Source organism: Olea europaea, chromosome 3, assembly GCF_002742605.1.
Source record: "Olea europaea var. sylvestris chromosome 3, O_europaea_v1, whole genome shotgun sequence".
NCBI lineage: Eukaryota > Viridiplantae > Streptophyta > Magnoliopsida > Lamiales > Oleaceae > Olea > Olea europaea.
In genome coordinates this window covers 20809082-20879816 of record NC_036239.1, presented here as the reverse complement: position 1 = coordinate 20879816, position 70735 = coordinate 20809082, and the positions used below count along the sequence as shown (strand labels likewise).

At 37.3% G+C, this 70735-nt stretch overlaps 7 protein-coding genes across 9 annotated transcripts; 3 read left to right on the top strand and 4 right to left on the bottom strand.

Moving 5' to 3' along the window:
* The first annotated feature begins 839 nt into the window (after positions 1 to 839).
* Positions 840 to 2270, top strand: LOC111379777. Its single transcript, XM_023003220.1, has 3 exons — positions 840 to 959; positions 1716 to 1893; positions 2050 to 2270. Exons 1-3 carry the CDS (start codon positions 840 to 842, stop codon positions 2268 to 2270), a joined length of 519 nt encoding a protein of 172 aa, XP_022858988.1.
* An 18810-nt stretch (positions 2271 to 21080) lies between these two features.
* On the bottom strand, positions 21081 to 22516 carry LOC111379770 (heavy metal-associated isoprenylated plant protein 35-like). The gene is made up of 3 exons (XM_023003212.1): positions 22322 to 22516; positions 22159 to 22234; positions 21081 to 22075 (listed from the first exon to the last, which is right to left on the bottom strand). Exons 1-3 carry the CDS (start codon positions 22514 to 22516, stop codon positions 21081 to 21083), a joined length of 1266 nt encoding a protein of 421 aa, XP_022858980.1.
* Positions 22517 to 22520: 4 nt separating this feature from the next.
* On the bottom strand, positions 22521 to 27536 carry LOC111389538 (pentatricopeptide repeat-containing protein At5g14770, mitochondrial). Of its 3 annotated transcripts, XM_023014481.1 has the most exons (4): positions 24016 to 27536; positions 23295 to 23567; positions 22948 to 23170; positions 22521 to 22795 (listed from the first exon to the last, which is right to left on the bottom strand). In XM_023014481.1, exon 1 carries the CDS (start codon positions 27247 to 27249, stop codon positions 24154 to 24156), a length of 3096 nt encoding a protein of 1031 aa, XP_022870249.1. In that variant the 5' UTR covers positions 27250 to 27536; the 3' UTR covers positions 22521 to 22795; positions 22948 to 23170; positions 23295 to 23567; positions 24016 to 24153. The 3 variants fall into 3 exon arrangements, with proteins under 3 accessions (XP_022870249.1, XP_022870244.1, XP_022870238.1); XM_023014476.1 differs by lacking the exon at positions 22521 to 22795 and having other exon boundaries at positions 22947 to 23170; positions 23295 to 23906; XM_023014470.1 differs by lacking the exon at positions 22521 to 22795 and having other exon boundaries at positions 22947 to 23170.
* A 9973-nt stretch (positions 27537 to 37509) lies between these two features.
* On the top strand, positions 37510 to 40875 carry LOC111389531 (formin-like protein 11). The gene is made up of 4 exons (XM_023014465.1): positions 37510 to 39373; positions 39454 to 39644; positions 39743 to 39978; positions 40057 to 40875. Exons 1-4 carry the CDS (start codon positions 37857 to 37859, stop codon positions 40783 to 40785), a joined length of 2673 nt encoding a protein of 890 aa, XP_022870233.1. The 5' UTR covers positions 37510 to 37856; the 3' UTR covers positions 40786 to 40875.
* Positions 40876 to 43227: 2352 nt separating this feature from the next.
* On the bottom strand, positions 43228 to 44674 carry LOC111379763 (late embryogenesis abundant protein 47-like). The gene is made up of 3 exons (XM_023003205.1): positions 44426 to 44674; positions 44015 to 44299; positions 43228 to 43637 (listed from the first exon to the last, which is right to left on the bottom strand). The coding sequence occupies exons 1-3, from the start codon at positions 44672 to 44674 to the stop codon at positions 43452 to 43454; spliced, it is 720 nt and encodes a 239-aa protein (XP_022858973.1). The 3' UTR covers positions 43228 to 43451.
* Positions 44675 to 57863: 13189 nt separating this feature from the next.
* Positions 57864 to 61344, top strand: LOC111389528 (pentatricopeptide repeat-containing protein At1g73710). The gene has a single exon (XM_023014461.1). It carries the CDS (start codon positions 57896 to 57898, stop codon positions 60929 to 60931), a length of 3036 nt encoding a protein of 1011 aa, XP_022870229.1. The 5' UTR covers positions 57864 to 57895; the 3' UTR covers positions 60932 to 61344.
* A 2826-nt stretch (positions 61345 to 64170) lies between these two features.
* LOC111389525 (probable serine/threonine-protein kinase PBL7) lies at positions 64171 to 67572 on the bottom strand. The gene is made up of 6 exons (XM_023014459.1): positions 67204 to 67572; positions 66875 to 67125; positions 65991 to 66382; positions 64932 to 65064; positions 64688 to 64777; positions 64171 to 64596 (listed from the first exon to the last, which is right to left on the bottom strand). The coding sequence occupies exons 1-6, from the start codon at positions 67565 to 67567 to the stop codon at positions 64456 to 64458; spliced, it is 1371 nt and encodes a 456-aa protein (XP_022870227.1). The 5' UTR covers positions 67568 to 67572; the 3' UTR covers positions 64171 to 64455.
* Positions 67573 to 70735: the final 3163 nt, after the last annotated feature.

Sequence of the window (70735 nt, the reverse complement as noted above, 5' to 3'; positions counted from 1 at the left end):
TTTATTTGTGTTTTAGTTATTTAAATTGTTTGAATCTCAGTGCTCGTATTGGTTTTAATTCTCAGATTTGCATGTCACGATTACCTGGAGGAGAATTGATTTCAGCTGATCCTGAAATTGAGTGCACCTTTCATCGACGACAAAGAGATCACCGCGAAGCATAAGTACAAATGGCCAACGAATTAAACAATCCTATTATTCAAGCTAACGAATGAGAGGCAGTGGATGAAGGAAATGAAATTCTGGGGGACTTCTTGACTCCTCAAGTGATTCAAAGCCAATCCAGCATTGTATATCCACCGTTTGGACAGCCAAACTTTCAATTGAAGACCAATGTAATACAGCGGTTTCAAAATGGACACCAATTCTATGGCAAAGCCGAGGAGAATCCACACACACACGTATCTCGATTTCTAGATATGTGTCAATATTTCAGATACCAAGGGATTTCGGATGACGCTATCAGGTTAAGGTTTTTCCCACATACGTTACGAGACAGAGCACTTGAATGGTTGGATTCACTCCTGGTTGCAAGTATCACTACATGGAATGAGCTGGCACACAAATTCTGCACAAAGTTCTTCTCCCCAACCAAGATAGCAAAGCTGAGGCATAATAAATCAGTATTCAATCAAGGAGAGAATGAATCATTTGATGAAGCCTGGAACAGATTTAAAAACATTCTCCGAAAATGCCCTCAGCATGGGTTCAATAAAAAGACCCAGATTCGATTCTTCTACACAGGATTACTTCCATACCATAAGAGCATGGTGGATTCAGCATCAGATGGCTCAATATCCACACGAACAGTTGATGGGGCATTGGAATTATTTGAGCGAATGGCTACCACATCAGCCATGGGGTCTTCTGAGAGGGCTATCCCAAAGAAAACTCCAGGAGTCTATGAGGTGGACGTTTATTCAGCAATATCTGCAAAAGTTGACTCTCCGTATCACAAGGTGGAAAGCATATCACAAGCATCACAAGCTAAGAGGAGCAATTGTGAGGAATGTGGAGCCGAGCACAAAACATCAGATTGTCCAATACTCATGCAAGGAATTGAGCAAGCAGATTACGCACAGTGGGGACAACACTAGCAACACAATAAATATGGATAGACTTTCAATCCCAGCTGGAAGAAGCATCCCAACTTCTCTTGGAGCAACCAGAATCAGAATAAGCCACAGGGGCAATTTCAACAACAAGAGAAGAGACCTCAATTGGAAGATATGATAGGAAAATTCATGGAGAAGGCTGAAGCTACACTTCAAAATCAAAATGCAGCCATAAAAAATTTAGAAACTCGGATGGGGTAGCTAGCCATCACATTGACTGGCAAAACGCCAGGTAACTTACCAAGTAATACAGAAATCAATCCTAAAGAGCAAGCCAAGGCCATTACAACTCGAAATAGAGTGTAATTTCCTGAAATCCATGTCAAGAGACCGGGTGTGATTGGAGAAACATCTTCCCCCACTGAAGAAGAGACTGTTGTAAAGGAATCAAGTTCAAAGGAAAATTCAGAAGACTCACAGGATAAGGCCAAAGTCACAGTCAACCCCTACGAGCCTCCGATTCCCTTCCTACAGCGTTTGAAGAAGCAAAAAGTGGAGCAACAATACAAAAAATTTCTAGAAGTCTTCAAAAAGCTCCATATCAACATCCCACTAGCTGATGTACTGTTCCAGATGCCTAGCTACGTGAAATTTCTGAAGGATATCATATCAAATAAATACAAGCTGGAAGACCATGAGACAGTTATGCTTACGGAGGAATGTAGTGCCAGAATCCAGAATAAGCTTCCACCAAAACTAAAAGATCCATGGAGTTTTACCGTTCCTTGCGAAATCGGTGAATTATATTTCGATAAAGCATTATATGACCTCGGTGCAAGTATTAATTTAATGCCTTTGTCTGTTTTCAGGAAACTCGGTTTGGGAGAAGCTAAAGCATCCACTGTGACACTTCAGCTGGCTGACAGGTCATTGACACATCCCAGAGGAATAATTGAAGATGTGCTTATCAAGGTTGAGAAGTTCATATTTCCAGCGGATTTTCTTATCCTGGACATGGAAGAGGACAAAGATGTCCCATTGATACTTGGCAGACCATTTCTGGCAACAGGGAGAGCGTTAATTGATGTTCAAAGGGGTCAGTTGATTTTAAAATTGGAAGAGGAGCATATATCATTCAATGTATCCAAGGCAATGAAACTACCAGCAGAATTTGACAGCTATTATCAAGTTGACATTATTTCTGACAGCTGTTAGCAAGTTGACATTATTGACAAGCAGTACAAGAACATTCTTACTACACGTTCCATCTGATACCTATGAGGCATGTATTGCACAATCCCAATCAGTCCAGTCAGAGTCTCTTGAAGTTGAAACATGTGCAAGATTTTTGGAGACCAACCCGCCATACACCCGAAGAGGCACTTCGAAGAACTGAGGACGGGAAATACAAAGCCATTACCTTCCATTCAGCAGCCACCAGTTTTGGAACTCAAGCAACTACCGCCACATCTCAGATATGCATATTTGGGGGAGTCAGATACACTTTCAGAAATCATTTCGAATACAGTCAGTGAGGTGGAGGAAGAAAAATTGCTCAGGGTACTCAGAGAGAACAAGACGGCGATTGGGTGGACAATAGCTGACATTAAAGGAATCAGCCCTTCTCTATGCATGCATAAGATTCTAATGGAGGAAAATTGCAAGCCAAGTATATAGGGTCAGAGAAGATTAAATCCGAACATGAAGGAAGTGGTCAGAGCAGAGATATTGAAATTATTGGATGCAGGAATTATTTACCCAATTTCAGATAGTGCATGGATTACCCTAGTTCAAGTGGTACCGAAAAAAGGGGGAATCACAGTGGTGAAAAATGAGAAGAATGAATTAATTCCCACCAGAACAGTTACGGGATGGAGAGTTTGCATCAACTATCACAAACTCAATGCAGCCACGCGAAAGGATCATTTTCCCCTCCCATTCATCGATCAGATGTTAGAAAGATTGGCTGGACATTCACATTACTGTTTCCTAGATGGATACTCGAGCTATAATCAGATACCTGTCGCACCAGAAGATCAGGAGAAGACCACTTTCACCTGTCCCTATGGTACTTTTGCCTATCGTAGGATGCCTTTTGGTCTTTGCAACGCTCCAGCCACATTTCAGAGATGTATGATGGCAATATTCTCCTATATGATTGAAAGGTTTATTGAAGTTTTCATGGACGACTTTTCAGTGTTTGGATCTTCATTCGATGAATGTTTAGAGCAACTGAATTTGGTCTTACAGAGATGGAAGGAGACTAATCTGGTTTTAAATTGGGAGAAATGTCACTTTATGGTGCAAGAAGGCATTGTACTCGGGCATCGAACCTCAACAAAAGGAATTGTGGTGGACAAGGCAAAAATTCAAGTTATTGAGAAGTTACCACCACCTATATCAATTAAAGGAGTTCGTAGTTTCTTGGGGCATGCGGTGTTCTATAGGAGATTTATAAAAGATTTCTCGAAGGTCAATAAACCGTTATGCAATCTTCTAATGAAAGACATAACCTTTGAGTTTAATGAAGAATGCCTCACAGCATTCAACACCTTAAAGGAGAAGCTTACGACAGCACCAGTAATTGTGGCACCAGACTGGGAACTCCCTTTTGAATTGATGTGTGATGCAAGTGATCACGCCGTGGGTGCAGTATTAGGACAACGGAGAAACAAAATCTTTCACGTAATTTACTATTCAAGTAGGACTCTTAATGAAGTGCAAATCAACTATGCCACCACTGAAAAGGAGCTATTGGCTGTAGTATATGCATTCGACAAATTCAGGTCATATCTTGTCGAGTCTAAAGTTATAGTCTACACAGATCATGCTGCATTGAAGTATCTACTCACAAAGAAGGATGCAAAGCCGAGGTTGATTCGTTGGGTGCTATTGCTGTAAGAATTCGATATCGAAATACGAGACAAGAAGGACAGTGAGAATGTAGTAGCGGATCACCTATCCCGATTAGAGCCTGGGGGACAGATGAATTAGTGGACATTAATGAGATCTTTCCAGATGAGCAGATGTTGAGAGTAGATGAAGCACCTTAGTATGCAGATATCGTCAATTACTTGGCCAGTTCCATCCCACCACTGGACTACTCGAGTTACCAAAGGAAAAAGTTTTTCGCCGAATTGAAGTATTATTTTTGGAAAGACCCAATTCTCTATAGGCGAGGGGCTAATCAGATAGTAAGAAGACGCATACCTGAGGAAGAAATACATGAAATTCTCGAGCAATACCATTCATCTGCATACGCAGGGCACTTGGGGCTTCAAAAACAGCTGCAAAGATTCTACAATCAGGGTTCTACTAGCCTACACTGTTTAGAGACACATTTGAGTTTGTTAAGAGATGTGACCGATGTCAACGCACTGGGAATATCTCGAGGAGGAATGAAATATCACTGAATAACATTTTGGAAGTGGAGATATTTGATGTTTGGGGAATTGACTTCATGGGACCTTTCCCCCCTTCGTTCTCAAATTAGTATATCTTGGTAGTAGTGGATTACGTATCAAAATGGGTGGAAGCAGTTGCATTGCCAACAAATGACTCAAAGACAGTAATTGGGTTCTTGAAGAAATATATTTTCACCCGATATGGTACACCGCGGGCTATAATCAGCGACGAGGGCAAGCATTTCTGTAATCGCCAGTTTGAGCAGTTGTTGAATAAATATAGCGTTAAACACCGCGTTGCTACTCCATATCATCCACAAACCAGCGGGCAAGTTGAGGTATCTAATCGGCAACTGAAGAGAATACTAAAAGTCACTGTCAATTCATCTAGAAATGATTGGTCTAAAAAGCTGGACGATGCATTATGAGCTTACAGAACAACATTCAAGACCCCGATCGGCATGTCTCCATACCGCCTAGTCTTTGGGAAAGCGTGCCATCTGCCACTAAAAATGGAGCACCGGGCATACTGGGCTATGAAACAGTTGAATATGGACTTGAGCACCGCCGGTGAAAAGTATCTACTGCAACTTAATGAGTTAGATGAGTTTAGAATGGAAGCTTACGAAAATTCAAAACTTTACAAGGAATGAGCGAAGAAGTGGCACGACATGCATATTCAAAGGCGAGAGTTTGAAGTGGGGCAGAAAGTGCTATTGTATAACTCGAGACTCAAGCTTTTCCTAGGAAAACTAAGATCAAGGTGGTCGGGTCCTTATACTGTCACAAAGGTTCTACCGTATGGAGCTATACAAGTGAGCCACGAGACTAAGGGTACCTTCACTGTTAATGGGCAAAGACTGAAACACTACTGGGGCGGCTACTTCTCCAACCAAAAGTCCACCGTTCAACTCGAGATGCTAGAATGAAGCATTTGCAGAAAAGTCGAGCTATCGACTATAACATAGCACTGGGTGGGAAGCAACCCACTGTATCCTTTTTATTTAATTTATTATGCTCTCTGCATTAGATTAGAAATTATCTTTTTGTTCAATTTCAATTTTTGCATTTTTTTTATGTGGTCATTGATCATCCATACATGTTAAAAGAGTCCAAACACTGTTCATAGGAGTCCTTCAGCATCACACACGAGTCGGGTTGATTGGAGTAGTTTGGGTGATTGGGTGTGAAATTCATGCTTTTCGAGGTAAATTTTATTTTCTAAATTTCACATATCAATGTGTGACTTAAAAAAAAATTTGGAGACGTTGAGAGCCGGGTCAATTCTTCAAGTGAAAACCACAATTTTAGTCAAAAGTCGGATTTTCGGGGGTATCATTTTATTTTATTCTTACTATTAATTCTTTCCTATGCAAAAAAAAAAATTAATAAAAAAATAAAAAAATAAAATAAAATTCACCCATGCGGTCGCACAGTGCGACCGCATATATAGGACCCGAGAATTAAGTGGCCAAAGTCACTTGAACCATGCGACCGCAGAGGCTAAAGCCATGCGGCCGCATGGCAATAATAAGGCGTGGGTTTTTAACCCATGACCGGTTCCTTCCTTTAACTTCCATATTTTTTTCCCCAAACTCTCTCCCGACCGCACTCTCCTAGGGCACGATTTTGAGCTAGCATCACATATTCTACACACAAATCTCATCATTGCATTGTAATAGCATCGAAAGGAACTCAAGTTTTGAACTCAATTCAACCCTACAAATACAAGGTACGTATTCTTACATCCCTCTCAATTCCGTTTTCGGGTTTTTCATGATTGAAATTTCAATTTTGACGATTTGAGGGAGATTAGGCTTGTTCATGTGTGTTTGGATTTGATGTGACTGTGTTGTGGAAACTTTGGAATGATTCTTACATTCAATTCATTACATTGGTAGCATCTTCACATAATGCACACCAAGTGTTTGCTTAAATAACACAATACCCTTGTGTGTACAATTAGGTGCCTTTTGCATATACGCTGTTTCACCAACATGGCATACGATATATTTCAACGGATTCCCAATTAATTTGAACTAGACAACACCCACTTTCACATTGCACCACATAGGCACATGACTAGGTCACCGCACATCACGGCAACCTCCATCCCCTATTTTGCATCTTCATTTGACACACCAAACAACCTCCAATTGATTTGAAATTCGAGTATGTGCTACACTTCAATGAATACTTTGATATGTCCGGAGATTGTCCGGACAATTTTAATAATTCTCAATGATATCAAGGGCCGAAAGTTTGCACTTGGTCATGGTTCCAAATTCTGAAATGTTGTTTAGTTACACCGAGTTTTTCCCCATTTTTCTTATAGGCAAAATACATGAATTCAATTAAACATCATAGCCTGACTAGTGTACACCATATCACTACACATGCATCTAGGAAAGTTCAGGGAATTTGTGCAATGCATGTTTTATTTTTTTCTCATTTCCCGCCTATGCTTTTCACATAGAATTAATGAGTATAATCTTACCAATTTTGCAGAATGCCTCCTAAAAGAACAGTGCGCGGGAAGGAAAAGGCAAGCTCCTCCACCGGAACAGCCCGCACTCGAGAGCTCGGGGCGAAGTTCAGCGAATCTTAACTGCAACTACTGCGGCACGATACGAAAACATCGTACGCCATTGGACTTTACATGCTGAAAGACCAGTTAAGCTTGATGACTTCCCGGGTTTTGAGTTGGTCAATTTAATTCAGCTCCGTGGATGGCAAAAGTTAGTGGAGAGACTGCATCCACTCTATGAGACTTTATGCCGAGAGTTCTTCGCTAACTTCAACAATGACATTGACACGCCAGGCTCCGAGCATTTCCATCAGACTTGGGTGCGGGGAAAATGGATTATGTTCTCTCCAGAGGTCATTCATGATTACTACTAGCTTACAATGGAGAATGTGGTCCGTCTCCCAATTGACTTTCACTGGAATGAGGTGGCTGAGGTTTTAATGGGGCGAGAGAATGCATGGCCCCTCGACACTACCGAGTGGCATCAAATTGAGCTTACTCCTTCCATGGCCATTCTATGGCTCTTTATGTGCCACAATGTTGACCCGATATCACACAGGACTACATTCCCAGATCAAACAGCCGGTTTCATTTACCACTTGGCTAGAGGTAACAAAATTGACCTCACTACTCATATATACAAGCAACTACACTCATTGGGGACTTGGAGGGATCGACGCACCACTTTGATATTCCCGAGCCTCATTAGTGGCATATGTCGGGCTGCGGGTGTTGCCCTCTTACCTGAGGAGTTACCTGAAAAATCCAGCCCAATGATCAAAAGAACTACATTTGATGCTCAGACAAGGGCTCGGGTTAAGCACAAGGAAGAGCAGGAAAATAAGCGACGTAGGCAGCAGGTAGAATAAGGTCAAATCCCTGAAGATCAGGACCACCCATGGGCTCCAGTACCACAAGCTGAAATGGATAATCAGTTGCTGAGACAGATTTTCTCCACCACCACGGGCATTAGCTGGGACCTTCACAGTTTCTTTCAAAATTTTGGCAACATGAGGACTGAATTAGGAAGCTTACAAAGAGACAATCACCTTGCGTTGAACTACATCAGAGATGCTAGGGATCATGCTACAGTCATGCGACGGGAAGTTGATATCATGAATGGACGGTTGAACATGTATGTTGGTCGGGTGGACGGTATCCAGATGAGGGTCAATGAAACTTGGGAGACCATGAGAGCTATCCAGGCCGAGCAGATACAGCAGTCTACCTTGATGCTGGAAATGAATGAGATGATGCGGCAGCTCCTTGGACGACACCCTCCTCTGCCGGATGATGGTACAGCAGGATTCAGTTTTCCACCACCTCATCCATTTTGATTCAAGTGAAGTACTATTTACCACATTTTGGATTTTCATTTTTATGTTGTCCGTAAAATTCTGTTTTTAATCTTTTATTAATTTTACATTAAGGACAATGTAGTAACAAAGTTTGGGGAGGTGACATAATTTTAACTAAGTATCTGTATTATCTGCGTTCATCAGTATGTGTGCATGAAAAAAAAATTTGCATTTTATTCATTTTTGCTTTAATTCTTTTTATGCATGCTTGTGTGGGCTTGATAACCTTACTAGCTATGATATTATAATTGGATTAGATTAAACTGCAAAACCTTTGGATCTAATGCAACTAGGTTAGCTGACACTTGTTGATGCAAAACTTGACATTATTTGTGCACACTATTCATGCTTGACATATTAGATAAATGACTGGATTTTGAGCATAAAATAGGAAAAGAATGATAACCCTCTATTGAATTAAACCGTAAACTGCCTTAAAATAGTTTGGTGACGGTTGAGCTATTGTAAGGGAGCATTGAGATGAGTGGAGGCTCTGTGCATGAATTCTATTGTGCGGATTGCCTAGATCAGCGAGGTGAAGATTAGGTGAAAATCTTAAATTAGGGGTTAGTTTTGGAAACTAAATGTTTAGAACAATGAGGGCATAAAATAAATTTGTGAAAATAAGACACTTCTTTTCATGCCTTTATGACACGAGCAAATAAGCCTGTAAGGATATTTCAAAATCTGGTGCCCTAAAGTCAACTGGCTTGGAAGTCACCGGCCTAAAGCTCGCTAAAAGGGTCATATAGAAAGCAAGAGGAAAAGAGGTTAATTGAAAGTCATCTGATTGAGCCTTTATAACTCGAGTGAATAAGCCTGCAAGGGTTTAAAACCTGGTGCCCTAAAGCCAACTAGTTTGGGAGTCACAGGCCTAAAGCTCGTTACATGGGTTATATAGAAAGCAAATGAGAAGATGATAATAAAAAAAATCAGAAAAATTAGAGAAAAGTGAGAAAAACAAAAGAAAAACAATAACATGAAGAAAAGCCCTTGGACATTTGGTTGAAGAAACTATACCTTTGAGGCGAGACAAGTAACTTAGTTTAATCTTGAGTGTCGAAACAATCAAACTTGGGAGAGCCTTCACTTGTTGAAATATAAACTTGTGATAGTGAGATTAATCCAAATTACGAGAGGGTGAGGACTACAGCTATGTAAACTCCTAATTTTAAAACACAACTCCGGGATAATTGAGTGAAAAGAATAAGTTTGGGGGGTTGTGTATCTCTCGAGCGAGTAAGGATACATTTGACCACTTGGGGTCGGAACTCAAACCCATCATGAATCTAATATGTTGGCAAGAACTCACACACACACATCAAGTACGCATTTAACAGGCGAAGGTTGATGTCTTTTTTTTTTTTTGCACTGATATATCTTCATCAAATCAAACACTTAGTCCAATCCTAAACTGTAGCAGGGTATTAAGCCATGTCTGTTCAAAATTTAGTCACTATCTTGTTTGAGGACAAACAATAGTTCAAATTTGGGAAGTTTGATAAATATGTTTTGGCACACTTATTTAGGTCACAAACATGACTTAATTACGAATAAAATGATTGAATTGTGACTTAATTTCATTACATTTGTGAATTGTAGGTAACACCGATGAACATGGTGAAATACATGAGAAAAGACGCGAAAAAGGACTAAAATGACACAAAGTGAAAATTCAAGGACCAAGCTGCAATTACCCAAAAGTTGACCCGATGAACAAATCAAGAAATTGAGTTTTCCAAATACAAATTGATGACATTTTGGGATGATGGAATGTGAAGAATGAAGAAAAGATGCAAAGAAGTGGAAGATTAAAGTAAAATGACCAAATTGTAAGAAATGAAAGAGTAATTCTACCATACGGTCGCATGGTAGAAACGTCGTGCGGCCGCACGAAGTGATGCAGGGAATTCAACTGGAAAAAGAGAATAATCATGCGGCCGCACGGATTAAAATCATACAGTCGCATGGTACAATTTCAGCGCAAATTTTTTCTTTCCTTATACGATAGAAATACCTATGGTAACCTAATTTTCCATGGGATATAAATATCAAAAACATTTCAGAGATGCCCAGAACGTAATTGGAGGTCGAAAAACAACTCTTTGAGAGGATTTGAGCGCAAGAACAAAGATTGGCACAAAGAACTTCAAGATTTATTCAAGTTTTATAACCCGATGATGTCTTATATACAAACTTTGATGTATTTTGTTATTTTAAGTATGCTAGGCTAGATTTTTATTATGCTAGGAGATCGATGAACCATGTGATTTGAATTTTAATATTCTAGTTTTGCAATTTGATGTTAAGACACAATTTTTATTATGTTGAATGATTTATATGCAATTAATGTTTCCGCAATTAAGGGCTCGTAATTGTGTGAATTTAAGTGATTTATTCTTGCATTCGAGAGAATTGGAATAGATTTGACATAATATAAATCATCATAAGGTCCGATAGTGGATAGAAATATACCGCTATGCTCTACGTGAATCTTTAAATGTTCATAAAATCGCATGCATTTTTACATATGCTCTTATCATAGAAATATAGACCGTTGGTATGTAGAGATATGTTTGATACATCTCGAGAGAGAGTATTTGATAGACTTAGGAATATTGATTCGTCAAAATTGAAATGTGTTGTCATATTGTGAAACTAGGGTTTAAAGTGATAATTGCATGGGAATTCGTGATCCTGGCGTATTTCATTCCTAATAATTATAACAAGTGCGTTCTCAACTTTTAAATTTCATTCTTGAGTTTAATTTATTGTTTTGCATATTAATTTCAATTTAATCATTAAAAAAAATTACATAATTGAGGTTCAATTAGGTCTACATTCACTTTGATAATTTAGTTTCGGTTAAGGCTAAGGTAGATAAAATTTGAACTAATCAATCTCTGTAGGACGATATTCAGACTCATTGAATCCACTTTATTACTTGTTAACGAACCGTACACTTGCGATTGTTTAAAATCGAAAGAAATAATTTCGCGAATAGAATGTGTGGTTGAAAAATCATTAGAAGTTGTGGATCCCATGAAATATGTAATTGAAAATAAGTTTTAGAAAATGACGGCCAAACAAGGGCATGTCCTGCCAAAGTCAACGTTTTTGTAACGCCCCTTTTTGCTTCCAAAGACGGAAGAGATTAGACTAGATGAACGATAGTAATTATTAGGTTTAAAAACCTAATATGTCCTAACTTTTCTTAGGATTAAGTGCCTCGAGCCAATAATTGAATCAATAATCTACTCGATATAATCCACAAAGAATTTTCAAATCAATAAAGAATAAACAAACAAACTAACTCTAAAATGAATCTTGTCTATAAAGGAAACACGCACTGCAAATGCGCATTAAGCAAGGATTCAAAACATGTACATGGGCGATCGCACCTATCCACCCCAAACACACATAAACACTGAAGACAAGTACCAATTTTGAACAGCACCGGAGAAGTGAAAAGGTAATAATCAACAAGATATAAAAGCCAAATCTAGGGCCCGTTTGGTAGGGATTTTGAGAATTGATTTTTTGACCGTTAGAAGAAAAGCGGGGTCCACATGTGAGAGAAGAAGTCAAAAATTACGGTTTGAATAGTAAAATAACGGTCAAAAAATCAATTTTTTGGGGCAAAAAATCCCTACCAAACGGGCCCCTAATCGAAGTCTTAAAGGGTAAAATCCCATATTGGCTAAATATGAAAATTACAGCCAACATCAAGGGTTTGGGTTATTCATGCTGACTAAGTTGACCTTTTAAGATGAAATCTTAATCTTAGCTTACCTGATCTTCTGAAAATTTTGCCCAAAACCGTGTGTAGGCTCTCTCGCGAGGATCTTTCGGCATAATCGGGTTCTGTATCCATGTCTCATCAATATACTAAAGAATGACAAGGGAATCAGGTATGGCTTTTTCACCATGAATGAACACTGGAATCATCTTGTAAACTGGATTACTCTCTAAGAGCAATGAGCTCTTCTTAAATATATCTTCTTTTATGAATTCAAACTCAATACCTTTCAGTTTCAATGCCCCAAATAATTCTCCATTCAAATGGGCTTACTCCGGAGCCAAGAATCTTCACTTCTTCCCTGTTCATGATTTCAAATTGTGCTAAAAAGGTAAAAGCAGTCAATGAATGATTCAGTGGTTTTCTTGAACATTTATCTAGCAGCATTTATGCAAGTAGGTTGTGTGCACAATTTAATATGAATTTCAGACGCTCAATTTTTAACTTTTATGGTGGAAGGATCTTCAGGGCCATTATTAGAACCTGTTCTCTCTCTCTTATTATACAAGTAAACAAACAAAAAGTGGATCGTTGGTTGTAATAATAATAATAATAATATGTTTTGACTTGGAACTATGCATGTAAGTAAAGAGTAATAAGTAAAAAGTAAATGTTGGGAAAAATGGATTGAGTGGCTAATTTTGGCACAAAATTTGAGTGAGACTCGGTTGTTTATTTTGGAAGTTCAAGATTGATTTGTATTCTTCTTCGTGAGATCATTGAAATCATGTATTTACTTGCCAAAAATGATGTTCGGGTGAATGAGAAATTGGAGCTTAAATTGTGCCAATTAGAAAGGAGTATATATTGTTGGAGGGAAACCATTTAAAATTGTTCTACGTAGGAAAATTATGAAAACAAATACCACCTTAAATAGGATTGCACTTTGAAATGGTGTGATCATATGTAGTATAGATGCTCTCTTTACATGAGCGCACACGGGGCAAATTGAACTAAAATAAGCTTCGGATGTGGAAATTGGTCCTTAGAAGGGTCTATGTTTTGCTAATTTTTTTCTCCAACTGATCGTTTGAATTTCGAAACTGCCAAAACTCCAATATTTATTACCATTATATACGAGTTAATGATATTCATGGTGTTGAGCCCATATAAGCAACCCAATTTCTAACAATTCTACACAAGAAGAAAAATAAGAAAAAAACTATACAGCATACAGTTTTTGCACATATTTATAAAACACAGTCTCTACATATTTTGGTCTGCATTCTACATAGTCACACAATCGATGATATTGTTTAAACACAAATTCAGTTCCACAGACTGGTATTTGAGGTGCTCAAATCCTACTGTTAATCTGTTATATCCTATCAGACAGACGTCCAATTTAATTATCAAGCGCCTACAGTGAGGGGGCGAATTTATTTTAAGGAAACTGTGTTCAAACAGGCCTCGATTAAAATATTTCTCGTTTTTGGCTAATTAGTTTATTTTTTCTATTTTATTAAAAACTAATCTTCTTTATTCGGCCAACTAGATTAATTTGTTCAGATTAATTGCAATTTAATCTACTATATTTTGGATAGTATTCAAGTTCAATGTATATACAATATATGCAAAATCGGTATATACAAATACTGTAAGCTGTTGCATACACAGTAAACTGTTGCAAATACGGCAAGTTGTTGTAAATACGGTAAGCTGCAAATACGGTAAGTTGTATATATGGTATGCGTAAATAATGTATATTGCATATATGATATGCATAAATCTATGATCTAAATTGTATATACGGTACGTATTAATCTGGTATTCATTCCTGACCATTTAATCCAACAATAAATATATATCATTATTACTGATGAGTTTGTTTCACTCATGAATTTTGCACAATTTTAGCTTAATTAATTGCTAGATCTTGTGAGTATAGAACGTTTTTTATGTGTTTGTTAGTGTTGTTTTGAAAATTAGGAAAGGCGATGCAAAAAGAGGTACTAAAGCGGATGAAGAGGCCAAAAATAAGGAAATTTGGGCAGAATGACAGCGTTTAGGCGCTGCATTCGTAGCGCCGAAACTAAAAAAAAATGAAATTTGAACCTGAGAGGCAGCGCCTACGCGCTGAAGACGTAGCGCTTAGGCGCTGTGATTAAATCGACGCAATGCCTAGGCGCTAGTTTGTAGCGTTTAGGTGTTGCGTATAAGTCGTCTAGGGTGCATTTTTTTGGATCGTTTTAAAATCCATAAAAACTCTACTTCTACACAAAATGGAGGGGGCACCTATAAATACATTTTCTCTCATACTTTTGAGAGATTTTTCACACATTGGAAGCAAGACAACAAAAATGGAGATTCAAAAGAGAAATTCAAGAAGAATAACACCAAGCAATTGAAGATTTGAAGCATTCATTGGAAGGGGAAAGAGATCTTGGCACAAGAATTCTACTTTTTTTCTACATTTTTATTACAAATCCGGTGATGTATTCTAAGACAATTGATTGTTTTTCTTCTTGCATTATGAATAGTTAAATTTATTGTTAGGGCGAATAATGTAACCAATTGAGATCATTTACATTCTCTTATTAAAGTTGTTAGTTTTTAATTTTTTTCATGTGTTGATTTTGCTATGAGTGGAATGCATGAAATTATCTAATCAATAATTTGATGATTTTTGTGAATTCTTTACAAATATAAATATGAGTTTAGGATTTAGACTATGTAGTAAAATTCTGTACATTGGTATAATGAGTAGAAATACCTATACCATTTATTGCGGTTATAATTGAATTTCTAGGATAAAGAACTCGTTTAACTAAATTGAATTTGTATAGAGATACGTAATTTAATTAGTTGAATAAGTTTAATGAGAACTTGAGAGAGGTAAATTGAATACAATAGGAGAATTCGACCGAACACTACATTAGAATTGAGTTTTAATTTGAGATATAAAGATGATAAATAGGTGAAGTTATTCTGCCCTAACATCCATTCATTATTTGATTTTTTAACCAATCGTGTGAGCATTCATTTATTTTCTAGATTTTAGACAAAAACTCAAATCATACAACTTTTAATTTATTACCATCAAATAGTAGTTAAATAAAAAAATTGAATTAAGTACTAGAAAATAGTTATTGTGGGATCGGCAATTCGAACTCTTAGGTCCACTATTACTTGTTACGGTTTATACACTTGCGAAACCAAATTTTACAACTATACTTGTCGGCCATCTTGATTGTAAGAGTAACCTCTTCTTAGCTATTCATTCATAAGTTCAGTTTGCTCGATATGATTCGTGTCATTTTATTTTTTGTGAGCTCATGCATTATCGACCTTTGGTTGAGTGGGGACTACAAGTTGCACGGGCTAATTAGGTCTTGATTTCTTATTCAAGTGGATCGAGTCTCCTCAATGTTTGGCTTTTGCAACTTGAAATTGGTATGTCTTATAGTACCATATCGACAACTAGACCAGCTTAGATATAATGCCGATGTGTAAAAAATTCGGTGTTAAACAATATAAATTACTACATTCTAAGATGCACCATATCAACATCTTATAATTTCCAATAAGAATATGTTTTAAATAGTGGCTGATAATGCATCTACAAATGATTACGTATTCAAACAATTTAAATTTAAATTTACTGATTATTCCTTTTAGTATAGTGTAGTAGTTTTTTACTTGCAAGGTGGGGCACGTAAACTTGTTCCATTAACTCGAAAAATTCAAGATTACATTTGAATGACAACCCGTATGAGATTTTAAGATTGAATTTAATTATAAATTGAAAATTATATCATCAAGATTTCTATCTTCAAGATGTACAAATATTTCCCATGCTAAGGCTTATTTATTGGGCAAGAAATTTTATGATACTTCTATAAGATCGATGAACAAGTTTGTTGTGTACATTCGGCATTTCGTGTTTTATCGTATAGCCTTCACATGAAGATCAACATTTCAAGCTCGGCCTTTTATGGTACGATATAAATGGTAAATTATATCATCGAGACTTCTATATTCAATATGTACAAATATTTCCCACGCTAAGGCTTATTTATTGGGCAAGAAATTTTATGATACTTTTATAAGATCGACGAACAAGTTTGTTATGTATATTTGGCATTTGGTGTTTTATTGTATAGCCTTCACATGAAGATCAACATTTCAAGCTCGACCTATTTATGGCACGACATGAAACTTGTAACCGAAGTCAGACATACAAAAGGCCCAACTAGGACGTATCCAATAAGTTTGAGATATGGGCCACTTTTTGGGGGAGAATTGATTCAAATGGTTAACCTTCAAATCTTGACACAAACATCTTCAACCTCTTATTTAATGAGCGGATTTGGTCCTTTCCACTAAAATGGTTAAACTTTCAATAAAAAGACTAAAGTATCATTATATTTTAGTTAAATAAATAAGTCATATGTGAAGAATAAAAATTAAAAAGTACGGAAAAAAAATTGAAAAGAAAAAGCTACTCATCCTACCAACCAATCTCTCATAGGAACATTTCCAATGTAAATGTAGATTACTTTAAAAATTATGCCATATAAGTAAATAGAATGTATATTTAAGATATTAAAAAAAAAAAAAAACCTTTAATGTAAGCTAATAGGGACCCTGTCAAAATGATTTAATTGTTACAAAACTGATCGAAAAATTTTATTTACTACTTCAACCCACCCCTAAAAGTGTATGGTTAACCCAACTTATCAAAACTTTAGCCCTCCCTAAAATCTAATCTTAGATCTTCGATGCTTGTAACTTGGGTGGTTACTATGGTTGACTCAGAAGGGCATGAGCTTGAGCACTTTTTTTGCTTTGTTCGAGCTTTTGTACACTAGAAATCTTGGTCGATTCAATTAGTTATGCGTTCACATAATTTTCTGATTTTGTTATAATTTTTTTAAATTTTGTTTATTTTGACTTGATTTTCGGTGGATCTAGTCATGGCGGATACACATCGCCTTCAATAACTTGAATGAACTCTCTGTGTTTGCTTTGGAACCCTATAGAAGAGATAACAATGCCCAAAAAATAAGCAAATTAAGGTTCGATCTTTAAAAAAATTGTAATCTAATTTTGACATCACAATGAAAAATATCTGATTTCATCACTGAATCTAGTATGCCACATCGTAGCATGGCAAAGATTTGGCACCAACAATCGTTATCATTATAAAAGGGGAATGGCAACAAGGTAGTCGTGAGGAAGATGATAAGAAACTTTCCACAAGATATCGAGCGATTTGGAGTTCTTTTCAAGTGCACAACGATTTTTTTTTTTTTTTTTATATTTAACTTTAGAATATTATGACGGCATTTTCCCATTGGTCTAGAATCTGGGATATAACCAACTTTAAACATGATGACAACTAGCAAAAATAATTTTAGGCTTAATGAAGAAGATTGAATGGATCTGATTCTTAAAGAAGAAGATTAGGAATTTCATCAATCACTTGTTTACAAAAGACGTGTACAAAATTTTAGAGTTCTATGACTTAAAATCTTACTATAATTATAAACAATCTCGATTGTGTTTAGGTTTTTGAATATGAAGTTTCTAGATAGTATTGGGACCAGCAATTATAAAAAGATGAATGGAGTGGAAGATGATTTTCCATAACTGAAGGACCATTTGATTGTAATGATTTTAACAAGATAATCTTAAGTAAACAAATTTAAAATATAAAGTTCACATTTTAAAGCTAACATTTTTTAATCTAACAAGCTAATCTTAAATAACAATTTAATTAAATAATGATCACATTTTGAGCTAACATTATATTTTAATGAACCCACTTAGAAGTGGAGTTGTTATTCAAAGAAATAAAGAAAATATCTTAAGGAGGCAAGACCTAATCTATTACGGGCATCAAGTTGAACATCGATTACCAATAAAACCAAATAAATTTTCCTTGGGTCGATGTCTAAATAATTAAAGTAGATTCACTCTAAATTCGTTAACTAGGGGTGGACAAAAATGAATAAACCATATCAAAACCAAACCAAATGGAGCTGTTGAGTTCTACAAAAAAAATTAATGGTTCTAGCTCTGGTTCGATTTTAGTTTTCGAACCAAGAACCAAACTCAATTTTTAAATTGAAAATTAGGACAAAATGCCATGCTACCCTCGATTTCTTATTGTGGAGACTAAAGATCCTAATTCATTTTGGAGACTCGGGCCCTAATTCATTTATCATTTTCTCTCCTTTTCAATTTATACACCGACTCTCACATGAATACTAATAGATATTGCCTGCCGTCTACCATCACGCTTAGCCACTACTATCCATGAATTTCTGAAATTGAAGCATCAACTTTGCTTCTTCTTCTTTAAATGCTCTCTCTCTCTCTCTCTCTCTCTCTCTCTCTCGTTTCCTCGATCAATAATGCAAATGGAACCAAACCAAATTAGAGCCAAATGGTTCGATTTCATATCTTAAAAAAAAACCATTTGGTTCCATTATTGAAAAAAGCATTGGTTCATGGTTCAATTCAACTCGATTCTCTTGGAACTAGAATCAAATGGAATGATGTCTACTCTTTTCGTTGGCCATAGACACCCAAAACCTAAAACCTGCTAAAAATAATGGAGGATAAGTAATAAATCTCCTCATATGCACGAGTATGGTTATACAAAAATTCTCTGTCGAAATTTTTTTAAAAAAAAAAGGTGAAGTATAACTTATTTCGACAATAAAGTTTAAATTATTTTAAATAAGTAACTTATTTCCTTTAAACATTGACCAATAAAATAAATTACTTATATCTTATAGACTCCGAACATGTTCAAAAAATAATTTGAATGTTTATAAACACAAGCCAAACATCGATATATGTGCAATGTTTTACAAGCTTAGCCAAAATTTTCACTCTTTTCAAGATGATGAAACCCTAATTATTATGATTCAAGTATATTCTTGACTTGAGAGAAAAGAGAAATTTTAATCACATGTTTAAAGTTTATTGCAGCTCTAAAGTTCTGAGGAAAGGGCAAAAGAAAAAGAAAAAGAGTGAAAAATTCAAGCCAGAAAAAAAAAAATGAAACAATGCAGATAGTTTCAAGAATAAAAGTAAACAGCTAAAAATAATTTATTTATACATTGACCTTTTTTGACAAATTTATTATATAATTCTGTGACACATAGTGCAAACAAAAATATAGCGGTCATATTTTTCATTTTTGTGGCTAAAGAATAGAAAACAAACGGGGTATAAGTAAAACATGTAATTGGACACAAATAATTAATTTGTTTCAAATAGAGAAAATTTGCAGCTAACATCCTTCCTCGATGTTTGGTATGACCGTGCCCCAGCCCCGGCTTTCGAATTTTTCTTAAGCATAGTTATCAGTGATCCGTCAATACGGTGCTTTGATCGGATTAGATCTGATAACTATATATAGTAAATTAATTAATTAATATATAAAAAGTAAACTTCTATCTAAACTGTCACTCAACTTTGCCCTCAAATTAAAATTAAAATTAAAAATTTCAATACTTACTAGTGTTTTAACCCAACAAGAAGCTAGGAAAACACAAGAAAACCTTAAAAAACAATGCTTTTTCAAAAGAGACATCAAATACTTTGCCTTATTTCACAATCAAACTTTTACTTTACACATCAGAAAGAATGTTTATAAAGGATTCATTTCTTGTGCCACCAAAGCCACTAAAATTTTCAATTCTCCCAAAAAAAAAAAATCATTTAAATATTATTATATAAGGTTTTGTTTGGGAATTTAAAATTGAATTATTTACTTAACTTTTTTATTCTATCTAGAATGATTAAAAACATTGAACCAAATGAGTAATGGCTTTGCCTTTTACATCGCCAACATTCAATTGTATATACAATTTCAAAATTTTAAATGTTTAGTTATTTACAATCATAAAAGATATTCTAGGTTTGGATAGAAATAAAATCCTCGAAAAATCAGGAGTAGAGCATAAAATTTGTTTTCCTTCAATAGAGGACACCCACAACCTTGACATGGGTACCAATATGTGAAGAATGGCGAAGGATCGAAGCACGAAAAGTACCAATTAACTTTTTTTTACTGATTGTGTTTTTGCCACAATTTAACATTATACTAGAGATATAGATCAATTTGTTTAGAATGTTAAGGGATAAAATCCCACATCCAATAAAGATAAAAATATAGACCAATTTATAAAGGGTTTGGACCACTCCTATTGACAAAGTTGACATTTTAAGATGAAATCCCAAATCTTAACATAGTATCAGAGTCTATTAAGTTTCAACGAGCAATTCGATCGGCTTAAAACTCAAAAATGAGTATATGAATTTCAAAATTGGTCTGCTCAAATAAGCCATCATCTTGTGATTCCACATCCAGTAAAGATGAAAATATAGACCAATTTATAAAGGATTTGAAGCACTCCTCTTAACAAGATTGACCTTTTAAAATGAAACCACAAATCTTAACATGGTATCAAAGCACATTAAGTTCCAACGAGCAATTCGATCAGATTAAGACTTAATAAATGAGCATAACGAATTTCAAGATTGGTTTACTCAAACGAGTCACCATCTTGCAGGACATGTTAAGGGATACAATCCCACACCGAATAAAGATGAAAACATAGACCAATTTATAAAGATTTGTGTTACTCTTCTTAATAAAATTGACATTTTAAAATGAAATATCAAAATTTAACATAGAATTATATCATAGTTTAACGTTATCCACACCGAATATAGATCAAACTGTCTCAAGACATACATTCATCAAGATTTTAACTTTAATACAAGGCATTTTTATAATTTACCAAAACACTACATAGATACCAAAAACTACTTGCAACATGTGGACAAGAGACACTAACCCCCGCTAGAAAGGAAGAAGGAGAAAAAAACTACTCATATTACAAAAGTTTTTTCTCATACAAGTTAGACGAGCCAAGTATACCCTCCATTTTGTGCACTAATGGTGCCAAAGGTCAATTACATGATAAAGCAACCATTCGGATTTTCGTCGCTAAACATTTCAAATGAATCCAACGGTTGTTGTGGGTACGAATCGGAATTGGAGGGTGGCGGTGGCTCGATCTCTTGCCCCGGATACGAATAGGCATATGAACGTGGTGGTGGGGCTGCGTAATACGACGCCGTATAGCTACTAGCAGGATACGCCGTATTGTAGCTCATGGCGTACACGGGTGGGGGACCGTAGGGATGGATGGTGTGTGGGTAGTCATGATAATCATGCTGCCGTGGAGGAATATGATTAGCTGGAACGGAGATTGGAGGTGGGCCTGCATCATGATGCTTCTCTGATCCTGTGCATGCTGGTGTAGCAACACTTGATTTCGCGCACTCATTATTATCCCCATTTTGCCCTTGCCTTTTCTTCTTTTTACCAGTTGTGCAACTCACACCTCCGCCAACACTGCCGTCGTTACTTTTCACAGAAGATACGCCACTTTTACTTTCACTATCCTCTTTCTCCTCCGCCGGAAACAGTGGTTCACCGGCTGAGCTACTCTCTGGCTTCTTCTCCTCTGATTTTAACTTGGCCACTTGATCGCTGCCGCTAGTTTTTACAGGACCTTTAACTTTAGCTGAACCACCGGCATCACGTTTTTCATTACTTTTCACTTCACCACCGTCGACTTCGGCTACGCCACCACTTTTAGCTGCATAACTACTCGTTGAAGCACCTCCATTGCTTATTTTAGCAGGATTTTGAACCACTTGGACGTTCACTGCTGGCTTCTGCTCCTTTTTAGCACCATTTTCCTCGATTTTTGGTTCATTGCTAATCTGTTTCTCTTTGTTTCTTCCTTGCCCTGAATTTTTCTTTTTCTTCTCAGTTTTTTCAAGCCATAATTCTGCGTTCTTACCAGACTTTTTCAGTTTCTTGATCAAAGAATCTCCCTCTACGTGGCCAGTTACCATTACCTTTTGTTGCTTTATATCAACTTCTACATTTTCAACACCTACACAAGTTAAACAGTGTTAAAGACGATATGGTTAACAATCAGAATCGAGAGGAAAAATGATGGAACTGTTAGAAAATTACCTTGAACTTGACTGAGGATTTTCTTTACTTTTCTTTTGCAGCCTTCACAGTGAATAGAAGTTATGAGGATCCAAGTCTGTAACCCAGAGGTATATTAGAATCAAAATGAAGCTAGAGGCAGCAGTAAAAAGGGATTATAGTTCATTGAGTGAAGGAATTTTACCTTGTTTTGGATGTCTCGGAGAGGATTTTCTGCTGCTGCTTGTGTAGCCATTAGGAAGAGGATGAAGAGAGAGAGAGAGAGAGAGACGAGAAGGTAAAAGCAGAAAAAGAGGGGGACAGCGAGGCTTTTAAGAAGAGAATAGAAAACTTGGCCTTTGGGTTTTGTGCTAATGGAGTTGAGGGATTCAAGGTGCATTTATGTCCCAACATTTATTTTTGTCCACACCCTTCTACTTCCCTACTGAAAGTTTTTGTCCAAAATTATTGACCTTCATTCTCAAAAAGCTCAGTAACATTAATACTAACAGTGAGTCAAATTTCATCACATACAAGGTGCGCGGCGGATGTCTTCTCACTCAATAGACGAGATAGAGGTCAATAACCCCTCACTCAGGCATGGGTGGATTTTACATAGAAAAATGAGAGCTGCTACATTTTGCAGGACTTATACAGACGAACTATTGTCAATTTTTCCCTGGCAGTAGGTGAAAAAACGTAAAGAAAAATTGCCAATCAGGTCACAACACCTATATACTGCCTGGCAAAAAATCCCCAGTACAAGGGAAATAACTGCAAAAAAAATATCATGAGGTGACTAACTTACAATACATCAAATTAGCATCTTACTCATCTTGCAGGAAGGCTTTGAGAAATCTCTTGTAATTGGCCAAGAAACCACCAACGTTGAGTTTAGAGTTGGTATTTTGGATGCCCTGAACTGGATGCAATCAGAAATTATTTTCCACAATCCCTTGGTATTCTCACACCCACTACACTTGCATAATTAGGAGGTTGTCCTCAAGCTTTGACATTAAATGCATAAATTTCCCCAGCAATTAAATCAGACTAGCTGTGTATAAGAAAAGAAAAGACAATTTTTTAGCAATTACGCTACTTAACGAAACAACAAAGTTAACAGGGACAATTTATGAAATAAATTCAGATAAGGAGGTAGAACGAGTGCCCACTCCTACCAATATGCAGCCAAAGGTCCACGAATTCTGACTCCAGAGACATGCCAAAGATTCAGCGACCTTTTTTACAGGTTTATGCCTCTAGGCAGTGTAATTTGGGCTAAGGATTGTGCAATCCATACATGAATTTTTGAAGGATTATTTGAGCTTTTGAACTCAAACTTCTCTACAGTTGCTGGAAGCCCATAACAGAAAGTTTAATCTCATGCAAAAAAACTCCAGCGGCGTCAGCCATGCAGTCAAGTGACCCCTCAGGCAATGTCCACCCAATATCTACGTTTGAAATTTCAGATGATACATGAAATCAGGGAAAAGTTACAAGATCAATCAACAAAAATATCAAATTAAAGTCTAAAATATTTGACAACAGTGGTCCTATATTTGTAAGGAAAAATTCTATGGAGAACAGGAAAGTCAAGTTGAGACTTCATCATCCTGCAATAGCATTTTCACAAATGAGATAAAGAGGGCAAATATCAGGTCAGTATTTTCAGGTTCTCGTAACAAAGATGTTATAGCCTACTCATGCAAAGCAGAAAAAGAATTGTTTTACATATATTCCACGTCTTAAGATATTGATTTTCCAATTAAAATATTAAACCACCGTTCAGCCTGACAGAAGAAAAAGGAAAAGAAAAAAAAAAAAAAAACTATATTAACAAACCTGTAGCCTGTAGGTAATAACACATGCAAAAACACAAAATTCAGCATGATGACTTACCTTCATGCAAGAAAAATTTGCCTTTCTCAAAGCTCGAATTGTCTGCACCATGGAATCTGGTATCTTTTCTCCAAAAGCTTTTCGGTTTTCCCTCATTTTGCTGGTTTCCCTTCCCTGGAAATTACCTATCCTTAGCTGTTAACTTTTCTTTCGTTTGTATAGTTTCTCTAACATCCTTTGAGCATCAACCTCTTTTCCTGGTTTTGCAAGGACTGAACTGAGACTATAAATAGTAGTTTCACTTGGAGTAAAGCCTTTATCGCTCATCTCTTTAAACAACCTTCTTGCCTCTGCTTGGTATGAATTTTTCACTGACTTTTGAACCTTTACTTGATTTGATACTTTGCACCATCCACTAATAAGTATGTCATAGGTTGAGGAATTAGGGATCGCCCCTCTAACTTCCATCTCATTCATCAGCTCCTTAGCTTGGATCATTTTCCCCACTTTCGCAAAATCTCTGATAAGTAAGTTATAAGTGCTAGTTCGAGGAACAAAACCCTTGGTTATCATTTCACAATACAATCTTATAGATTCCTTCTTGTTTCCAATCTTCCCATGGCCAGAAACTAGGATGTCATATGTTGTAGGATTGGGGACGAAGCCCTTTGCTTTCATTTCATCAAGGAATTCATTTGCCTCGTGCATCAACCCAGCTGATGCAAGTCCCCCTAGAAGTGTATTATATGTTGTAATATCTGGAGAAACTTCTTTAAGCATCATCTCAGAATACATCCCAAAAGCGTTCTTTAGATGAAAGCTTCTGCAATATCCACGTATAAGAGCATTGTAAGTGATAGTGTCAGCTTGAAAGCCTCCTCCTACCATTTCTTCTAATACTGACATTGCTTTTGCAGTCATCCCTAGTCTGCACAAGATACTGATGAGAGTGTTGTAAGTTGTCTGATTGAGATTAAGACCCATCCTTACCAACCGCTCATGCATCGCCAGGATTGTGTTGGCCTTTTTACTCTCCGATGCAGAGCTAAGTAGGAGTTTGTGAGTGATTGAGGTAGGACAAAGACCCACACGAGACATCTCATTCAACAAATCCATAGCTTTATCTACTTCACCTGACTTACAAAGCCCTCCCACCATGAGATTAGAAGTAATTGAATTAGGCATTAATCCATGAATTTTCATCTCATCAAGGAGCTGAAATGCATTTTCCAATTTTCCATCTCTACAATATGCTTTAATCATGGTATTAAATGTAGCAAGATCTGGAGCTAAACCAAATCTTTGCATTCCAATATAAACAGATTGCAATTCATAATGACCAAGCCCAAGCAATCCATTAAGCAAAACATTGTATGCAATAACATCAAACCCTAAATTTTTCTCTGTGATCTCCTGGGCCCATTCAAGAGCTGATGAGTCTTTTCCTGCTTTGAACAGTCCATCCATCAGGGTCGTGTAATTGACACGGTCAATTAACAGTCCCCTTGACATAGAATCTCTAAACAATGCCTCAGCTTTATCCATACTTCCCTCCCTTTTCAAATCGTTCACGAAAGCATCCAATATAAAGTTGTTCTCCTCCACCCCTCTGAGTTTCATGTCCTCATAGAGATCTTGAGCAATTTCCTGTTTACCAGCTTTTAAACAGCCATCTATAAGGGCACTATAGGTAAAAACGTTAGGCAAGACATTTTGGGAAACCATGTTCCTCATGGTATTAACAGCTGCATCAAGCATTCCACTTTTCATGTAGCCGTCAATTAGAGAGGAATAAGTAATGACATTTGGAAGAACATTTCTCAGCTCCATTTGCTGCAGAACAATCTCAGCACCCTTCATGTCACCTATTTTACAATGCCCATCAACCAAAGCAGAATAAGTTATGCGACTTGGAACTAAATTAGTCTCCAAAAGAATCCTATACATATCTTTAGCATCATCTGCCCTTCCAACCTTAAAGAGACCATCAATCAAAGTGGTAAAGACCACCAAATCAAAGGACATTCCACGAACCACCATGTGAGTCAACAGGCTAAATGCAGCCATTATGTTCCCATTTTTAAAAAGATAATCAATGAAGACAGTGTAGGTAACGTGATTTGGATCCACACCCAGCTCTAACATCCGCCAGAAAAGTGATCTAGCTTCAGCAAACTTCCCATACTTACATAGAACATTTATAATAGAACTAAATGTAACTACATCGGCATCTATCCTGTTCCTATTCATTTCATCAAATGTACCCAAAGCTTCCTCGATTCTATGTTGCTTACAATACCCACTAATTAAATTAGTGTACGTAATATGGTTTGCTGTCAAACCTGATCCCACAACCACTCTGTTTTCTTTTTCCTCATCATCACTTGTGGAAACGTTGTGCTCCAAGAGCTCATCCATTAGTCTCTTGGCACTCTCAAAATCCCCCATTTCACAGAACCCGTCAATCAAAGTATTATATGTAACAATATCAGGCAATACACCAGCTACTGTCATACACTTCACCAACTCAAGACCACCACTAACCTCACCAGCCTCACAATACCCATGTATCAAAGTATTAAAACCCACAACATCTATAGAGATTTTATTATCAACATCTATGTGATCATTAAACATTTCCATCACATATCTAGCATTTTCCAGCATACCTTTTTCACAATATCCCTTCATCAGTATATTACAAGTAAAATTATCAATATTCACCCCACTCTTGACCATCTGAGAGACAACCCCAAGTCCCGTTTCAACAAACCCGTGTTTACAAAAACCCCATATCACAGTATTATAAGTGACCCCATCACTCTCAAATCTAAAATGTGCATTATTTCTCAATAATTCAAGTGCCCTTTCAATATTTCCTACTTTACACATAGAGTGAACTACTATATTCTTGGTGGCCACATTGGGGCTCACACCACAAGAGATCATTTCTTGGTAAATGAACATTACCTGTTGAACCAATCCAGAGCTGTTGAAGTGGTGCAAGAGGCGGTTCCACGAGGGAAGTTCCGGTATAAAATTGTAATCTCGCATGGCGGAGAAAGCTGAGATGGCTCTGGAAAGTTGGTCACATCGGAGGAAGAGATGGATAAGAGTGCAGAACAATGAAGGGTAGAATTGATTTGGGTTTCTGATTGTTGTTTTGACACGTTCCGGCGATAATGGTGTGGATGAAGAATAGCACAGTTTTGGGTTGCAAGAAGAGAGTAAAAAGAAGAACTTACTTCTGGTGACAAGATGTTTGATGAAATGCCGCTGTTGTTTTATGATCATGTCGAAGAAGGAATGAACATATTTTGCTGATTGGGATTCTATTAAGATTTCTTTATGGTCCTTTTCAAGAACTGAGAATTCGATAGCAAATGCTGATTTGGGCTACTTTTCTTTTGGTTTGACTTGCTGCTTGAATTTCTGCTGCGCCTTTTTCCAGTTGAAGAATCGCAACTGGAGGGAAGAGGAGCCGCGAACGTGGAAGTTGGGCGCGTTTGGTGCAATGGAAAAGAGAGGTGGAAAATAAGGGTTAATTTCATTTTTGGTCACTGAACTTTAATTTATTGTAATTAAATTATCTAAATTTTATTTGCTTGCGATATTGGTTACTCCATTTGTCCCGTTAGTAAAATTGGTCAAGGTTTAGTGTATATACACTTGATTTCTTTTCTTTTGTGTGAGTGATTTGAGGATTTATTTTAATAAAGAAAAAAAATTGTATACTGAAAAGATAAAAAAAGAGAAAAGATCAAGGTCCAAAAGGTAGAACCAGGGTAAAATTGGGATCGAACTAGTGATTTTTAAAAAAATAAAAATAAAAAGATTTAAAAAAATTACATTTACATAGGTTAAACAAGCTAAATTGGGAATAGATCAAATCGGGATTGAATTAGTGATTTTTAATAAATTAAAAAATTATATATGTAAAAAAAATTAAAAAATTTACATCTTCATAGGTTGGATCGACTAAATCGGGGAATGGATCATGGATTTTCAAAAAATCGATTGATTTAAAGAATTTTAGGGTGGGTTTTTAATTAGAGGTTTTATATGCCTAACCAGGCCGATTTTGGTCCCAAGTCCTGGTTGAATTGATTGAATTGGTCCGATTTTTAAAACATTGGTTTTCATAGCCCTTAATTTGTTGTCATCATTTTTTTTTTTAAATATTTGTTCGTGTGTTTTATTCATCTATGAACAAAAATATATAGACAAGTAAAGAGAATCTTCACATTTCTCAACAAGTGGTATTAAGACGTCGTGTTGTTTGAAGCAATGGGCAAAGGAAAAAAAAATATATGACAAGTGTGATTATGACATGGAGAAATTTGTTTGGAGAATCAGTTTTGGCTTATGATATGTACAAGTCAAGACGCCTTGATTTGAGCTAAACTGGACAAGGTATCAAAAGAAAACCAACCCTTAATTCTGATAGGATTGCCTAAAATTATGTATCGGTAACGATTAGAAGATTTTGGAACATTTGTTGCAATGAAGTTTTGCAAAAAAATTGAACACATATATTGGACAAGATCTTTTAAATTAGTTGTAATCGAAGGAACTCCTTCATTCTTTGTGAATGGAGCAAGTACGAATATCTCATATCATTTGATGGATCATGAAATAAATGTTATTGGAGTCGAAGTTAATTATTAATATAAAAAGTGTCAAGATTGATTTGTCTCTTCAATCTTCCTATGAATCAAACCAAATTTGATGTATGAAGAAGACAGCGAATTTTGTATGAGTAAACTAATTTCGGAAGAAAGAACGATAGGTAAAAATAATATTTAATTCGAAAACTTGGTCCTTGTTGATGAAAAGTGGAAGAAGAATTATTACATGAAAAAAAAAGGTTATTTGTTGGCACTGTGGACGACATGATCACTTGAGGAAAAATTGTCCAAAATGTGGAGCTGAACCGACTAATTGCTCGAAGTCGAACAAATTATTTATTCTTTTTGTTGATCTCAGAAAATTAACAAATTAGTTTACCCATTGTTATATTTTCATTTTTCTTAATTCACCAAAAAATGAGCACTTTCAGAATTTGCACAAGGCAATCAAAATTTCTAACAAACCTCTGTTGTCCTATTTTCAATCCTGCCAAAAATAAAAAAAAAAAAAAAAAAAAACCTAAGGAGATAATTATATTCAAAAATATATTTTAGTATTTGTATTCATAAGCATCAATATAATATTTTTGCTTATTCAAATGCTAATTTTAAAATAAAAGCTTACAAAATACTTGAGCAATTTGTCAATCCCAAAATCTGAATCGATGATGTGACCAACAGATCCCAACTCCTCTCACATTCACATAATTTCTTTCTGCACTTGGACAAACCATTAGAGCATGTGACCATCTTCGATGGTAGAGGAGGTTGTTGTGAGCATTCCAACAGTCAATTCAATCTATGCACAAATGAATATTTGGGTGGTAAACGAACTAAAAATGTGCCAATAAGTAAAAGGAGTCAGAGTCGAGAGTCTAGAGGATAATATGAGAGCAAAGTTGTAGCTAAATGTATAAAGTTGCATTACCTTCAAACAACACTAAGTGTGAGATATTATAATTGAAGAGGTGTGATACTGATTGTTGAACGAAAAGATGCGTAGCCTCATTCTGATGGTTGAGGCATCCTTTCATAGATATCAATTTGTTTATCATAGGATGTGCGGCATTTGATGTTTATTACCATTACCCACCCTAGAGCCTAGATCTGATATGTAAGTAGTAGACTCAAAAAAGTTAACTTGGTAGAGTGATTACTGTAGAAACGTCACATCCGTGGATGGATTTAGGGGTGGGCTTTAGCCCACTATTGCCCTTTTCTTGGGAAAATTACGCAAAAACCTACATTTTAAGTATACATTTCACTTATGAAATCTTAAACTTTTCTTTTCACAAATCAAGGATTAATTATTTAATTAAAATTTATTAAACCCACATCTCACCACTTCTCTCTCCTTATCACAAAAATCACATCTCACCATTTCTCCCTCCATCACAGAAATAACCTCAAAAATACCTGGCTCCGACAACAAAAACGAGAGAAAAATTTACTCCGACGGCCGCGTTTGGAAGGAAAAAAATATACTCCAACGGTCGATCTGCTTTGGGGGTAAAATCTTGGGGGGTGTGGTGGTGGTGGTACCGATGGTGATGTCGGTTGTAGTGATGTTGGTGGTGTCTAACGGAAGGGTTTGGAGGCGATGGAAGACCAAGAGAAAGGTTTGGAGGAGGGAACTGGAAGAGCCACCAGCAGCAGCCCGTCTCCACCACCAACAGCAAAGTTATTATTATTAATTATAGGGATTATTTATAAGTTAGTTTTTATCAAATGAAAAAAATTTGTAGAATATTTCATTCTAGCAAAACGTTAACGAAGCTCATCGGCCAATGAGCGAGGTTTAAGGTCGACGATCAATGTATGGCAATAGGATCCTCATTTACATATTGTTCGATCATGTTGACCAAAAAGGGATAAATATATTTTGGGCACTCCAAATTTATGGTATGTTTAACTTTATTAATCAAGTTAGCATTTTCTGATAAATTTTATTAGTAGTTTATGTTAAATCTATTGGAAATTGGAATAAGACCAATTTTCAATTTATTCTGATATATAATCACATAAATGAAACTTTTCTGAATTTACGCCACAGAAAAATTAAATTACTAATTTGTGTATGGATGAGTGAACCATGGAGGAGGAGGTCATAGATGCCTGGCCACCGTTTACTTTGTCAAGAAATGCAAAATGGTGGTGAAGAGATGGCTGAGTGGACTAGAGCGTCCTACAGCACGTCCTTGTACAATGCTCAAGGCTCTCGGCTGAGTAGCAGGAGCAACTTTTAATTTATTATGAGCCCAAACGATGGATTCAATAAGTTCTTGTTTGTCGTGCGTATTCTGTTTCATGCACTAGTCTATCTCTTTTTATGTATATAATTGTCTTTTCAAAAATTCATACCAATTGATCGAATCATTCAACTTTTGATGACTCGTTCCTTTTTCAATCTCATTACTTTAGTTATTTTACTTTAAAGGAAGGCCGAGCCTCCTTCGTTTTTATTTTCTATTTAAATTGGATAAATATCCAGACTTTCTATTATTATATATATATAGAAAGGATCCTTTTCCTGACATAGTTGGAATAGTGATTGGATGTGCGAAGTCTGTCCGTATTAATTGTGATTGATTGTGACTAAGTCTATCTTTATTATGATTATTCGTGACTAGATCTGTCTTACTTGTGACTGACCAAATTAACAGTGGCCTGATTACATACATTCGAATTAGACTGAACTGGTCACAGACAGTCACTTTGAAGACAAACTGGTGTGGAATGACAATTTTTTTCATCCCATTATTCTCTTATCCTAAAAAAGGAAAGAAAGAAAATGAACGAGAGCTACTTTAACATCAACCAATTCTATTTATAATTCCAATTTTGTGACCTAAAATGTGTGATTTGTAATTAAATTTGTAATTGTGACCTATAATTTGTGTCTTCGGGATTGATAAATAAATTCTGATCAATTATTTAATTATTTGTGATCAAGTTTGTGTTAACTGTAATCTATTGTGACCAGGTCTGTTTTTACTGTGACTGTACGTGATCAAGTTTGTATTGACAATGACGTGTAATGAGACATATTTTAAAAATGATTGTTTGTGACAAACCTGATTACATAAAGTTTGTGACCATTTATATGTTGATTGTGACCTTGTGTGACAAAAGTCTGCGTTATCTTGGATTGACTGTGACCAATAATTTGTTGAATGTGACATGTTATTTGATTATGACCTGTTATCACAATTATTATCAAAAAATTTATTTGACCAGAAACTAATCTAAATTAAAGACTTAGGTTACAATCAATCGTGATAATATTTTATGGGTGAATTCATGAAATTGTGGCTAAATGAATTCGATTATTGAAATTTTGAGATTTGGATTCATCAATTGTGGGAAAATACAGGTGAAGCTGATGAAGGTAAGAGAATAGTTGAAAAGATAATTGATTAAAAATGTATGTTTATTTTAAAGATTCTCTAACGAATAAATTTAAATTTTCTCCCAAAATTCTCCCCTTTGCCCTCTCTCTAGAGTTTCCTCTTTCTCTGTTCTCCAGATTTTTTAACGATTATAAATTTTAATTTTTTACCCAGAACTCTCTCTCTCTCTCTCTTCCCCCTGCTTATGGCTTTACTCGTCTCTCTTCTCTGTAGGTTTGTACGCCATCGTGAAGGATTTCATTTTGAATCCATGGAGACGACGCTTTTTATGGAGGTTTAGAGGTAATTGTGAAGTTTGTTAGATGGAATCAATGGTGAAAATTTAAACTGGAGTATGATTGAAGGGCTTAGGTGAAAAAAGATCGACAAAAGACAATGGGGAAGTGTTGAAAGAAGCCAAGAAGATTAGAAGCACGGGTTTGGTTGTGAATGTAAAGGTGGAGTGTGTGTATTATGATTTAATACCTGATTTATGAAACTTTTTAACAAGTTTGATAAATATGAAATTGTATTATTAATGTATTGTAATTATGTATTTTTCCCTTTTTTTTGTGTCACATTAGCCTACCAACAATTAATTTCAATGGGCTAACCCACCTCAAATGATTTTTTGTTTTAATCTTTGGCCCATTAATTTATATAATTTTAGACCCACTTATTTGTATCAATAAATTTAAATTCAATACCCATTGTCCCATTTCTTCCTATTTTTCTTCATGTATAATCCCATTTCATTTGCAAAACCAATTGAAATAATTTCCAAAAGTCAAAACTTTCAACCCTAATTTTTTTCACCCATGACCCACCCGCAGTCGCTGATCGGGACCGTCGACCACCAACCGTCGTTACCATCGACTACATGGTCTTCCGTCTCACTATTTGTTGACTTGCAGACTTGGGTTAGGGAAGGTTATAAGAAATTCTTTCAACATGGGATTTATTTTTGTTATTCAGAAAATGGGTTCTTAGTTTTTTGGGAATTTTTTATTTAAGTGTAGGCAAAACATTTTGATTCTTTGAAGTATTGTGTTATTTGCTAAGAAGAGGGTCCAAACTCCAAAGGTTGTTGAACTAGTTGAAGGAGGTTCAATGTTGGTTCTCATTCATGCTTATGACTTAATGGAGTCTTACCTAATTTGGTTTGAATAATGTAGAGCAAATTATGACATTATTCGTTTTACCTTGGGTTGCTTGCATAATCAATGCTTCCTGATCATTTTCAATGGATCGAAAATATCAATTTAAGAACTTCTACACATAGAAATGAGGCAATGCATTGTTGATCCTGACCACTTCACATAAAGTTCTTACATGTTAGTTTGTGAAAAGACTTAAAGTTGTAAGAAGCAGTGAGTAAATTATACTCGTACATTAAATTTTTAAATTTTTTTGCCCCTGTAACATTAACTCTTGGCTCCGTCCCTAGTCACATTAATCATGAAAGATCTTGTGCAAAAGATCTTTTGGAAGAGGTAAGGTGGGGAGATGCTTCCCACTAGTGAAGAGGCTAGTTGTCTTGGATTTCCTCCCTGTAGCATGCATAACACCTTGCCTAAACCATGGAGGGTCGGCTTCTTCATGGCACTTCGACGAAAGTAATGCATCCCCTTGGTCATGTAAGATAGTGATATGGAGTGTAAACAGCAGACTTGATTGACTTGCTAATTGGCTGGCATGTAATAGTAATCTGCGTGACATAATTTTTTTAGCAAATAATTATTTTTCTTTAGTATAACTAAGTTGTTTCTCTTAAAATCTTTACAAAAACATCAAACAAAGTCAATAAAGTCATTTAAAATAACCAAATGATCATGTTTAGGGCCCTGTACAATTTTTAAGCAAGAAATGGGTTCTTTGATGCCAGAATGTGGGTCCAAATAAAATAATTTATAGTGTTGGCATACCATTGATGAAAATATTGACTTCTAGGCCTATCGTCTCCAAACAAATTTTTGTTGCAATATCCAATATGCGCTTCATTATGATCACACTGTTAATAGTTGGGGTTCCATCTTAAATTGTCAATTTTTTTAAGAGGAATAACCCAAAATCTTTTTAAGTTGGTCAATATTTCGGTATTTAACAGATGTGAAATTTTTATTCCTTAACATGCTTCCGCAAGATGGTGGCTCGTTTGAGCATATCAATCTTGAAATCCGTATGCTCATTTATTGAGTCTTAATCGGATTAAATAGCTCGTTGGAATTTAATGGACTCTGATACCATGTTAATGTTGGAATTCCATCTTAAAAGGTCAACTTTATTAAAAGGAGTAGCCCAAAACCTTTTTAAGTTGGTCAATATTTCTGTATTTAACAGATATAGAATTTTTATCTCTTAACACACGCAAGGAAATAAATTGGGTAGGATTTGGAAAAATGCAGTAAGGGGTAGAACAGTTATTTCGACATGCCTACTCGATGAAAGTGGAAAGACGAATTTATTGATTCGAGGGATGTGACATTTTAATTAGTGATGGATAAAGTTTTCCAATTTTCGCATTGAAGTCCATTTTCTTCAAAACTTATTTTCAATCATACATTTTTTAATAAAATAATTTTACACGTAAACTAAAAATATTTTTCTATTTTTTAATCATATTCTCCAAAAAAAATAAAAAAAATAATTGTTTTTTTCAAAATACATTTTCTCCAAAAAAAAAAAAAAAAAAAATTCCTCAAACATGGGCTTAACATTACCAATACTTGTGCCACATGGTTCAACGGTGTCATCATGCTGCGAGAGCTATAAGCTAATTGTCATCGCTCCAAGCCTGGTGACATCAGTCATGAAAGATCTAGTGCTGAAGATCTTGCGGAAGAGGTGAGGTGGGGAGATGCTTTCCATTAGTAAAAAGGCTAATTGTCTTGGATATCCCCCTACAGCATGCGTAACACCTTGCCTAGACCATGGAGGGTCGGCTTCTTCATGGCACTTGGACGGAAGTAATGCATCCCCTTGATCAGTGAAGTGGAGCGCAAACTTGATTGACTTGCTAATTGGTTGCCATGTAATAGTGATATGCAGTCTCGTCGTAGAAGGCGTAACATAATTTTCTCAACAAATAATTATTTTTCTTTAGTACAACTAAATTGGTTCTCTTCAAAAATTTACAAAAACAACGAACAGTTGCCAAAAAAAGTCATTTAACATAACTAAAATAATTATAGAGGTGTTTGGTGTGAATTAAAATTAGATTTTTTAGTAGATTGTGATAGAAGTTTTTAAAATATGCAGTTGAAATGTTTGTGGGACCCATAAAAAATGTAATTAATATTAATTATTTACTTTAGATTAAATTAAATCAGATTTTGATCCAAACCAAACAAACTCTATATTTAGGGCTCGTACAAATTTTTAGCGGTTCTTTGATGCAAAAATGTGGGTCCAAATGAAATAATTTATAGCGTTGGCGTACCATTGATAAAAATGTTGACTTCTAGCCTATCACCTCCAGAACCAATTTTTGTTGCAATGACCAATATGCACTTCATTATGACCACGCAAGGAAATAAATTGGATAGGATTTGGAAAACTGCAGGAGGGGGCAGAACAGTTATTTTGACATGCCTACTTGGTGAAAGTGGAAAGACAAATTTATTGATTCGAGGGATTTGACATTTTAACAAGTGATGGATAAAATTTTCCAATTACTGTATTGAAGTCCATATTGTTCGAGACATATTTTCAATCATACATCGTTTAATAAAATAAATTTACATGTAAATTTAAAATCTTTTTCTATTTTTCAATCATTTTCTCTCAAAAAAAAAAAAAGATCACTATTTTTTTCAAAATATATTTTCTCGGAAAAAAAAAATCTTCAAACATGGGCATAAGATTTCCAATAACAATCCCGCTAGGTTTGTCGCCGGATTGCACCACCAAGCCTGTCCAGAAAATGTCAACAGCGGGAGTTATTGCAAGAAGGAAGCGTCGTGTTAAGGGTGCATAAAATTAATTTCGTGTCCTAGGTTTTGGTTCACCTCTCACGCGTCGTTGGAATTGCACCACCAAGCCTGTCCAGAAATTATTGCCGGGTTGCAATATGCCAATTGCACCACCAAGCCTGTCCAGAATTATTGCAAGAAGGAAGCGTTGTTTTGGTTCGAAATTCAATTAATTTCGTGCTCTAGGTTTTGTTGGTTCACCTTTCACGCATCCCTCACGTGCGGTATAAGTTCCCTCCAATTTCACGTGCCATATCAGATTTTTTGAATCCCTGTTTCTTGTCTGTCGATTAAGCCTGTCCAAGAAGCATTTTTGTTCCAATAATTGTGCCACATGGTTCAACGGTGTCATCATGTTGCGAGAGCTATGAGCTACATGGCATTGCCTTAGGATAGCCCGGCCGAAGCGGTCAAGACAAGCCAATTTGTACACTGCAACCTCTATTAATATGTCACTGTATTGTCGGTTTCACATCTCTCTCTCTTTCACGCACACATGATGTTAGGCAATTAGAGACAAAACAACTAGGTTTTGGTACCATTTCTAATTAGACTGCCATAATTGTCAACTTGTCAGCCTAAAAACAACACTAAATACAAAATCTCTTGAACCTACTAATTGGAAAAGGTGTGAAATTTGACTCAAAGCAATATAGCATATACCTACCCTTTCATTATCCAAACCAAGATCTTGCAAAGTATTTATGGGTTTGTTTGATTGATAGTTTTTGACTATGCTAAGCCTATGTTTGACTAATGTTGATTTATAAAATGTCAAATCACTTTGTATCCACTTATTTTGTGGAATTTACAAGTACTATTATATTAATTGCTTACTCAACACTTATTTATAATTATAATATAAACAGTTTTTAAACACTTCCCAAACGAGTTTTAAAGAAGAAAAAGAAGTGAAGACTTAGAGCTTGTTTGTCTCCCATTTTGGGAGAAAATATAGAGTTCTGAATAATAATTTTTGGAGAATGTGTGGTTAAAATTTAAAAAAACTTTATTGATTTGTGTGTAAAATATTTTATTGTGTGAATGTATGGTGAAAAATGTTACTTTAGCAAACAATTTATTTTATTAAAGGATGGCAAATAATGCCTTATTTTTCGGATTATTGTGCACCAAAAAAACTTAGCTTATTTGATCATTGATGTTTATATATATATATATATACACACATACTTTGTTTATTCTATTGTTCGGTCTAATCCAATACGAAATATTAGTTAGATAGTAGATCATTATTAAACACTGAGTGGGAAGATCACATGAGAAAGTGATGGACCATGTTTGTCCCTATCTAACAAAAATAAACCCCAGGTTGGAGAACTTACACCATCAAATGCAACGCAAATCCAACAAATTTGGGCCCACCCATAAACACTTTTAGCTTGAATCATGACTTTTAGCTACAGAAATCTGGATTCAAATGCAAGTCCCATGAATCTAATTCACATCCTGAAAAGTTCTTGAGCCCCAAAAGTCCTTACTTAACTAAACAAAACAGAGCAAGTGCTCGAGTAATCAATCACAAAAAAAAAAAAAAACTAAGCTCGATTCTCAATAAATTTAAAATCGATTGTATCTATTGGAAGATTTAAAACGAGCTTTTGTATTATTTGAAAGACTGCCCTAAAGTAGAATGTGATGTAGCAAATATTAACAGTGCTCAAAGGAGAATTAATGGAGGAGAGAAGAGATAAGAAGAAGGTCCAGAACACCTACAACTGCAGGGTCAGGGGTTCCTTGGAGTAGCATTAAAGACACTACTACATTTCATCTTCACCATATTTCTCACCTTCCAAAAACAAATCTGTATCACATTTTAAGCAGAAAAAATATTGTAGAAATGAGATAGATTTATAGGCCAAAAAGTTGTGAAAGTTTTCTTATGGTTCAAGAACATGGGTCATGTTTTTCAGATTCTCCACGTAATTTTTGTCATCATTTTCGTTCTCACGTCGTATCATTGTACCCACAATTTGATTGTAAAAGCGTCATTCAATCCACCAGGAGTGTATGGAAATGAAGATCAAAAGGCCTTGATTTTGGAGAAATTTAGAGTTTTGTTGGGACTTAAGAGCTTCCACATAAATGCTTACTCACCGACACCGGCACCGGCACCGGCCCCGGGACCTTCCCAGGAACTCAACTTTGCGACTGATTCTCCAGCTCCTACTCCGGTGCCGCATCCGCATGGACGTCCTCTACTTCCCTCGCATCACCATCATCGGCCGATGTCTTCGACGCACAAGATTGAAAAGGATGATAAGGGTACTTCTACAAGAGTTTTGACAGCAGTTCTTGTTTCTGTTGGAGTTACCTCTCTATTATTATGTGCCATTGGGCTCTTCTGGAGCTGCCGGAATTCCGGAAGACAAAAAAAAATATCGAAAAGGACCATATCTGTATTCAGCACTGAGGCAGGAATCACTGGTAAATCAAAGTATGTGAGTTCCCAAAGCTCTGTGAAAAAGGTAAGTTCTGATCCAGGCCCTGACCTTTTTTACCTTAATTCCTTAGAAACTGCGTTAGAACCGGATAAATATTGCTCGAAACTGAATTCCGACACTCAAAACACATACTCGAATCAAAGCACGATAAATTGTACAATGCAAGAGAGTGAAGAACCAGTTAACGAACTCGTAAAATCAGAATGTGAGGATGATATTGGAGAAATAATCCCTGCTTGTGAAATTTCTGAATATAAGTATGAATTCGATGGCCATTACTCTTCTTCGTGCGGTGAAAAAGTAATTCCTGAAGAAGGTCATTCTATCGACGATAAATTTATTCCCGAGGACGCTAATTCCTCTGATGATGAATCTTTTCATTCTGTCTGTGATTCACATTCATCCCATGCTAGACTTTCGAATGCCTCGGGAAGTAGTCTTAGTGACAACTCAGAAATTTTCTCCCAGAATGAATCAAAGTTATCACATTGTTCTGTAGACACAACAACAGAGAAACCAATTCAAATTTCACATCCCAAATCAGAACCTCCCTTGTCCCCGAGCCAGTCATCGTTTTCTCCACCGCCACCCTCTCCTCCACCGGTCGAATATATTTGTCCTTCTAAGTCTATCCCTTCTTCAACAAAGACGGTACCTAACCTTTTGTGCTCATATTCATCAGAATCAAACAAAACCCCACATATTGGATTATCATTACCCCATCCTCCACCGGTTCCTCCCATAGCTCCGGCAGGAATTCCTCCACCACCGTGCCCTCCTCCTTTTCCAAAAGGAAATGCCAACCCTCTTAAAATCCCACCTCCTCCCCCATCTCATCTCACTCAGTATACGCCAATGGGCAAAGACGGAGCCCCATTGCCAAAGCTTAAACCGCTTCATTGGGACAAAGTTAGAGCTGCAACAGATCGTTCGACAGTGTGGGACAAGCTGCGATCAAGCTCATTCGAGTAAGCCTTTTTATTCTCTACATTTTGAAAATGATTTTTTCCTTTGTACAACATGTTTATGATTACAAGATTTTGCACAGGTTTGATGAGGTAATGATTGAATCACTTTTCGGTTACAACCTGCAAAATACGATGAAGAATGATGATGTTAAAAGTAAAACCCCATCTCCAAGCAAGCATGTCCTGGAGCCTAAGAGACTACAAAATATAACTATACTTTCGAAAGCCTTGAATGTTTCCACAGAACAAGTATGTTCAGCACTAATTCAAGGTAAGTAACGTCAATTATTTTCTGACAATCAAATAATAGAGCTATGTAGTAAGAACTAAGAAGCTTTGATTATAATTTTTACAACTTTTTCAAAACAGGGGATGGATTGTCATTGCAAGATTTAGAGGCACTTACAAAGATGGTGCCTACTGATGAAGAGGAGGCTAAGCTTGCAAACTACAAAGGAGACATTGCTGAATTGGGATCAGCAGAGAAGTTAGTCAAAGCAATGCTTAAGGTGCCATTCGCGTTTTTAAGAATTGAAGCGATGCTTTATCGGGAAACTTTTGAAGACGAGGTTCTTCATCTCAGAAAATCCTTCTCAATGCTTGAGGTAACAGTTCAATCATACAATTTTCCACAATTAAAAAGTATAATATTCTAAAAATTACCACGTCTGAAATTTTTTTAGGAGGCTTGCAAGGAGCTCAAATCAAGTCGACTCTTCTTAAAACTACTCGAGGCAGTGCTTAAAACAGGAAACAGGATGAATGTTGGAACAATACGAGGAGGAGCAACAGCTTTCAAGCTTGACGCACTTCTTAAACTTGCTGATGTGAAGGGAACAGATGGAAAAACAACACTTCTTCATTTCGTCGTTCAAGAAATTATCCGATCAGAAGGATTACGAGTATCAGAGAGCATCATAGGCAAGATCAACCAAAGGAGCAAGAACTCAAAAATCGACGATAAGGAGGAAAGTTACAGGAGAATGGGTTTAGATCTTGTATCTGGTTTAAGTACTGAACTTTGCAATGTTAAGAAGATGGCTACAATAGACTTGGATGTTCTTGCAAGTTCTGTGTCAAATTTATCAGATGGAATGAGTAAAGTGCAACATCTAGTACACAATATCCTCGAAATGGAGGGTGAAAATGGGAACTTTGTGAACTCAATGAGATCATTCCTCGAAAATGCTGAGATGAAGTTAAAGGAATTGCAAGAAGATGAGAATGGAGTCCTATTACACGTACGACAAATGACCGAATATTTTCATGGAGACGTGAGCAAAGATGAATCGAATCCACTTCGAATTTTTGTAATTGTAAGAGATTTTTTAAACATGTTAGATAATGTGTGTAAAGAGCTTAAAAGCTCGAAACCACCACGCAGTCCTAATCCTCTTGCCCCATTCCGATAGATTAGATGGCTTTGTTTGTCTCTAGTTTCTCAACTCTTAGTAGAAATTTGTGTAACATTTTCCAAATTCTAATGAAATTTCAATTCTGAATGTCAATATGATTATGTTTTGCAGACATCTTATTTTAACATCGGATCTTCGATAGACCCCTAGTTAAATTCACATATGTGAGAAGAAAGAAATGGGAAAATGTGGTTAGTTAGTTAGTTAGTTAAGACGGGTAAATTAGGGAATTGAGTGCGGAGGGATATGTCTATAAATGTAACGGGAGGGTAGGCTATTTCATTATTCACGTTTCTATTGAGTCTTGTGGGGAGAGACCAGGCCTATCGAATGCCTTGGATCTCTTCCTCATCTCATTTCCAGTATTTCATTCAAAGAAATAACAGTTTATTCCATTGTTGAGCTCTTCTTACTGCATAGGATCCTATCAATCTTTTTCTTTATTACTTCTCCTACATGACGCACTTCTTTCTCCCACTTCATTAACAAAAACCACTAGTTATAAGTCCTAGGTATATTTAATTAGGTAAAATTCAACTATAAAATTAATAAATATTCTAAGTATCTTATGTTAGATAATGATGGGCATATTGAACGAGAAGAACAAGAGAGTGGAATTTATATGGAGGTCGGTAGTTCGAATCACATTCCACGAACCACAATTTTTTTTTTTTTTTTTGCCCTTTTTAATTCAAACTTATTAATAGTGGAAGTTATTATTTCTTTCAACTATATAAATCCCTTCCTTTTCTTGGAAAAACCATAATGAAATTGTTGTTCTGTAATTTCTATAAAATTGGTTTTAACATTCTTCTAGTATTTTGAGATATTATTATGAAGTATTATTAAGAGTTCTAAAAATTATTTGTGATTGCTGCATAGGTGATCCGAACGTTGTATCCTGAGAGTGATTGTCCAAAGAAATCGCAGCAGTTTAATTTCACTTTAGGACATCATGTTGTCATGAGTCTTAATCGATAAATTTTTTTTCTACATTTTATTATTCTACGATAGTTCTTGCAACTAATTTTTCTCCTATATTTAGACGACGATAAAATAAATTAAAATTTGAGTCACGAGTTTGATCATATGCACATGAACCGGAAAGCTATTTTGTTGTATTTGGATATAATTACCTGTCTTTACACACTGGATGTTTTCTGCTGTATATCCTTGCAGTTGTCAATGCTCCAGCGAGCATAAAAATCTTATTATTAGATCCAAGTAGACATAAAAGGATTTAGTTGTTGGGTGACTGGTCGAGAAGATTGTCATATTCGAAACTCCGCGTGAAGCTGAAGAAAGAATAATAAGGTACAAAGACATGATAAATTTCTTGAATCATGCTGCAGAATTCTGCTCCAGGGCCGAGGTGATTGATCATTTTCATGTGGGGGCCCCCACATACACATCCAGGGGCCGAGATTTGGCCACCTCGACCTTGGATTGGAGCCCGGTTTTTTTTTTCCGGGCTCTGCAGCTTTATTCAAATTTCTTAGCTGGAGGAGGCATTGGTGGGGACTAGAAATGCCATAAATGATGCTTTGGAGTTTTTACTGATGGAAGTTGTGATTTAATATCACTTTTCATTCAAATAAACAAATTTTCATAAATCTCACAACATATATTTCATACAATAGAGCTATTTTCTCTCAATAACTCTCTTATACAAACCTTACAATTTTCTCTTCTACCCAATAGTTATAATACATAACAATACATCTATTTATAGGAAAAAAACTAAGAGTTCAAGTTGATCAAGTAAGTTTCCTTAACCTCTTTTAGTAGAAGAAGTCAATTGAGGCAATAACCTTATCCCATATCCTTTTATAGAAGGAGAGTTCAAGATGCTCAAATAACTTCCACCTCCTTTTAGAAGAAGAGTTCAAAATGATTACGTAACTTCTTTAAAAACTCTCGGCCAATGACGAGCTTTTCCTTCACCGTCACAAATTCTTCTATCCAATAAAAACTTTTGCTTAATCAAGTTATATTTTGACTAACTCATCATTTTGATATCTTTGAACTTCCTTTTATTTCTAGAGCTCACTTGGTCAAGTTTACATTACTTTAAACATTCTCTTGGTCTCAGAAAGTTGCAAATGGAAGTCATTGGATCCTATCCCTAACCAATTGTACAAGAACGTGTTTGTTTTGTTTGGTACGATGTACTCGACTGGACATCATTGTAAATTTTCATTAATTATGTGTATTGTTCTTTAATTCTATTCCTATATATGGTCTAGAGTATTAAAGAGTTTAAGCAATTTCGAATTATGAAATATAAAGGCCACTTTTCTTTGAAAATGAATTTTCATGTTCTCCTTGTGTGAATGCAATGAATTTCACTTAGTAGCAATGAATTGAATAGAGATGGATAAATAATTCATTCGTCACAGATATGCAAACACTAAAATAAAATACATCATCAAAACAATAAGCACCTTTTAGTTTCCCAAGTGAAGAAGAAAAATAAATACAATGTAGTATTCCCACAAAAGGAAACAAATATCTGAAAATAATAATAACTTTAAATTGAATATATGCTCAAATGCCACCATTATAGGTGTACGATCAAGCTTACCTCAAAAAATTGGTGTTCATTTAGAGTTGACCCTAATAAACCCGGGAATAGAACCCATGCAAAGGGTGTAGAAATGAGATTATTTATCCTGCTGAGTGGGAGATCGAATGTTACTCAGGTTAAGCCTTGCAGCTGCAGCCAAAGAGGCTGCTACGCCCCCCGGACGAGTGCACAGATTGGGATCGTTTCTCAGCTCGGCGCCTATCACCCCCTCAGCATCTCGACGCGTCACTGGTTTATCCGAGGGTAACTTTGAGCTTGCATCCTGTCAAATAGGAAAGCAACGAAATTAAAATCTTGCTCATTGTACTACGTATATATAAAAATGTTCCTATAGTAATAAGAAGCAAAATGAATTTAAAATACTCCGTATGAATTTCCCTCGGTTAGCTAAAACTTTTAGATAAGATAGTTCGATATAATATTTTAAGTCAGCACAAGTAAAAGCTCTAAGTTTAAGTGTTGCTGTCACCAATTTATGAAAACTTGTGCATGTGTTAAGCCTACAATGAAAAATGAATCTAAGAGTTGATGCCTCTCTAATAACTTAAAAACTTTTTGATGAAATAGGTCATCAACCTGTGCACGAGTGGATATATGAAACTACTAACAAGTATATAGCCTTCCAAAATTGAGACTCACTGTAAGAATGTCGCCCAATTTGGTTTTATCCTCGTCCCTTGTCATACGAGAATTACGAGTTGCTGCAGATTGTGCAGCAGCAGCTACACCTCCGGGCACGATATTGGTACGGCCAGTTGCCCTCACTTCGGCAGCTTGTATTGCGGCTGCATCACTATAGTCAACAGGCTTGTGTCCTGCTGTCAATGCAGTGGCTTCAAGTGCTTCACCAATTGTGATGTTGCCTCTTTGTTCATCCACAGTTTCTGGGGCAAGTAGAGCTGGTAGAATGTCTTGCCCAATAACCTTGCATTGGGGATAAAATTAAATATGTCAATTGCTAACAAACCCCATGAAAACAATGGAAGAAATATTTGTTGTAGTCAATCCATTAAAGTTTAGGAAAAAAATTAATTGTGTGGAAGAAAAAACCTGTCCACCAATTGATTCGGAGATTATCCGCTTGTCAGGCACATTAATCTCAGTGATTACTACACCTTTATCAGCAACTATATTGCAGCCCGTGTTGCTGCTGCCGGTGGACTGCATCACGGCTGCCGGACCTCCTTTCTGTACTTGACCTAACATACAATTTTCGGCTGATTGCATTGTTGCAGCAGCATTGCCTTGGTCATGAGGATTTTCCTGAGATTCAGGCTTCGTAGGTTGTTCTTGACTCATTTTGTTATTATGATTATCAGCAAAAGATAATTAAATATGTGAAAGAATAATCAAAATATGGTTTCTTGGTGTTTTGGGATTAATTATAAGATGGAAACATCTATTTATATGTTATTGGTATTAGCATGTGGTTTTGGACGAGGCAAAATGAGACATTTGAGGCAACAAAAGAGCCTGTCCTTAATTCACTTCACACATATTCGTGGCAAGAAAATTGCCACTTGTGTAGTTCAAATTTAACACCATTTGTGGCATGTATTAAATGAAATTGAAACCAAAGAAGTATGTGTGTCTTCCATACAAAAGAACAGAGTATTGAATTAAGCAGAAGTGTTTTCATTGTTCGTTATCTATGACTCAATACTGCGAGTTTATGGGTCACGAATAAGTAATAAGAAGATGAGAAGCGTCACCACAATTAGCTTATTTGCGTCCAAACGAATTAATACTTAATTGAATTGTTAAGAACATATGCACAATGATTTGGTCATTTTAACAACTATTTAGTTGAAAGGCAAAGAGTGAAGTAAAAACAATGAAAACTATTGCTAAATTAATTTTTGGAAACTTGAATTTGAGGAAGTACTAGGATTTTGACTTCATCGTCTAATTATCCAATTTCATTTCTATAATCAAGTTAAAGACTATATTTGCTTGTGTAGATGTACGAATTTCATATATCTCTATGAGAATTAACAAATACAAAAGAACACATTAATCACAACCAGGCATCATTTCTAATCACATAAATCATAAAAACTATTGAAATCTGTTGACGTCAAAATTAGTAAGGCTAATCTTAAGCCAACTTTAAGAAAAAATGTGATTTATTGTTGAAAAAGATCACAAAATATGTTTAGAAAGTGTAATTGTCATGAGTTATTATATGAATTCACTTACCCTTTACAAGAGTCATATTCAACTATTTATACATAATTTCAGCTGAAATCACATCAAATCAGCAACAGTACCAAACTCGAAACTCGGGTCGTCTAATTCTTCTATGATTGGTCGATGAGGCTGGTGGCCATGTGTCAATGTTTTCCCCAGGTAATGATGACCTGCAAGGGGCTTGAGGATTAGGACTTAGGATTGGTAGTTTTGGGCGGCGATGATGTCACCTGCGGCAAGTGTATTTGATTGATAGGGTGATGTGACAAGAGGTAATCATGATATTTTTCTGAGATAACGGCGGGATTGCCCGACTTGGGAGTAGGAACTGAACTCCCATTTGCCTGAGGTAGGGTTAGCGAATTGTTTTAACTTAGATCAGAGTTCGGTTGTCAACTGTTACCCCCAGGTCAATTCTGCCGCAAGGGGGGCTGAACTTAGTGATGCTTTCTCCAAGAAGTGCATTCATTGCTGCACCAAGTGTCATCTTTTGACGGGGTGAGCTGTACGATATTTGTAAGTAGCTTCTTCAGCAAGCTTGGTTAAAACTACGTCGTTTTGGTTTCTCAGGCTTCTGAGTCGTTGATTTTCCCCTCATTTCTGGATAGACGATTCAGATCGTGCCCTCTCAGTTTCATTTTCTTTAAATTCCTTTTGGCCAGTCAGTTCGCCTCCTATTTCACTGGTTTATTCTCTCTCAAATATTCGGGAAATCTCCTAGGTTCATTTTTCCATTTTCGAGTGAGGTCGTTTTCCCAGTTCATTTCCCATGTATTATTCTGTTCTTATTTTTCTTCCTCCTTTCAGTTTGTACTTTGTTTCCTAGTTTATACATGAGTTCGGACGAGTCTAGACTTCATTCCTGGGGAAACCAGCAGGAATAGACAGTCCCCCTTTCGACGAGTTCGTCCTCTAGTTGTAGGGAAGTTTTCACCCCTATTTCTATTTCCATAATTAACCCAATCAACTTAGGACGTCCTGTCATGGACTTTAGATGTGAGGGTTCCAAGGGAGAATGTAGATCCAATAAAGATGTTGAGGAGAGTAATTCTGGAGAGTGGGAGGCGAGTTCTTACAGGTCGATCATAACAGGGGATATGTTAGCCAGCTGGTGAGCTAAATACGCTATCCCTAATTCGGTAGTGATGATAATACCAGAACCATCTGACCGGGCTGACACTCCTCCTAAGAGATGCGTTGCTCTGAACTTAGCTATGCTTCAAGCTGGCCTTAGACTTCCCTTTCCTATGGCGATTCGTAAATTCCTTTCTTTCTGGGGCATAGCTCCCACGCAGCTATGCCCTAACGGGTGGCGAACCTTAATCGCCACCCTTATTCCGTGGGACCAAATGGGAAATCCCGAGCTTAGTGTCCAGCAGTTCGACTCTCTGTTTACTTTTAAGGAAGATGGAAAGAACTCAGGTTGGTGGTACACAAGCGTTAGGCCCAGGAAGGGAGGTTCTCTGGTGTTAGACACCCCTTCCTCAATTAAGAAATGGAAGGAAGAGTGGTTCTATGTATCGGGAGAGTGGCAGTTTTATTCTGCCGAGGTGAATAGAGAAAACGTGGTCCCCAGGCTCTATCATTCTTTATGTAAGTGTTTTTGGGCTTTAGTCTTTTAGCAAGACGTATGTTGACGAAGTACTAACCTAGGTATTTTTCCTTTGTGCAGATTACAAGAAGGAGACGTTAACCAAAGATACGTAGAGACGAGCTGAGGTAATAAGATCGTTACCCAAAAGGCAAAGTTCCTGTAAGTTTGTGATCTCAGATTCGAACTTATTCCGGGTCGGCTTGGTGTAAGTACGAGCTTCAAATTCGACTCCTTCCAATTTGGGTAATATTTTAACCCTCATTCGCGATTGTGGTATATATATTGAGCGTTTCACTATTATCTCAGCTCATCAAGATGAGATGCGGGGCTATAAGGCAGCAAAGGCAGCTGCTGCGGCCAAAGGAAAAAAGAGAGATGTCCCAGAACAGTCGGAGAGCTATTCTGAAGAGGTGGAGGAGGAGGTTCCACTGAAGAGGAACCGATCTGCGCCCTCGGTAGCACTGAGGATTCCTGAGGCTATGCCTTTACCGAGCCCGTCTCCTACTCTGTCGTCGCCTTCTTTGCTATCCCCAGTTGCACCCTCTGCTATCGGGACCAATTCTGTGAACTCGCAAAAGAGGTGCCCAGATTTACAGAGACCAAGCTTGGAGAGTTTGGTGCGACACCGATCAAAGATATTTCTTGATTATCTCCGAGCTCCTTCTCCTTCCAGGGAGGTGACTGCCGCTCTCACTTCACCATTGAGGGAGTCAGCTAATCTGCTTACCGGAGCTGGGGTGAGAGAGAGCAGGGCTATTTGAATGAGATGCCCATTGGTGAGGCCTTGGTCACTACTCAACTCCATGGTCACTGATCAATTTTATACATGATGGCAGTGGCGGACAAGGTATACTTCCTACTTTATGGTGTTTTTTTTTTTTTTTTAGCAACTATTTTATTGACTTACTTGATTTTTGAACAACAGGTGAAGTCTGAGCTGGACAAGCTTATAGAGGCAAAAGATCAGGCCTTTAGTCTTTATAACAGCATCGAGGCCCAGTTTGCTCTGAAGGAAAAGGAATATGAAGAGAAGCTGAATTAGATGGGGATCGAGCTGAACTCCGAGATCGACGTCGAGGAAAAACTGATGGGAGAGATCAAGGCCTTGAGGGCCTCAGAGGAAGAAGCCAGAGCTCAGGCTGATGAGGAGCGTGGCAAGGTTAGGGAGGCCATCCAGAAAGTGCAAGAGGCCAACGAAAGGGCAAGAGAGGCCACGAGAAGGGCTGAAGAGGCTGAGACCAAGGCTAATAGAGCGGTGGAGGCTTGGAAGGAGTCCCTCAAGTTTGACGTCGTAGCCCAGGATGTCTACGTGGTAGCACTGGAGGAGCTGGTGGGGCACATCAGGAAGGAGAGGCCTGACATTGACGTGGTCTTTCTGGATTAAGCGCTGGAGAGGTAGAAGGAGGAGCTGTGGAAATTGTCTAAGGTTGCTGGAGTCTGGATACTACCAGTTATCCAAGATGTTGAGGGTAGTACCCCAGCCCCCCAAGACCCCTAGGAGGTCTTTTTTTTTTTTTTTTTGGGTATTGAAAACATTGTTTGGTATTTAGTTTTGTAATATGTTTTGGCTTATTAGTGAACTTCGTTTTGATGTTTCATGCCATTTTGTTTGGAATGGATGACTGTTTATGCTCAATATGGTTTCTTTAATAGTGATCTCATTTATATGTGACAATACCTCACAAGCTTAGCTAAATTTGTATGAGTGTCATAGTAGCATGAAGAATTGCTTCGAATGAATTTGACCTAGTTGTGCAGCACTTGCTTTCCAAACGAGGCTTATGCATTGGGCATTTCTACAAAGTGTAGTACCGTACACAGCCTTAGCTCAGCCTGCGTATGGAGCAGGGCTTTGAGAATTCCTTAGTAGGAATTTCGTCTAAGTGTCGTAGTACATGCGACCTTAGATCGGCCTGCTTAATTTTGTAGAATTCCTTAGAAAGAATTTCGTAGAATAACCTTAGATCGGTTTGCGTTAGGGGTAGGGCTTTGTTGGATTCCTTAGAAGGAATTTCCATTAAGAGTCGCAGTACGTACGACCTTAGATCGGCCTGAGTATGGAGCAGGGCTTTGTAAAATTCCTTAGGAGGAATTTTCACTAAGGGTCGCAGCACGTACGATCTTAGATCGGCCTGCGTATGGAGCAGGGCTTTGTAAGATTCCTTAGGAGGAATTTTCACTAAAGGTCGCAGCATTTAAGACCTTAGATCGACCTACGTATGGAGTAGGGCTTTGTAAGATTCCTTAGGAGGAATTTTCACTAACGGTCATAGCACGTATGACCTTAAATCGGCCTGCGTATGGAGCAGGGATTTGTAAGATTCCTTAGGAGGAATTTCCACTAAGGGTCGCAGCATTTACGACCTTAGATCGGCCTGGGTATAGAGCAGGGCTTTGTAAGATTCCTTAGGAGGAATTTTCACTAAGGGTCGCAGCACAAACGACCTTAGATCAGCCTGCGTATGGAGCAGGGCTTCGACAAAATGCATAACAAAATGTTCAAAAATAGGAAGTCCATTTTTATTGATGCGATTGACATTACAAGAGGGCTTTATGTGTCATGAACTTTTCCCATTCACTGATAGTACTACGTAAGGTGTTTGGCATTCCAAGGATGGGGTAAAGGTCTATCCCCCAAGTCTTCCAGTTTGTATGCCCCTTTTAGTAGGACCTTCGTTATCAGATAGGGACCTTCCCAATTCGGACCCAAGCATCCACTGCCTACCTCTCTTGTGGGGAGAAATACCTTTCGTAAGACGAGGGATCCTACCTCGAATTCTCTTTTTCGTACTTTTTGATTGTAGTACTTGGCGTTCCGCTGTTTGTAAACGGCATTTTTGAGTTCGGCATTGTTCTTTTTTTCCTCGGCTAGGTCGAGTTCCATACGAAGAGCTATATGGTTCCTTTCTTCGTCAGAATCAGTTATGTGCAGCGAGGGAATGCTAACTTCTAGCGGGATCACAGCCTCTACGTCGAAAGCCAGTGAGAACGGGGTTTCCTCCATTCTAGTCCTTACAGTGGTGCAATAATACCATAGCACACTGGGGAGTTCTTCGGCCCATCCTCCTTTAAATAAGTCGAGTTTTGCTTTCAATGTGTGCTTAATAATCTTGTTAATGGTTTCGACTTGGCTGTTTGCCTACGGATGGTTTGGCGTTGAGAAATGTTTCTTGATGCCGACTCTTCACAGAAATCTGAAAGTCGTGTGTTATCGAACTGTTTTCCATAGTCCGTAACAATGGAGTAAGGTATGCCGAACCTACAGATGATTGATTTCCACAAAAAAGTCTATTATTTTTTGTTCGGTGATCTTGGCAAGTGGCTCTGCTTCGACCCATTTGGTAAAGTAATCAACTGCAACGATGGCGAATTTTACACCTCCTTTTCCAATGGGCATAGGTCCAATTAGGTCGACCCTCCCATTTTGCAAAGGGCCAAGGTGCTGTTACTGGGTTTAGTTCGCACGGTGGAGTATTTATGATGGGGTCGAGGCGCTAGCACTTGTTGCATCTTTTGAAAAATTCAAGGGAATCACGTCTTATTGCAGGCCAGAAGTATCCTTGTCGTATGATCTTGTGGGTTAGTGAGAGCCCACCTAAATGGTTTCCACATATTTCTTCATGAACGTCTTGCTAGGCATGCTGAGCTTCTTCCTCGTTCAAACACCTTTAGAATATCCCCGTTTGTATAGTACATCGTCCATGAGTGTGTACCTGACTGACCTGATTCGAAGCTTTCTAGCCTCTGTAGAGTTTTTGGGACATTTCCCGATTTTTAGGTAGGTGATGATCTCTTCCTGCCAGGTTGGTTTGGATTCTATCATCGTAAGGACCACTTCGGCCAGCTCGGTGGACGGTAGAGATATTCTTCCTACGGGGATGCTATCGAACTTTTCGATTTTCTCACTAGTGGCTAGGCGGACCAGTGTGTCAGCGTGATCGTTCTGAGATCGGGGAATTTATTTGACTTGGGTGGTGTTGAACCTTTCAAGTTATTTCCTTACAACTCGTAGGCAGTTGTCCATTCTTTCTTCTTTCGCCATATATACACCGTTGACCTGATCACGACTAGTTGGGAGTCGCTGTGTATGATTAGGTCGGAGATCCCCAACCCTGGGGCCATCCTTGCTCCGACAATGAGAGCTTCGTACTCAGCCTCATTGTTTGAGGCTTTAAAGTCAAATGGCAAGGTTTCGCAGAATATGCGATGTTCAGGGCTGATTAATACGACGCTTGCCCCAAATCGTTCTCCTGTGGATGAACCGTCGACATAAAGTTTCCATGGGATTTCTTTTTGTAGTTCCTCGATTGGGATGTTGCAGAACTCAGAGACAAAGTCGACGAGTGTTTGGCCCTTGATAGAGGAACGAGGCCTGTATTTGATGTCGAATTGTCCGAGCTCGACTGCCCATTTTACCATCCAACCTAAAGTATCGGGTCTTTGCAGTGTTTGCCTCAATGGAGAGTTCGTGAGCACCTCAATGGGGTGTTCTAAGAAATATGGCCTCAGTTTTCGTGCTGTCATCAACAGAGTGAATGCCAGTTTCTCTACAGGCGAATATCTGAGCTTGGCTTCGTGAAGCGCTTTGCTTACGTAATAGACCGGGTGTTGAACGTCGTTTTCTTCTCGGGTTAGAACGGTACTAATGGCATGCTCTAAAACAGATAAATAAAGCTTCAGGACCTCGCCTGCTTTAGGTTTTGAAAGCAACAGAGGCTGAGCTAATTGTCTCTTTAGCTTGTTAAAGGCGTCCTGGCATTCTTTGGTCCATTAGAACTTCTTTCCTCCTCATAACGTGTCAAAGAAGGGTTTGCAACAGTTCGTAGACTTGGAGACGAACTGGCTGAGGGCGGCAACCCTTCCGATTAAACTTTGTACCTCTCTGGGTTTGGTTTGAGGCTTCATTTGGATGACAACTTATATTTTTTCAGGATTTGCTTTGATTCCTTGGTTGTTTACAATATAACCTAGGAACCTTCCAGAGCTGACCCCGAAAGCACATTTCCTTGGGTTCAACTTCATTCCATACTTCCTCAGTATATCAAACATCTCGATCAGGTGCTGATAGTGGTCCTTGACCTTGATGCTTTTGACCAGCATATCATCAACATACACTTCCATTGTTTTTCCGATCTGCTAGGAAAACATGGAATTCACAAGTCGTTGGTAGGTGGCGCCAACATTTTTGAGACCAAATAGCATTACTCTGTAGCAGTAAAGACCTCGGTCAGTTACAAACGAGGTATGTTCTTGATCTGGGCCATACATCGGTATCTGGTTATATTCGAAATACGCGTCCATGAAGCTGAGTAGTTCGTGTCCGGCAGTGGCATCCACCATTTGATCTATTCTTGACAAAGAAAAACTGTCTTTGAAGCATGCTTTGTTGAGATCGGTGAAGTCTATGCATACCTTCCAATCTCCGTTGTGTTTTTTCACAAGGACCAGATTTGCAACCCTCGGGTATTTCGCCTCACGGAGGAAATCGTTGTGCAACAGTTTTTGCACCTCATTGTTGAGTGCTTCATATCTTTCAGGGTTCAGAGGTCGTCGTTTTTGCTGCTTTAGCCAAACTGAAGGATCCACCTATAATTTGTAGCATGCGATATTGGGATCTATTCCTCTCAGGTCCCCGTGATTCCAGGCAAAGACATCAAGGTTTTGTCTAAGGAAGGCCACAATCTCGCTTCGGGTTGAAGGCTGCAGCTTGCGCCTGACTTTGAGCTCCTTTGTTGGGTCCTTGACACAGACTTAAACTCCTTCTAGTTCTTCGACGGGTTCTCCACCTTCGATCCTGGTCCGCACGTCTAGTGGAATGAGTTCGAATTCCCATATGTTCGCCATATGCACTCCCGGGGGATTGCGTTGATGGCTGGTACAAGCTTTCCATTGACATCTTTCGACAAGCTCCCTGTTTCCTTTGACTTCACCCACACCATAGGGTATGGGAAATTTGATAGAATAGTGATATAGGGAAACTGATGCTCTCGGGCTGAAGAGTAGGGGCTCATCACAATATCATAAGGGGAGCGAGTGTCGAATACCACGAACTCGGAGTTCATCTTCACCTGTCGGGGTACTAATCCTGACTCAACTTTGAGTTTGATCGATCCTTTGGCAGAAGTCAAGGCTCCGCTTAATCCGAGGATCATATTTGGGTATAGTCGAAGGAAGTTAGCAGGGATACCCATCCATATAAGGGTGTTACTAAATAGGATGTTCAAAGCGCTTCCTATATCCACCAAGACTTTGGGGATGGTTACCCCAGCCATAGGCAACAAGATTACCAGAACTCTGGGGTAAGGATGTGGGTCTGTCTCCTTCTCGTCAAAGGACAGTTGCTCATCTGTGGCTTTTTTGAGGTTCTTCTCAATTATGCCAATCTTCGAGAGATCTGCAACGATTGGTCTCTTCAATCTGGCTTTCCCAGCTTGCATGTTCGTCCTGCCCCTTAGCATATTGACTTGTGGCCTTGGCAGGTCGACATTGCAGGCCCTTGCAGCAGCTGAATCTCCTCGGATAATTCCTGTCCCATAAGGAGTGGGAAATTTCATGCAATAATGATAAATTGATGTGGCAGCTTTTAGCTCGTGCAAAATGGGTCGTCCCAATATTACATTATAATTGGATGGCAAATCGACCACCACAAAATCTGCTAGGATCCTTCTTTGGCGAGGAGCTTCGCCCAGCTCCACAATAAGGACGATCTGACCTCGAGCTTCAATAGGATCCCCAGAGATTCCTTGTAGTTTCCTTAGGTACGATTGGAGGTAGCGTTCTGATATTTTCAGCTGCCTCAAAGTTCGTGAGTACAGTAAATTGACCGAATTTCCATTGTCTACCAAAGTACGGTGGACTTTTACTCCGGCAACCGTCATTGTAACCACTAGGACGTCACTCTGGTCTTGAATTCAGAATCTTCTTCCGTGAACCAGAACCATTCAGGGTCTATACCGATCTGAGGGGTTTGATTCCAGTAGTTCGGCATGGTTCTTGCACTTCGGGCTTGTCTTCGTCTCGCCCTTCTGGATCCCTCAATATATTGATTTTCTCCCACCATCATTTTGATTTCGGCATGTGGGGGTGGATTATGGTTAGGGATTGCTTGCTGAGCTCGTGTGAAAAGCCACTGCAACAGTGACTGTTGCGTCGTAGGTCGATCTGCTTCTTTTAGCTTGGCAATAAACTCCTGTAATCGACCTCTTCGAATTAAGGACTCAACTTCTTCTTTTAAGTCTCGACAGTTATCAGTGTCATGGCCCACCATCCTGTGATATCGGCAGTATCGTCCCTGATGTTGTCCTGCCAGTCCGTCCTTTAGGATCATAGGTCTGCGAAATGCCTCTTTTGCATTGGCTTGCATGAATACCTCTTCCAAGGAGGCTTTGAGTGGGTGGTACTCCCGAAATTTGTATGGCTGAGCCCTAGGATGTTCTCTTTCTCTCCTGTCCTTCTTTCTTTCGGGTTGGGGACGACGACTTGATTTTTTCTCCTTTACCATATTGCTGAGGTCGGTTTCGCATCTGGCTTCTTCTTTGTTAGAGGTAGCTTCTTCAACACTTATGTATTTCTCATCTCGGTTTAGGAACTCGTGATAAGTCCTTGGACCGTCCTTGTGTACTGACCACCAGAATCTCGTTCTGGGTCTTAGTCCTGCTAATCCGGCCATGAGTACCGCATCATCATATTTTTTTCCACTTCCATGGATTGCTTGTTGAACCTACTCAGATAACTTTTGAGGGATTCACTAGTCGTTCTTTGGGCGTGGTTATGGCCTTGGAGCCCATGAACTAGGCCAAGAATGTTGTGGCCAGATCATTCCAATTCTTTACCGACCTCTCATGCAGTCTCCTAAACCATCTCTGAGCTTTGTCTCCCAGAGTCAGGGGAAATGCCCGGTACATGATTGCATTGCTTACCCCTGTTGTTCCATCCACGAGGTGTATTTGTCAAGGTGGCTGAGGGGATCACCATCCCCTTCGTATGCAGCCATCTGGGGAATTTTCAAATTTTCAGGTAATGGTTTCATAAGGACATCCTCAGTGAAGAGGGAATGTCGTTTGGTTTGGCAATCTTCAATGCCACCTTTGTTTTAGCCTCCATGTCGGCGATGCATTTTTTAAGCGCGCTTAGTTCGGGTTCTGTTTGTTCCAAATGACGTTTCAGGTCGGTTTGTCCTTGTGTAGGAGTCAGCGAGTGCTGGGTCTCCAATCTGTCGAACACACTTGCAGTCCTCCTCACCCCGGGTTCCTTACTTCTAACCTCGTCAGTTCGACTTCTTGAGGATTCTCTTCTTGGAAAGTGGAGAGTCCTCCTGGTGGGGGTACGGGGGACGCCTTGCCTTTGTCCTTACAGGGGATTCCACCTCGGTATCTGGTGGGGATGAGTGGGCTTGATTCCTTTCCAATCGTCCCACTGTGTTTGTCAATTTTTCTAGGGCTTTCTTCATGGCGGTCATTTGAGGGTCTTGCCGTCGTGGAGAACTTGGTGGTGTATTCGTTTCATGAGAGTGGGTGTGAGATGGATTTCTGGAACTTGAGCTATGACTCATGGCTCTCGAATTTTGTGGAGAGAATGAGACTATTTTTCACAATTAGGTTCCTCCTTCTAGCGCCAAACTGTTGACGTCAAAATTAACGAGGCTAATCTTAAGCCAACTTTAAGAAAAATGGCGATTTATTGTTGAAAAATACCACAAAATATGTTTAGAAAGTGTAATTGTGCCATGAATTGTTATATGGATTCACTTGCCCTTTACAAGAGTCCTATTCAACTATTTATACATAATTTCAGCTGAAATCACATCAAATCAGTCAAATCAGCAACAGTACCGTACTCAGAACTCGGGTCGCCGAATTCTCCTGTGATTGGTCGACGAGGTCGGTGGCCATGTATCAATATTTTCCCCTGGTAATGATGACCTGCAAGGGGCTTAAGGATTAGGACTTAGGATTGGTAGTTTCGGACGGCAATGATATCACCTGCGGCAAGCGTATTTGATTGATAGGGTGATGTAACATGGGGTAATTATGATATTTTTCTGAGATAACGGCGGGATTGTCCAACCTGGGAGTAGGGTTGGACATGGTCCGGTTCGGTTTGGTTATAACAAGAACCAAACCGACCCGAAATTTTCGGGTATTTAGTAAGTGGAACCGTCGGGTCCAAATTTAATTACGGAACCGTTCGGGTTCGGTTCCATTCGGTTTCGTATTATAATTAAAATTTTTAAAATATACAAAATTACGTTAATTTAATTAATGATATATTTAATATTAGCTCTTACAAAATAACGTAGTTCAATCTTATGTGTTTCACGTCTCTCTTTGCTAAATTCTTCATAAATTTGATTATTAAAATCACAGAAAGAAAAAGATAGCGATCTCAAAATAATTAAAGAGATGTTGTGGAGCTTTAATTCGATTTTCTCTTGTAGAAACGATACTACAGTAGAATAACAGATTTAGATAAAATTGAGGTCAATTTGATTAAGTCAATTTTGAACTGAATATTAGAAATAGGAAAATCATATTTTGTGGTTTAAACTAAATTAACTAGTTAACAAATTTATTTAGAAAAAATAAAATAATTTTACTTATTTAAAATAAATTAATTAAAAAAATTACGAAGATTTGGTTCTTATTCGATTTTTCGGGTCTTGGCCTAGAACCGAGAACCGAACTATACCCGTCGGTTCTTGATTCAAATACCCGTTCGGGTATTTAACTTTAGAAGAACCGTCGGGTTCGGTTCTGTTCGGTTCAGGTTCGGTTCGGGAGTTTTGTCCAGTACTACCTGGGAGTAGGAACCGAACTCCCATTTGCCTGAGGTGGGGTTAGCGAACTACTTTAACATAGATCAGAGTTCGGTTGTCAACAAAATCTATGTTACCTATTAAGGGAGCTAAACATGTAATAAAATGTATAAGAATTAAGGGAATACATATCAAACTTATATTAATAGCCATTGCACAAACTGAAAAGGTGACTTCTGGAAAAAAATATTGATAAAAAAGAAAGAAAAAAAGAAAGAAAGAAAGAAAGCTCTCTCCTTCTTCGATATACCAAAAAATAGGATTACAAAATACAAAAAGCTCAGAAGAGGAAAAATCCCTTGAAAATTAGAAAGGGAAAATATACAATTGACTTTGAAAAATTCAATCCATGAAGTCGAGTGTTTTCAAAGAGGCAATAAACGAAATAGGGATACACATTTTGATAAGGAAGCTTGTGTAAATAAATGTATATCATAAACTAGCATCACGTACATGAGGATTTTTTATTTGACATTAACTCATTTCATGTTATTCCTCTTGAATGATGAATTAAGATAATTTGAGACGACTATTTGTGGTAAGGCATACTTAGTATTTACACATTTAAATATAAGTATCTTATATTTTTTATGTATAAATTTTTTTAATAAATTCTTTTCATAAATGAAAGTCATTAATGTTTATTATGTTAAAGAAAAATCTAATCACCAGTCTGTATTTCTTATTTTAAGAGAAATTAAATGATAATACTTAAGTATAGGATATCTAGATTTGAAATCTTATGAGACTAATTCTGCAAAAAGAAAAATTGAAATGTCCAGGATTTTAAAAGTTTAGATTTAAAGTTGAGAATCGAGTTATTACAATAGCTAAAGGATGAGGACTGATCCTGTAATTTCTCCTAAACAAGCATCAAAATATATGGTTTTTCTGGGTTCTTCGTTACGCAGAAGAAAATTAGATGATGACGCTGCACGCATACGCTTCTACTTGCAGTGACCTAAAACTTGGAAGCCATGAAAACCTGCTGAGTTGTTCTTCACCATGTAAGCTCGATATACTTATCTCTTCTTCGAGTTCTAGGATTTTTCTAGGGTTTAGCTCACACACTCGCAACTCCTATTCGAAAAGACACTGCTTTTTACGCTCTGCGCGTTTAGTTGCTGACAATATTTTGAACAAAATTGTGGAAACTCCACAAGCCCAAAAACAAATTCATAGTACAAGTAAGCTTCATAGTTTTTCCAGTAATCTGACTTTACCCAAAAAGACTTCAATAGATGGTAAAAAAAAGAAATATGGGGGAATTCTGCCTTCGATTTTACGGTCTTTAGCTTCTGAAAATGATATCGAAAAGACATTGGATTTATATTATGGTAAACTGACTCCCAAAGAGCAGACTGTAATTCTCAAAGAACAAAAAAGTTGGGAGAAGGTTTTGAGGATTTTTGAGTGGTTCAAATCACAGAAAGAATATGTTCCAAATGTGATACACTATAATGTTGTGCTTCGAGCCCTAGGTAGGGCTCAGAAATGGGATGAATTGAGGCTTCGCTGGATTGAAATGGCAAAAAATGGAGTCGTGCCCACAAATAACACTTATGGGATGCTCGTTGATGTGTATGGGAAAGCGGGGCTGGTGAAGGAGTCACTTTTGTGGATTAAGCATATGAAGTTGAGGGGTATTTTTCCGGATGAGGTCACAATGAATACAGTCGTTAGGGTGTTGAAGGATGCAGGGGAATACAATAGGGCAGATAGGTTTTATAAGGATTGGTGCAACGGTATGGTTGAATTGGGTGATCTTGATTTGGATATCCCAGGCGATTCTAATACTATTAGTTTGAAGCAGTTTTTGTTGACTGAGCTTTTTAGAACGGGTGGGAGGAACAATTTTTCTACACTGGGTGGTACATCAGATGTGGAAAAATCTGTCAAAAAACCAAGACTAACTGCTACGTATAATACGTTGATTGATTTGTATGGAAAGGCAGGTCGTTTGAAGGATGCTTCAGATGTCTTTGAGGATATGTTAAAGTCTGGGGTGATGCCGGATACATTTACTTTCAATACCATGATCTTCATCTGTGGTACTCATGGTTACTTGTCCGAGGCTGAAGAATTGCTCAACAAAATGGAGGAAAGGGGAATTTCTCCTGATACAAAGACTTTCAACATTTTTCTAACCCTCTATGCTGATGTGGGGAACATAGATGCAGTTCTTCTGTGCTATAGGAAGATTAGGGAGGTGGGTCTTTTTCCTGATGAGGTGACCCATAGGGCTGTTCTCCAGATATTGTGCGAAAGAAATATGGTTCCGGAGGTGGAAGCTGTGATTGAAGAAATGGAGAACTTGGAAATGCTAATTGATCAAAATTCACTTCCTGTACTTATTAAAATGTATGTCAAAGAAGGATTGTCTGGGCGAGCTAATTTCCTATTTGAGAAATGTCAAGCAAATGGTTGGCTGTCATCGCGGACGTATGCTGCTATAATAGATGTATATGCAGAGAAAGGACTTTGGGCTGAAGCAGAGGCTGTGTTCTACTCCAAGAGAGGTGTTTATGGACAGAAATGGGAAGTCTTGGAGTATAATGTCATGATCAAAGCTTATGGTAAGGCAAAGCTCTATGACAAAGCTTTCTTACTCTTCAAGGGCATGAGAACACATGGGACATGGCCAGATGAGTGCACATACAATTCTCTCATCCAAATGTTTGCTGGAGGTGATTTAGTGGACAAAGCAAGAGACCTCTTTGTTGAAATGCAAAAAGCAGGATTTAAACCTTCATGTTCATCTTTCTCTGCTGTTATTGCTCGGTATGTTCACATGGAAAGGCTTTCTGATGCGGTCGACGTGTTCCAAGAAATGTTACAAGCAGATGTAAAACCAAACGAAGTTGTTTATGGGTCGTTAATTGACGGCTTTGCAGAAGCTGGAAAATTTGAAGAAGCTATTCACTACTTCCATGTGATGGAAGAGTCTGGGATATCAGTAAACCAAGTTGTTTTAACTTCTATGATCAAGGCTTATGGTAAAATTGGGTCTGTGGAAGGAGCAAAACAATTGTACGAGAAGATAAAGAAGTTGAATGGGGGTCCTGATATTGTGGCATCGAACAGCATGCTCAGTCTATATGCAGAGTTGGGAATGGTGTCTGAAGCAAAAATGATATATGATCATTTGAAAGAGAAAAATTGGGCAGATGGAGTTACATTTGCAACCATGATGTATGTATATAAAAACATGGGTATGCTTGATGAAGCTATTGAAGTTGCAGAGGAGATGAAACAGTCACATTTAGTTAGGGACTGCGTAACATTTAATAAAGTGATGGCATGCTATGCTACAAATGGGCAACTAGTCGAGTGTGGTGAGTTGCTGCATGAAATGGTAGTGAATCGGAAGCTTTTGCCCGACGGGGGGACATTCAAAATACTATTTACCATATTAAAGAAAGGAGGTGCCCCAGCCGAAGCAGTAAAGCAGCTTGAGTCATCTTACCAAGAAGGAAGACCTTATGCCAGGCAAGCTGTGATAACCTCTGTTTTTTCTGTAGTGGGTTTACATACATATGCGTTAGAATCTTGTGATATCTTTGAGAACACAGATTTGGATTTTGATTCATTTGCTTATAATGCTGCAATACATGCATATGGGGCTTTGGGGAAAACTGACGAGGCATTGAACATGTTTATGCGAATGCAAGATGCGGGACTAGAACCTGATATCGTTACCTTCATTTATCTTGTTGGTTGTTATGGAAAAGCTGGCATGGTTGAAGGCGTGAAGAGGATCTCTAGCCAATTAAAATATGGAGCAATTGAACCTAATGAATCGTTGTACCAGGCACTGATAGATGCATATAAAATCGCCAACAGGCATGACCTTGCTGAATTGGTTCATCAAGAAATGAGAGTTGCTTCTGATGAGCAACAGTTCACAGATTCTGAAAGTGAAATTGAAAATGACCCAGAAGAATCTTATACAGGTTAATTAAGTCCAAGGAAATGCCCAAAGTCGAAATCTTACTGATGCTGGGACTGAAGAATGTTTTTGATGAAAATTGTGTCATTAGGACACGGATTACCTATTGCAGATTTATTTGTGAGGAACGGGGAGTGACAAGACACAATGATGGGTTCAATCTGGGACATGTTTTCTTGGGGCTGGCTCTCAAATCTCATAATCACCAGGAAAAATGTTTTTATTATCTTGGATGAAAATCATCACAGCTTCAGTTAACTGCTTAAATTAGTATAGCTTTGATTAGTATTTGATTACCCTCGCCCATCCCACATAGTGATGCCAAGAAGTTTTATATGAACAAAGATTGTTTCTCTGATCTCCCATATGCATTAATGCCTTCACTGATCATTGATGAATGAATAATAATACCAATTCTTGCACTTTCTGCAGCCCTTTCTGGGTGTATTAATTTGGTGCTTAATTAGTATAAAATAAAACTAGTTAAAAGTCTCGTTCTTGGTTTTGTCTTGTATACCAAGATTGAATGGATTTGAATTTACTCTGTCAATTGTCATGTCACCGCTAAGTAGCATCTGGAAACTTTTTCTGTTCATCTTCGTTCCATCTTTATTATACCTTTAATAAAGCTGAGAAGAAGAGGTTCTACAAATATCCAACATTCATATCAATTCACTTCCATTGCTTCCTCAAGTAGTATATTGGTGAAACTGAAAATGGACATCTCTTTTTGCTTCTTTCTACTTTGAAGTCATGCAATGGGTGAAGCATGGTATTTTCCTCTTCTACAGTAGCCAGATGAAAGTCGTTTGTTCCAAATTATAAATCAAGCAAAAAGTCGGAATTACAAAATGAATAATTAGCACAAAACGTCCCTACCTTTCAGTGTTACTTAGCAAAAATGTATTTACCTTTCATTTTTTGACATTTTCACCCCTATTTTCACATTTCATTGTGGAAAATGTAATTTTCACCAATTTTTAATGTGAAATGATTAATATACCATTCTATTTAAATTAAAAAAAAAAAAAGAAGTGAAGAAGAAATTGTAATTTTACTCCTAAACTTTTTAAAAAGTGCAACTAAGTTGAAATAAATTATTAAAATATTAAAAATAACGAAAAAAATTTCTCCTCTTCTTTTCATGTCCTTCCCTTCGCCTCCTCCACCACCAAATTGGGGTCGCCACCTTAGAAACTAAAAAATTTTGGTCAACCACCACCCAAACCGTCGAACTTCCATACCATCGAAAAGCCTTCACTTCTCTCTGCACATACCACCCAACATCCAACCATCATACCAACAGATTTGGTTGAAATTGCAAGCCAAAATATCCAACTCGCGAATGCAAATATTGACAGCACAGCCTGTTTCGACAAGATCCATGTCATTCCTAACACACCAATCGACTATACTCATCAAAGCGCCTCTTCATGGTCTTAAAACATTAACAGATGCACAAAATCAAATCTACAGCAACTTCTTTCAAATTTTTATCGGGCAATAAGTGGTTAGAAATTATGGGGCATATTAGAATGAAATTGATGGAAGTCCATTGAAGTAGCATATGCGGTGTGATGTAACGAAACGGGAATGGATGGTTCACGACGGCGGGAACCATTGCCGGTGCAGAAATTGACGGAAAAAGACAACGTGTCGCAAGCACGATAAGCTGTGTTTTTTTTATTGATTTTAGCCATATAAATGTTGTTTGTTCAATTTGCTTATAGGAAAGTGTTTGCCTGTTTGGGGGTTGATGACAGCTGTTTGTAATGTGAGCTTCGGTGTTTTAGGCGACGATTGGGTGGTGGTTGGTGAGATGGAGGCCAACAGCTCCATGAAGGTGAAGCTATTTTTCGTGGGGTTATTTGTAAGTTTTTGAAAAATTTAGGAGTCAGATTGCAATTTGTTTTTTCAAACTTTTTTTTGTTGTTTTATTTAAATATGAGAGTATGTTTGTCATTTTATGTCAAAAATTGGTGAAAATGCCAAAAAGTAAAAGATATTAACATTTTACATAGTCACATTAAAAGATGAGGACGTTTTGTGGTAATTTATCAATTAAATAATGTACCATATTATCGGTGATTAGGAGATCATTTTCATAATATGAGATTGTTTTTCGTTCTCCTCTTACTCAAACTGTATTCAGAAATCGCAATGGTTGGAGGAATCATCAATTTTGAGTACCCGTGTACAAGGTTCAGCCTGTCCATGGCCATTATAATAGTCGTCACCATAGGAGCACTCTTCTTCACTGGTTTAGTCTCTGATGCTGCTACAATCGGTCCATGCCCTCCCACAGTGCTGCCACTGTAGTTGGGCTCGACCCTTTGGTCATGGAAACTTTCCCGACTTTCTCGTATTCTGAAGTGTAAGATCACGATATCGGTGAGGAATCCTTGGAGTGTGCTGTGGGTTCGAATGAGTTTGAAGATGAACAGACCTTGCGTTTAATACCCAAATGTAATCATGTCTTCCACCTTGAATGCATCGGCGCATGGCTCGACTCTCATGTTACCTGTCCGGTTTGCAGAGCTAATTTGGTTGAACAAGCCGGCCATGTGCTGGATATGACTAATGTGGAAAGCACCAGCCCTTCGAGAAATGATGCATTTATTACCCAATTAGCCGACTGCACTCAAAGTCAACCTCAACCGGAAGACACCTCGAGTTTTGAATATCCGAACCGCCCCCCCTTGTTCCTCGTCTATACTAAAGCCTGCTATGTTAGGTCTTGGTAAGTTCAAGTCGCATTCCCCTGGACATTCGAAGGCTCAACTATCGAACAACATTGACCGTTTCACTTTGAGATTGCCGGAAGAAGCTAGGAAGAAGGTGCTGAACCGGGCTCCATTTAATCGGACTAAAACAGAAGGGTCTGCCTCAAAGGTCGAGAGAGCATCACTGTCAGATATCTCAAACCGGACTCCGGTTTAGACAATAACCGGTATGGTATGGGATTTGGGAATGACTAGGATTTGGGACCACAGTTGGGGATTTTTCCGTTGACCAGAAGAGGTTGACTTTGGTGTTGTATACTTCCACTTGATGAAAATTATTGTTTTTCCTAAACTGTCCCTTTTTTCCTTGTTTAAAATTTTAAAATAGATTTGTCTACTTTTTCATATTTGTCCATCTGTAACATGTCGGTTCAGTTCAAGAAAATTCCCCGTTTCTCCAATCTTATGGTAAGCTCGAGAGATAACTGAACACTGTCTACTACAATAATGCGAGTCCACGGCAAATAAGTCAATTATGTTTACTCACTCATCATAGTAAGATTTCTTTGTTTCTACAGTACAAAATGAAAACGTTTCAGATTTATTTGAGTATCTTCCCGCCTTCAAACGCTGCTTATCCTTTCTAGTTTCTAGTTTCTAATCTATAAAATAAATCCGAATGTTTTTGATGTCTTATAAACGGTGAATTTTTGCAGACAAGTAATGCACACAGTAAATAACGTACAGGACACACACTGCACTATCTAGGAAAGTAGAATCGGACTCCGTTTAAGACCTTGGACTTACTGTTTAATTATATCGGAGTGAATTGGAGGAGGAACGTGCTGAAGAGAGATTTTTTACTAGTGGGATCAAGGACTGGACGACATCTGTCATTAGAGGTCGATAATCAGCTTCAGTTTGTACACACATAGCTGCAATAGCAGCCACCTGTTGAAACAAGAAAACGAGGGGAAATTTTTTTATCAAAACTTCATTGACATGTTCGGCAAGGGGGATTCCGGTCAAATATAAATCTTACTTGAATCAGATCCTTGTTCGAATATTGGCCTTGTAGAGCTGGATCCACCATTTCCTCTACTTTATCTCTGTTTGTTAAACGTGGAAGAGCCTGAGAATAATTGCACGATGCAGTTTAATTTGGAGAATAAGAATAGAAATAGCATGTTAGCGGTATGAAGTGAGCAGATTAGGAATCAACATCGAAGTATAAGCTTCTTGGAAACTTGGAAACTTGTAAAGGTGTAAATGATTCTTGTACCGACCCAAGAGACTAGGACGTGTTCTCCAGGAGGCCGATTGGCATCAATAGGCACACGGCCTGTTAAGAGCTCTAAAAGAATCACACCGTAACTGTATACGTCTGATTTTGTGGTAAGCTTGCCAGTCGAAGCATACCTGGATTTGGATCAAGATGTTAGTAGTTAAACAGTATTCTCCAAGGCCAACAGGCTTTTGCAGCTATGCAATTTGGAGGGACATTCCATTAGCTCCAATTTGGCCTATAAAGTCTAGAGATGTGCAGTTGAGAGGACCCAAAATTGCATGTCAAAAATTGTATTGGAAATGGTCAGATAATATAAAAACTCTTGGCACCAGTTTGTTTAGATGGTCAGAAAATCAGGTTAAAAATCCATTCAGTGCAGTATTTTTATGGTCTAAATGGGTAGAACTGAAACCCATTTTTACCTTTTAAATTTTTTGGTTTCTTAGACAGTGAATTTCGAACAGACAGACGTATTTTTGCTCAGCTGGACGATAAAAATCCTGTACTAATGAATTTTTTATGCCACTATATATTTTGTACTAGCCGAATGGAGGTAGACATAATGCGAAGATAAACAAAAATAAAATTTCAGTCACTATTCTGTAACAAAAAAAAGTTCGGTTATCAAAACGAGACAATGCTATGATTTGGATGACTGTCAGTGAGAGGACCACAAGTGAAAGTTAATTTTCAAGAATGAGTGTTTCACTTTAGCTAGAAAGTGATGAGTTGTGATTTGGAGTCCATTTTTGCTATTCAATTTGTTGTCTACTCAATTGCAAATTGCCGCATCACAAAAAATTAAAATTGTCATCAATTTTAATTCTCCAACCTTAACATCACTCTTAATTTTTCATGATATATCAATTTGTAATCGGGTGGACGGCATAAATGGATAGCAGATCTAAACTTGAAAGTGATAGCATGACAGATGGGGACTTTAGCCTGCCAAGGTGCATGATAGCGAGAAAGTTGCACATTCAATGAGCATGGCAATGAAGAAGACCATTAACAAACAAAGATAGATACAAGAAGGATGAGGATATAGAGCACTCACTCGGGGGCCAAATATCCCGTGGTCCCTAGAACGCGTGTTGAGATTAGGCCATTGACCTTGTCTGAGCCTATTTTAGCCAACCCAAAACCAGACAATTTGGCCCTGAAATTTTGATCCAACAGGATACTACTGCATTTAAAGTTGCGGTGAATGACAGACGGTATCGTGTGTTCATGCAAGTATTCTAGGGCCCTGCCGCAATCCAGGGCAATTCTCAATCGAATCCCCCAATTCAATGGCCTTGTTTTGGATTTATTCTTGCCCGGTTGGAGATGCTTTTGAAGAGAACCATTTGGCATGTATTCAAAAACAAGTAGTCTGTGGTTTTGATCTGCACAGTAGCCTAGAAGTTGCGCTATGTATGGACAGTGCAAGCGGCTCAGTAAATCTACCTGTTGCAGTAAAAAATAGATAAGGTTAAAGCAATCCGTTCGCCTCCATCTGTGGGGCTTAGTGATCGTTGTGAAATTTCACTGACAAACAGCATTTTAACCCCAAAAGAAAAAAAATCAAAAATTTATGTGGAATGAAATTACTCGAAAATTCAATTCAAACCCCACCGGTTAAAGGGAAAATGAAAAGCAAGAAACAATCTTTTTTTTTTTTTTGTTTTATCTATTACTCCATTTAGTCACTAAATCAAATAAACAACGTATCAGTTAACTATGTAGCGTATTTATTTGGGATGCTTAAAAAGTTAAAAATTTGAAGTCAAAATCAATGATTAATCTTGATCATACATTTCACGATATTCACAATTTTTATTAACTTCAACTTTTGCCCAAATATGTTAAACTTTTATTAGAAATTTCGTCAAACACCCCTTTAATTTTTGAGACACGATAATAAAATGAAAAGAAGGGTAATAATTGAAGTAACCGAACCTCTAACCGAAAAGCACGTTCTCCTTGCCTGCCTTCGCGGTGCAGCATCTTAATCGCTGCCACAGTCCCATCACTGAGGATCCCTCTGTAAACTACTCCATATGCTCCGTTCCCTATCAAATTTTCTTTACTAAATTTATCCGTAGCCATTTCCAGCTCCTTGAATGTAAATACTTGAGCATTTCTCAGTCGAGGTTGCTGCGCTCGACACGAACTGGTTCCGTACAGACACCCGCCGCTCTTCGCTTCCGCTGATTCGCAGTATAAAACAAATTGAAGTAAAACTGCAAAAGAAGTTGGAATTACAACTGGAGGTAGAAATTAATTACCTGGACTGGAATTGATGTTTATGGTGCTATGATCAATAAACATGCAATTGCTGTTGTTGATTACACCTTTACTACTTTTTGGGTTGCGATTGCATTTCGCAGATTGCAGGCGTCGGAGCATTACAATTATCAACAGAATTGCGAGAAGTAAGAACATAATAATGATCGGAATGACTATAATAAGAACGGAGGAGGAAGGGAGAATGTCATGGTGCCCATGGGGTTGAGGCGGGTGTATATGATGATGGTTATGAGTATGGTTTTCAGTTGCAGAAGCAGTACTGGTATCGGTTTCCATCAGCGCAAAGCCAAATGAAATGGAGAGAAAAAATGGAATGCAGTGTAAATTACGGTAGAATGACATTTGCCTTCCTTTGTAGGGCTCCTGCAATATTGCAATTAAAGAGGATTAAGAGCTTGTTTTTTGGGCGTAATTTTGAGAATTGACTTTTTGATCGTTTGGAGAAAATTGAGGTCCATCTGTGAAAGAAAAAGTCAAATATGACGATTGAAATAATAAAATGACGATCAAAAAATCAATTTTTTGGAACAAAAAATCACTCCCAAACAGGTTGTAATATTTAGTGTCCCAATTGAAATTTAACTAAACTTAACGGCCAATGAAAACCACTCAATATACAAAATTTAGGATGTGTTTGATTGTAAGTATAGAATTTGCATTGAAAGAAAATAAGTTTTAGATAGTTGAATTGTTTAGAAATTATTTGCATGAAATTTATTAATTAGTTTAATTTTCAATTTAGAAAATATTGTATCTGTCCATTTTTATTGGTGAACAGATGAGAAAAAGAAAGAAAGTAAATTACCTGAAAAATAAAAACATACCTCTCCCCAGTGAAAACGTTTCCTTGTTTTTGAAGAAAATATAGTCACATTACCAACTTTTGAAAAATATTTTTCATGGAAAAAAATGTCAATTCAACACTCTAAAAGTAGGAACTCTGGAAGGAAAATTAACATTTTCATAAAAAATAAAATCAATTAAACATAATCTTTAGTTCAATAGGACTTGAATGAATTAGTCTAATAGCTTTGCCTCGATTTGAGCCCCTTTTAGGTTTGGAAAGAAGTGATTTTTTGAATAATATGATTAAAAAGTAAAAAAAAATTTTGAGTTCATATTTAAAATTATTTTATTGAGATAATGTGTTGTAGAAAATGAAATTGAAAAAAAAAAAAAAAAAAGGACTCAAACATAGGCAAATTTTAATTTTAGTTTTTTTTATTATTTTCCTTATATTTATAAACAAAACTAGAAAAAAAAAACTAAATGATATAGGGCCTCTTTGACAAGGTTTGTAAAAGTCAACAGTTATTTTGATATTGAAGAATTGCTTTTCAATATGTTTGATGATACTAAAAGAAATTGATTCAAAACAACTTTCTCATGACTGTTAAACAAAAAATATAAACAAAAGCAAAAAAAACTACCAAATTACACCCATAATAAATTAAATTATGTTTTTTTATGCTTATTAGGAACTTATTATTGATGTGGAGTCCATTATATCAAAGAAGTTAGGCATGCATAGAGAACTACCACAAAACTAAATAATGAATATGATATTAACTTTTCTAATTAGTTAATATATTCAAACTTTACACACTAGTTACCAATGAACCCTATTTTTTTTTATGTAAAAATTAGAATAGTATTATGATAAAGAATGTATTGTTAAAAATAAGAAGAAGAAAAAAATTGAATTATTGAAAAATATGTGGTCGAAAATAAACGAGAAAAATGTATTTTAAAAATAATGGGGACCAAGCCAAATGAATCTAATTTTTTGACTAAAAAAAATCTCCTAATTTAGTTATGCTGTGTGTGATGGAAAAAATGACAAACAATAAATTAAACTTTAGAATTTACTTTTAAGTAACTTATTATTTCTAAACATATCAATATATGAACTTTTTTCTCATTTATAAGTAAAATAGTATACTTACTTTTGACAATAAGGTAAAACAATATTAGGGTTGTTAATGAGTCGAGTCGAATCGACTTGCGAGTTGAAGCTCACAACTCGTGCATAGCCCCGTAAAAAAAAGCTCGAGCTTTTTTAGCCCGAATCAAGCCGAGCCAAAGCACAGTTGAAATTTGGAAGCTTGATTCGAACTTTTGGCTTGTGCTTCACCAAGTTGGCTCACGAATTTTTTATATTTTAAATTTATGAAATATTTATAAAAAGACGTCAAAAAAAGTTCTTCTTGACTAAAATAAAATAAAAAAAATTGACTTGCATTTGAATGACAATTAAGACTATAGTTTGTGCGATGAATGTTGATATAATCTGGTATGAGAGACTATATTAATTGTATCTCTTTGTTTTTAAATTTCATTTCATTTTTCGTTTTCAGATGAGATAAGCTTTTATTTATTTGAAATTTATATATATATATATATATATATATATATATATATAGATATTTTACGAGTTGAACTGTGCAGCTCGACGAGCTACACGGACTGGCCCAGGCTCGAGCAAAATCCTGAAACTTGAGCTTAGCTCGACCCTTGGCTCGGTTCTATTGAGCTTGGAGTAGAGCCACAGGGCGTCCCTAGCCTACAGGCTCATTTGCAATCCCTAAACCAAACATGCACCGAATCATAAAAAAAAAAAATCTATAATGCTTAAATTTCAAATTAAATACATTATAAAAAAATAAATCTGGCCTATGTTTATTTTTGAATCTTTTTGAAATTTAGGACAGTCAAAGTTACTTTAATTATCTACCAGAGGTGGTTCAATGCAACTAATGCTTCTCCTTTCNTGAGCTGCACCCCCATCGCACTCTCATATCTGTTTACGTGGATGGTAGCGCTTGTCACTTGTCTCGTGGTGCCTCCGACGGTAGTGCCTGGTTAATATAGAAAGGGTAGAGAGAGAGATGAATTAAAGGGTGCTGAAGATTGAACTTTGGGGGTGAGATGGATGGTTTATTATAATAAATATGTATTAACCAATTTAATAAATCTGTATTTAGTAACTGATTAGTGAAATTTAAACTTCACCCCCTTGTTTTTGAGTTGTATACTTGAGATGTAGGGTTTTAGATAATTTTTTCCATTAATAAACTTACCACCCAATTCAAAAGCCCAAACACTGGATTTAAGTTCTTTGAGCAAATTTGGTTGTCTAAATAATGAATTCCTGCCCAATGGGAGTTTCAGTAAAAATCGGGATTTCGGGTTTGGGAACAGTATCAAATTGAAAAATACATTTTTCTTAAATTTTGGATTACTATAGTATAGTACCTGATTTCCGTTTCTTTAATTACAGAGTGAAATTTTCTAAATAACTAAATGACAGTTTAAAAATATAGGGCACATATCACGATCGTATAAGAGTAGGGTAATTTTTTGAATTTTTACATAACAAGGGGTAAATGGGCAAATTTTCCCCATCAATTTTGAAGTGCATTAATTAATTCATGGCCCAGTTCCGAAGCCAGTTCTTGGACCAAATTTGGTTGTCTAAATAAGGAATTGCTGCCCAATGCGAGTTCCAGC

Excerpts from the sequence above, each read along its gene's own strand:
- LOC111379763 (XM_023003205.1), bottom strand. The coding sequence starts at position 44,674 with ATGAGTCAAGAACAACCTACGAAGCCTGAATCTCAGGAAAATCCTCAT. Across the intron at positions 44,300-44,425 it reads CCGAATCAATTGGTGGACAG|GTTATTGGGCAAGACATTCT; the intron begins GTTTTTTCTTCC and ends CCCCAATGCAAG. Across the intron at positions 43,638-44,014 it reads AATTGGGCGACATTCTTACA|GATGCAAGCTCAAAGTTACC; the intron begins GTGAGTCTCAAT and ends CCTATTTGACAG.
- LOC111379770 (XM_023003212.1), bottom strand. The coding sequence starts at position 22,516 with ATGCACCTTGAATCCCTCAACTCCATTAGCACAAAACCCAAAGGCCAA. Across the intron at positions 22,235-22,321 it reads TCCGAGACATCCAAAACAAG|ACTTGGATCCTCATAACTTC; the intron begins GTAAAATTCCTT and ends TCTGGGTTACAG. Across the intron at positions 22,076-22,158 it reads AATCCTCAGTCAAGTTCAAG|GTGTTGAAAATGTAGAAGTT; the intron begins GTAATTTTCTAA and ends TAACTTGTGTAG.
- LOC111389528 (XM_023014461.1), top strand. The coding sequence starts at position 57,896 with ATGATGACGCTGCACGCATACGCTTCTACTTGCAGTGACCTAAAACTT.
- LOC111379777 (XM_023003220.1), top strand. The coding sequence starts at position 840 with ATGGCTACCACATCAGCCATGGGGTCTTCTGAGAGGGCTATCCCAAAG. Across the intron at positions 960-1,715 it reads TTGACTCTCCGTATCACAAG|GATATCATATCAAATAAATA; the intron begins GTGGAAAGCATA and ends AAATTTCTGAAG. Across the intron at positions 1,894-2,049 it reads ATTATATGACCTCGGTGCAA|CGGATTTTCTTATCCTGGAC; the intron begins GTATTAATTTAA and ends TCATATTTCCAG.
- LOC111389525 (XM_023014459.1), bottom strand. The coding sequence starts at position 67,567 with ATGTCATTCTACCGTAATTTACACTGCATTCCATTTTTTCTCTCCATT. Across the intron at positions 64,778-64,931 it reads AACACGTCCTAGTCTCTTGG|GCTCTTCCACGTTTAACAAA; the intron begins GTCGGTACAAGA and ends AATTATTCTCAG. Across the intron at positions 64,597-64,687 it reads CGAACAAGGATCTGATTCAA|GTGGCTGCTATTGCAGCTAT; the intron begins GTAAGATTTATA and ends TTGTTTCAACAG.
- LOC111389531 (XM_023014465.1), top strand. The coding sequence starts at position 37,857 with ATGGGTCATGTTTTTCAGATTCTCCACGTAATTTTTGTCATCATTTTC. Across the intron at positions 39,645-39,742 it reads ATGTTCAGCACTAATTCAAG|GGGATGGATTGTCATTGCAA; the intron begins GTAAGTAACGTC and ends TTTTCAAAACAG. Across the intron at positions 39,979-40,056 it reads AATCCTTCTCAATGCTTGAG|GAGGCTTGCAAGGAGCTCAA; the intron begins GTAACAGTTCAA and ends AAATTTTTTTAG.
- LOC111389538 (XM_023014481.1), bottom strand. The coding sequence starts at position 27,249 with ATGATCATAAAACAACAGCGGCATTTCATCAAACATCTTGTCACCAGA.